This window comes from Phycodurus eques, chromosome 5 (assembly GCF_024500275.1).
Source record: "Phycodurus eques isolate BA_2022a chromosome 5, UOR_Pequ_1.1, whole genome shotgun sequence".
Classification (NCBI taxonomy): domain Eukaryota; kingdom Metazoa; phylum Chordata; class Actinopteri; order Syngnathiformes; family Syngnathidae; genus Phycodurus; species Phycodurus eques.
The window spans coordinates 17,447,780-17,518,612 of NC_084529.1; the positions used below are offsets into that span (position 1 = coordinate 17,447,780).

General features: G+C 40.7%; 5 protein-coding genes across 6 annotated transcripts in view; all 5 read left to right on the forward strand.

Moving 5' to 3' along the window:
• The first annotated feature begins 217 nt into the window (after nt 1-217).
• On the forward strand, nt 218-14,955 carry ticrr (TopBP1-interacting, checkpoint, and replication regulator). 2 transcript variants are annotated; one of them, XM_061677813.1, is made up of 21 exons: nt 218-1,262; nt 1,612-1,849; nt 2,103-2,335; nt 2,644-2,881; nt 3,033-3,174; nt 3,315-3,439; nt 3,537-3,740; nt 4,700-4,845; nt 4,951-5,045; nt 5,186-5,279; nt 5,482-5,564; nt 6,435-6,665; nt 8,225-8,312; nt 8,465-8,537; nt 8,639-8,770; nt 8,870-8,960; nt 9,071-9,129; nt 9,217-9,488; nt 10,715-12,743; nt 13,529-13,657; nt 14,570-14,955. In XM_061677813.1, the coding sequence occupies exons 1-21, from the start codon at nt 597-599 to the stop codon at nt 14,668-14,670; spliced, it is 5,469 nt and encodes a 1,822-aa protein (XP_061533797.1). In that variant the 5' UTR covers nt 218-596; the 3' UTR covers nt 14,671-14,955. The 2 variants fall into 2 exon arrangements, with proteins under 2 accessions (XP_061533797.1, XP_061533798.1); XM_061677814.1 differs by having other exon boundaries at nt 3,315-3,412.
• A 1,251-nt stretch (nt 14,956-16,206) lies between these two features.
• On the forward strand, nt 16,207-28,502 carry ckmt1 (creatine kinase, mitochondrial 1). The gene is made up of 10 exons (XM_061677815.1): nt 16,207-16,329; nt 16,439-16,681; nt 19,965-20,163; nt 21,431-21,526; nt 22,044-22,265; nt 22,648-22,733; nt 24,266-24,389; nt 25,547-25,681; nt 25,762-25,887; nt 26,676-28,502. Exons 1-10 carry the CDS (start codon nt 16,223-16,225, stop codon nt 26,787-26,789), a joined length of 1,452 nt encoding a protein of 483 aa, XP_061533799.1. The 5' UTR covers nt 16,207-16,222; the 3' UTR covers nt 26,790-28,502.
• Nucleotides 28,503-33,529: 5,027 nt separating this feature from the next.
• Nucleotides 33,530-40,475, forward strand: pdia3 (protein disulfide isomerase family A, member 3). The gene is made up of 13 exons (XM_061677816.1): nt 33,530-33,839; nt 35,153-35,231; nt 35,312-35,429; nt 36,350-36,457; nt 36,954-37,083; nt 37,146-37,262; nt 37,397-37,522; nt 37,797-37,979; nt 38,111-38,219; nt 38,625-38,753; nt 38,856-38,935; nt 39,530-39,587; nt 39,865-40,475. The coding sequence occupies exons 1-13, from the start codon at nt 33,703-33,705 to the stop codon at nt 39,991-39,993; spliced, it is 1,503 nt and encodes a 500-aa protein (XP_061533800.1). The 5' UTR covers nt 33,530-33,702; the 3' UTR covers nt 39,994-40,475.
• Nucleotides 40,476-41,207: 732 nt separating this feature from the next.
• On the forward strand, nt 41,208-45,960 carry ppib (peptidylprolyl isomerase B (cyclophilin B)). Its single transcript, XM_061677818.1, has 5 exons — nt 41,208-41,413; nt 43,300-43,413; nt 43,794-43,887; nt 43,977-44,161; nt 45,559-45,960. The coding sequence occupies exons 1-5, from the start codon at nt 41,279-41,281 to the stop codon at nt 45,679-45,681; spliced, it is 651 nt and encodes a 216-aa protein (XP_061533802.1). The 5' UTR covers nt 41,208-41,278; the 3' UTR covers nt 45,682-45,960.
• Nucleotides 45,961-61,402: 15,442 nt separating this feature from the next.
• Nucleotides 61,403-70,833, forward strand: part of oaz2a (ornithine decarboxylase antizyme 2a) — a 12,377-nt gene continuing 2,946 nt past the window's right edge. The window contains 4 exon segments of the mRNA XM_061677819.1: nt 61,403-61,613; nt 68,127-68,193; nt 68,195-68,275; nt 70,202-70,374. Coding sequence (XP_061533803.1) covers nt 61,594-61,613; nt 68,127-68,193; nt 68,195-68,275; nt 70,202-70,374 — 341 coding nt within the window. The 5' untranslated portion in view covers nt 61,403-61,593.

Below are 70,833 nucleotides of genomic sequence, written 5' to 3' on the forward strand. Positions count from 1 at the left end.
AAGTTAAAGACGGGGGGGCGCCTGTTGCCCCGCACAGTCATGGCAACGTTACAGATGGTAGATGCAACCAATTAGACTTTGGCAGCTGACATGTGGCGAATCGCTACATAGTCAGCTCCCAATTTTGGACCAATGAGGTTGTTGTTATTTTCAGATTTGCCCAACCACCGTGGAGGAGGCGGGCCCTCGTTTGAGGAGCGCGAACGGTTGAGAATTTACGAGGGCGAGAAAATGGCGAACACCGAGCAACTGCGATAGTGAATTTAACTTGAATAACGTTTTCGTGGCAGTAACGTAAATAAAGTGCAATTATTTCATACGGACTATGTTGAACGACAAACGTGGAACATGTGAACCTGTAATGGAAGAAAATGTACCGTTATGTCAAAGTGAGTCGTGGTAACGAAGACGCTAGCGGGCTAGAAGAAGCGTCAACATTCGTTTCTCGAAAATGTCATTTCCACTAAATGGCGGACATATTCGTACAAGGAATGGATTTACTTGAATAGTGACAGCTCGCTGGGTACAGTTTTATTGTGACTTGTTTTAATGGCGTGTCGTCGAAGATAATAGCCAGGCGCTGTTTGTTTGACGGAATGGCTGTACACAACCTCGTTTTTGTTGTCGACGTGGATTACGTAGATCAACAGTCAAGCGATCGTCTGGAAGTCAGGAATGATCTCTTGAAACGTGGGCTTCTGCACATTTTGCTGCACTTCGGCTACAAGTATGGCTTCGACAAAGTGCGCTGGGGTTACAAATTCTTCCAGTCTAAAACTGGCCGCGGTGCCAGCCTCATAACGAGGGGCTCGGACTTCAAGGAGCTTCGCCACAAAACATTCGAGGACTTCAAATTAGAATTCGATGCAAAGCTGGACGGCAAAGAGAAACTTTGCGCGTCCCAGCAGTGCAGCCAGTCTGCCTCCGTGCAAAACGCCGTCAAAGAAATCCTGCTCGACTTCCAATGGGACCGTCCAGACATCACCTCTCCCACCAAACTGTCCCTGAGGCCCAGGAAGACGAAGCAAGCTGGCAAGCCTACATTACCGGACGAGGACCACCTTGCAAGCCAGGGCAGAAATGTGGTGTTTATTGTGTCAGAATGTCCACGAAGCTGGACGCAACTGATGGACTACCTCTGCGTGGGGAACCTTGACGTCCATGCGGATGTGTCCGAACACATTCTATCCAAAAGTATCCAGGACATGCTGGTGCAGAGGCAGGTTCTGCTGCACTGGGTGGACAGCACGTTGCACGTTCATGTAGGTAACCAACCCACAGTGGATTTAGAAGAGGGGTGTCGTCATCATAATCTTCCGTTTGCAGTCTTTGATCAACCTGAAGTCAGTACGGTTGTGTGTTTACCTTCTATTTGCCCTGCGATTGGTTGGCGACCAGTCCAGGGTTTATCCGGCCTCTCACCCAAAGTCAGCTAAGATAGGTTCCAGTTCACCCATGACTCTAATAAGGACAAGCACAACAGAAACATGAATGGGTGGATGTTAACTTTATGCATCCTCTGTAATTTGTGATAGGGTGCTTGACATTTCAAGCATCTGAACCTGAGCTCCTCCTTGTGGTCTAGTGAACATTTTTATTGCTTTGTTACAGGACATGCAATGTGGGGATCACCTGGGCTTTGACAAGTTGACCCAGGTCCTGGCACAGGCGCGCGGCAAAGTGATCCCCACGGTGGCCCTGTTGAACCGCTGCTGCACTGGGAAAACGGAAAACAGCATCGGGAGAGAGAGTTTCCCATTCCGGTCCAGTCTTGGATATTTGCTGTCGTCTGAAAGGGAGTACCGCCTTGCTTTCCCTGTCTCAGAAGGCACTCTGCGGATGGACCAAGGTGAATAGGTTTTCCGACTCATCTACTTAAGAAATGGGGATGAGCTAGTGAAAAGTCCTGACATTTGTCTGAAATTTCTCATGTACTACGGTACTTTTGTGGAGCAAACCACAGTATGTAGTTTTCTCTACTTAGACAGAAAGTAGATTAATTATACTCGTGTCGTATAGATGTTAAACTTAATAAGACACTATGTAATATGACCAGTGTGAGTACTACAATCATACAAAGTGGTTCTGCTCCCCTTTCTCAGGTGATGTTGCCCAGAGCTGTGCTGTGACTTTAGAACCGGTGTCCCGCAGACAGGGGCCACTCGCCCAGGGCGTGGATGTGTATCTGAATGGTGTGCTGCAGGGTTGGGATTCCTCGTCACTGTCGCACACCTCCACAGAGTCATGGCTGCTTCAGTGCGCCGACACCAGCGAGCAAGCAGCTGATTCCTTCAAGCGCACCCTAACGGAGCTGTCTACGCATTCGCTGCAAATGGTGAGCAATGTAAATACTAAGCGCCTGGTTTACTAAAATCAAAAACTGGCACTGTGTTGATTGCTCAAGCAAACAGATGTGGCAGCTTAGCTGTTCCATGGTACCATAAGAGCTACCTTAAGCTCAAAACCCTCTTTTAAACACGGCGGTCTCGTCACTACTCTTTAACACCTGATGCCGGCGCAGTCTGTTAGTGAGTGAACAAGCAATTTTGCGCCCACCATTTGGGATCTTAGTAAATCAGGCTCTATGTGTCACTTTAACCCAGTTTTATAAGTAATTAACTGATCATTTCTGTTCCTCCCCAGTTTGGTGAGGTGTGCCATAGAGGCCAGTCGTCCTCGGCGGTCCTCTTCCCCTTGGCCAACTTTTCTGCTCTGCTCACCGTCCTCCAGCCTGCCATCACTCAGCACCCTCACCTTCACAACACCGAGATCATTTCCACTACCAGCACAGCTGAGATGTCAGCTGACGTACCCGAAATAGTCAGCAGTGTGCTGGGCATCGTATATGACATGATGGAGCAAGATAAAGACGGCACTGATGGTAAGGATAGGATATTTATTCTGTTGCTGGCTGATGTTTGAGCATCCTGTAGGATTACATCACACTGTATGCTGCATGGAGATCAAATGTATTGAAAACAACAATACAAGTGCGGCTCATTTTTGTGTTTCCTGTTTCTATTCTTTCTCAGAGCAGCCAAATGGTCCTTATGTGGTTCCCGAGTGGGCCCAGCAGGAACTTGGTCATTGCTCACCAAGAGTGGGATTGCTGGAGACTTGGTTCCCTCATTCGGATCACTCGGGAGTCACTTCCCATTTAATGGAGTCATTAAGGTAAGGAGAACAAAATATGTAGTTCAGTGCTTCTCAAAGTGTGGTACACGAAGAATCACTGCGTTGAATGTTCAAACTGTACCTAATGTTACAGTGGCTTAAACTTTTTGTATAACTGTATAACCTCCTCTCTTTGTCAGGTTGCTTCATGCGGCACCTGACCAACAAGAGGAGGAGGCGTTTCTCTCGCAGGCAAAACTGATCAGTGAGCTGGGAGATCTGTATCAGGCATCGAACGGTAACGATAACAAGAGGGACAAGAATCGTAAGAAAGCCAGTTCAACCAATTCGGCCGATTGATTCAGTTCACATGGAACTAAAGCAAAATGTTGAATGCTCTTATTCACCCCCCACCCCCACAGGAGGCACACAGCGTACTCCAGTGAAGCAGAAGATGAAGACCATGAGCCGCTCGTTGCAGATGCTGAACGTGGCGCGGCTCAACGTGAAGGCCCAGAAGAGCCAGGCTGACGCGGAGCCGGCGACGTCGGAGAGCAAAGGTGCAGAGAGACCAGTGAAGAGACGCTCGAGCGACAAGAACAAAGCCAGGCGAGCCGACGTCATCAGTCAGTATCCCTTTCAATACATAACACACATACGTACACACTTCCAAATCTCACATTCTCTGTGTGTCGTTTAGGATAAAAGCAGTGGTTCTCAAACTTTTTATGCCAACTACCACCAAAAAAAAAAAAAAAAAAAAAAAAAAAAAAAAACTTGGCTCACTACGTACCACCACCATGAAAGCACTATAGTTTAGTAGGCAGAAGCTTTATTTCTATAAAGTGTATTTCATTGTATTATATGCCACTGTAACATTATATACAGTTGGAACATTAACAACTGCTAAAATATACAGTATTAAAATAAAAACTGTCCTTAATGATTCAAGTCAAAATAATTTTCACATGGAATGGAATGTAATTAAAAATTGTACCTCAATAAAACTTTAAAAAGAGTTGTAGATGATGAAGTTGATGCAATTTCATGGTCAGAGAGAAGAACTACACCAAACACAGCGTACTGCCGCTATTTTCAGAGGATAGGGACCGAGCCCCATTACAAAAAGCGAAAAACCCGAGTAATTGCCTGTAAACACCATAAGATGGCGGCATAGCACTACATGTAGAAGCTCCTCGACTCACTTCAACATAGTTTCTTTGCACCAAGATGCCACAATATGGTGCCAAAGGAATACCTTTCTGTTAAAACTGTTGAGCACAAAAACAATAGGTGACTAGGTGAGTTTTTCAGCAAATAAATGAGGGTAGGATAGGTCAATCCACTCGTAGCGAATCGCAACTATACAGGGAATGCTAATTTACATAAAGCTAATGGCAGAGATCATTGTCTTTTACTTTTTAATAAGCCAAAGGGGAATTATCGTATAATATTGGAGATTTTATTTTAAGGCCACATTCCGCAGCCTTCGTTTAAGGTATTCAAGATAATTCAAGAGAAAGACAGGATATTTCTTCGTATTGTATCGTCGTAATTAATGTAATGTATTCAATTCCCTTTGCAGCCTTCACCAGTGAAGCTGAGCTGCTGTCTCACGTGGAGTCCACTTATGAGAAGAGCATAGCAGACAGAAACTCATCTCTTCCCAGTGGTTGTCAACAGCTTCTGACAGCTGTGCAAACCTTCCTTGTGGCAGAATCCGAGCTGCAGGTGAGACATACTTTTATTTCATTTACACCATTTTGATTTTGGATGTGAGGAACAACATTCTTTGGTTGCTCTTCCATAAAAATGTTTTGCATGGTTCCCTCCCAGGTCAAGACACTTGAGTTTTCCAAACAGCACCTACTCAAGAGTAGCAGATCCATCAGGCAGGGCTACGGCACCACTCTGGAGAGCAAAGTTAGAGAGTGAGTGTCTGTGAATTTGTCTGCTTCAACAATCACACAAGCTGCCATATAAAACATTGTGTCATTAATCCTTACACTGCCTTCTCAAGGAATAAAAATCCATAAAACGCATGCTTGTAATGCATGTTTGTCTCCACTAGGTGTCAGCTCCAGGCGCTGCTCAGGTTGGAGCTATGCAGACTTTTCTCCTCGGGGGAGGTTGATGCGCTGCATGCTGAGCAGATGGCAGAGGAGGTAGAGAGAGTGCTACTCTATTGAAAAGATTACATAAACATGAAGCTATGACATCAAAGCTTCAGAACAAGGACTTTTATTTCCTAAAAGAAAGTCATGTGTGTTATACTGACAGTAATCAAATATTCTTACAGACATGCCATTTCAATGTTAATCAATCCATTGATTCTAGTTACTTATACAAAACCTTTGTGTTCTTAAGGTGGCTGAAATGCTCAGAATTATATCCCTAACAAAAGACCCAGTGTGCCTCGCTAGGTTCCTTGAGGATGAAGTCCTGCCAGTGTAAGTGCTTCAAGAATCTTGATTATTTTCCCCCTCCCCACTTCTACAATTCGGGATTTAAAAAACACCACAAATATCTATTTCTGGAAAGGAGGCAGGTTATTTGCGACACAGTGGTGCCTTGACTGATGAGTTTGGTTTGTTCCTTGACCACCCTCGTAACTTAAAACACTCAACTCATCTTTCCCCACTGGAATTAATGGAAATGCCATTATCCGTTCTAGCCCCACAAAAACACCATCAAAAGTTTTCATAACATGTTTTCCAATAAGAAAAATGGCACTCTTCAGTATTGTGCTTTATTAAAACATGCAGTATATCATAATTAATAGAATGTAACGAATTAAACCATTTGCATCATGATTTTTATGCTTCAATGTCCATCGATATTGTGCTCCTTCTGGTGTGCGCACCTGGGCCACCAGCGAGCAGCATAATAGATGTACATTATACACAAAAAAGTTTCAAAACTCACTCCGTAAGCTGTAGTAAAATTAGTCGGGTTTTTGTTGCAAATGATAAAGAAAATATGCCTGTGCGCATGGTTGCATTGTCAGTCTATGTGTGTTGCTACACCGTTTGTGATCAAATATCCATTTCTTGTAGGCTTATAACATCACAACATTGATGCTAGTTTTGTTAGCCCATCTATGCGCTTTGCATTGTGTTAGCATTAAGCTAGTGTACCTTTTGTTATGTGGTTTGATTAAATACATAGTATAATTTTGTTCATGTTGAAACAACACAATGGCGATAAACAGCTTGAACCTAACACTGTGCCTCTTTGAAAGAATTGTTTACTATATCTGCTGCTCGTTGTGAACTTCGCTTCCACCATTTAGAGTTAGTAACTCAAATTCTCTTTTACAGGTTCTTGTCAGCAATCCCGAGAGTCCTCGCCGACATTTACCACAGCCTGGGTACGCAGCTCCCCGAGGCCTTGGTAGCCGTCCTTCCTACGGACTTCTTCAGTGACGAGTCGGTCACCAAGGACAGCGTTTCTCCTTCAGACTCCTCGCCCCGCCTCTCTGCACACGGCTCGCTTTCAAACTGCAGCGATCGCCTGCAGGACCTACGGAATCGCTCTGCTAACAAGAGGAGGTGAGAAGAGGGTGCCCATTTTTATTTATTTTTTCCTATTCCAATGTTAAAATGGCCATATTGTAAATACAACAAATATGGTGACCATTAATGGGTAGGCCTTTGACTCATTTAACACATTTTAGTAGACTTTACACCTATTTTATCGGCCTGATAGGTATCGGCCGATAATTAGCAGTTTATGCTGATTGGCTAATTCGCCAATCCGATCAATTACGTCATTGATCGGCTCCGCAAAAGACACGTCGCGTCGCCATCGTGCACAGTATATTCAAATCCAAAAGCTAGTTTATTTTAAGCCTTGTCGCGTCTCTTTTGACGTAGTAATGTAAATATCTGACGGCAATAAAGTTATTTAAAAAAAAAAAAAAAAAAAACATGTCGGCGGTGTGGGAAACACGTCTGAGACAAGCAACACGTAATGCCCGGTTCAGACTACAAGACAAATTTGCTCTTTTACGATTGCACTATGTCAGACTCCTGCAATAAAATATTGTATTCCGATACCACCGCATCACGTTTTTTTTTACGATCATTGGGCTTTATCTTGTGAAATGCGACCAGAAACACTCGTTACCGTGGCGACGACAACAAGAGTGGATCGCGCCAACTGTATTATACGGGCAAAATGTGGAAAAACGTGTGTTAGTGGTCACCGGTGCTCAGGACAGGTGAGGACGTTAGTTTAAGGCTTGCTTGAGGTATGTTCACGTGCGTTTAATACGATACGGCTCGCAAGCGGGCAACAAAACGTTATGTAGCCTAGCAATCTAGTCCTAGCACTAACGGTTGTATGTAAACATACCGCCGTTCTGTCGAATCATGCTCTAAAGTTTCAGTATGGGTGAAGTAATTTAATTACAATAAAGTAATTTAATTACAGTAAGTTCGCACCCATTATTTCTGTCATGTTGTAAGGTTGGGTTGACCTGACTGATTAGAATACACAATCTGACTAGAGCAGTGATTTCCAACCTTTATGGAGGCAAGGAACATATTTTACAATTTAAAAATCTCAGGGCACACCAACAAACAAAAATGTCACAAAAAGTGGATACATTAATTACTGTATGTACTTCGTACCATCTAATAGAAGACCATTCATTTGTTCTGTCTGTCACTATGCCTCACTGGCATAAATAGATAAACAAAGACACATTATTTATTGTAAATATAATTTTTTAGCAATTAAGTTCACAAGTATATACAGTAAATGAAGAGGTCATTTAAATAGGCACATTGCTCCATCTTGTGATCGGATCGGTGATTGGTTATCGGTTTTTAAACTCGCTGATTGGCCCCAAAAATCCTGATCGTGTAAAGCCTACATTTTGGTAATAATTTTGGAAGTACGACCACTTTTCTTCAAAGGTTAACCTTCCAACTTGAATTAGCGTCACTATCATTAAATGCATCAGAACAAATTTTCCATTGCACAGTAAAACTGTTAAGGCATAAAAGGGTTCCAGATTCTCCATTCTGCTTGACCTAACAGCTGAACAGCAGAAAAAAAAGATTGTTATACATTTTGTAAGATTTTCAGCACTATTTTTTTTTAGGGGCGGGATGCTGACTCGTCATCGCAGTATGACCGAATCCTCACAGAGTCTACGTCAGATAGAGATGCCTAAAAAGACAACACGAGCTGTAAGACCCATCAAGACAATTACACATCGGTCATGTCATTTGTGTTGTAATCAAACTTTCATGTTTAGAATCTGCTACGAGGTATTCAGCTTCTTTTTTTAATTTATTTATTTATTTTTAAACTTACTTCCATTTTATTCTGTTTCCATTAGTCCAAATCAAAAGTGTGTACAGCTCTGGAAAAAACAGTCGCTATACCACAACCTCAGAAGCAAGAAACACATGGTATGAGTTACTATGCTGAAATTTCAAGCTTTATAATACTTGCAAGAAAGGGAAATTTTCAGATTGCTCAAAGAACAGTCTGTTTATCTGATTTGGCTCAGAAGTTACCAAGGTGAGAAGAAACTTGTTCAACCAAGAGATTGTGTCTCCATCAAAGAAGGCCAAACTTCCACGGAGCCAGTCTGTGTCTGCGGTGGAGGAGCTGAAACGCAAGCGATCCCACGAGTCGGCTGGTAAAAGTCTTAACCAAAACCCAGTAGTCTCAGCAATTAACTTAGATTTTATTCACGTCTATAATAACAAGATAAATATTGTAATTCTTCCTTTTTCAGAGAGGCACAGACTCATAACAAAAAAAGTGTGTGAGACACCCCACCACAAGCAGGTGTCCAATCGGCTCCTTTTACGACAAAAAATGGGAAGGTATGTGTCGTTAAACAATGGACTTATTTGGTTAAAAGTTTTAGTTTTCCCGTGAACCGTCTGCCCAGTTAGACTGCTATATGTAATATATTTTTGTGTTGCGTTCATAGAAGCTCCCTCCCAAATGAGGATTGTATTGTGGAAGAGTCTCCAATAAAACCAGTAGAAGGTATGAAGTGAAACATTTGTATTCCATTGCTATTCCATTGGCGCTTATTAGACCAAATACACAATTTTAATGTTCTTGTTTTGGCAGAGGTCAGAAGGAGCCCGAGGATGAAGACGTTTGCCAGGAGACACTCGAACACCTTTTATCCAAGTTCCCAGCCGCGTTCTCGCAACCTGGAGAAGGCGCTCTCCTCCTCCCAGCTTACTCTTAGCGAAGGCAAGAGCAGTGACGTCAAAAAAGTTCGATCTCCCTTGAGGCTTCTTTTTGGGGCCGCTGAGTCTCCCAGTCGCCCTTCTACTTCTACAGGGTCGACCTGGACCAGCAGGACCCGGCTGTCGACTGACTCCAGTGTCTTTGAGGTCAATATTTTCATTTTACAGTGGTGCCTTGACTTAGGAGTTTAATTAGTTCCATGCCCATGCTCGTAACTCATAACACTTGTATCGCAAGTTATTTGGCATTAATGCTATTAATCCGTTCCAGCACCCCCCCCCCAAAAAAAAAAAACAACAACAACAAAGCATGTAACATTTGTAATAAGAAAATAGCACTTTAGCTTTACTGTGTTGTGATGTATGAAAATATACAGTAGTAAGATAATTTATTTGAATATAAATAATTTAACTGTTTGTGTGTCATGATAATTCAATGGACATAGTGCTGCTCCTTCTTGCTGCTCATTCTGGTGTGTGTGCTTTGGCCACTATGGGCAATATAATACATACAGACATGCAGTTTTACGTGTTACAGGCATACGTACAAGTAATTACAGCGACATCGCTTCTAGTTTTATTAGCTCCTCTGTGGCATTTTTCATTGAGTTGTAGCGTTAAGCTAGCTGACTTCAGGCAACGTTTGGTTAAATACACATGTAATTCTTTGTTTTATGTTTAATTTTACTGTGAACTTCAACTGGGAGTGGCAATAAACAGCTTCAGGAAGGGCTGCACGATATGGCCCAAAACCAATATCTCAATATTTTTAGGCTATATCGCGATACACGATATATATGTAGATATTCAGATTTCACCTGTAAATAATGATATCAATGTTAAAATCTACCCTTTGATCAATAAAATGACACCAATATAATGAGTCAAGCAGACAGTTCAGTTGGATTTTGGGCATGAAAATGAAAATTCGGTTTTAAGCTGCTACAAAAACAGCCATGCGCACATGAGTTTTCAGAATGGGCCGGGAGAGTGTGCTGCTTAATGTGAGAGGCGCACCAGCAGAGAGTGAAAGAAGAAAACATTACGTGAGGATTTGTACTCGATAGTCACAATATAGTCATTTTATACATCTCACGTGCAACAATGCGCGATATATCAAGTATAGTCTATATATCCCCCACTCCTAACTTGAGGCAAACACTTGTTGTGAAGTTCGCTGCCACCGTAGCTAGCACACGTGACTACAATTTTTTGCTTGCAGCTCAAGACAAAAAAATTAGCCGAGCGTCCACTCGGATTTCGGAAAATTGATAACTCAGGTCATCCGTAAGTCGAGGTACCGCTGTATAGAAAAAATGCTTCTTAAAGGCTAGAATTTCTAACATTGTACACCAATTTCTTACCCTCTGTAGAGTCCTAATAAGACACCGGAAAAGAGACCTGGAAGATGCGGAAGAGCCATTTTTGAGAGTCCCAGAACCCCTCGAACACCGGGAACCCCCAAAACTCCATCTTCTTCCAGGCTGCATGGTCACCCTTACGCAGAGAGTCCCACTGGACAATTTGGTATGGCCCTGAGGGGCATTCCTTTCAGATCGCCTGCCAGAAAGATCTTTGTGGTAGAGACACCCACTAAGCAAAGTCCTCTAAGGGGAATTCTCAGGACTCCTATCAAGACTTTGGAATCTGCCTCTACCTCCGGATTACATTCAGCTGCCAGGACTCCCAAAAAGGTGGTCACTTGGTCTCCATCCCCCCAAAAATTTATCGTGTCAGACAATGCCATAACTTTCAAGATGCCCGAATCGCCTCGCATTGCATCTCGTAATTCACCCAGATTGTTGAAAATGCCTAACAAGTTCAACAGCCCTGCAAAACGCGCCAGCAACAAAACTGAAACTTTGAAGACCTCTGAGAAGACCTGTCTATCACCATGTACTTCTTTTTGCCAGGTAAGTCTACAAAGGATTTCACCAACAAGTGTCATTTTGACACCGGAAAACAACAGACTAAAGATGGCGCCTTTCCAGTTTTCACCAACACGAGAATACAGTCCCTTGCCTAAAACCACCACTAGACCTCAGACAAAGTCGCCCAGCCCAGCTCCCCAAGTGGCTACTTGGTCTGGAGGGACACCTGGTAAAAGTCCAAAGACTCCTTCCCATTGTAAGCGAGCTTTGTCAGCTTCACTGACCCATACACTTGTGTCTCCAGAAAAGTCACTGATAAACACAAGGTCTGGTCAAGTTGCTAAAACCACTCGTAAAAACTCAAGATCCCAGATTGATGATGGTGTTACTGATATATCAAATACAGAATTTGCTTTGGTTCTGGAAAGCAACATGCAGTCAACGGAAGAGAAAAAGGCTGACAGTGTTCAAACATCTCAAAGTGAGACGAGTTCTCAATCGGGTACTCAGCTTTTGGACTCGTCACAGCTCAACTCCGCCACAGACGACAGTAATGACATTGTGGAGGCATCCGTGGTAAAGACGCAGTTTAGCGGAGCCCTCAAGATGAATATTAGCTATTCCCGCAAGCCTTCAAAATCTAGTGAAGACTTTTTGACAGAGGCCACGTCGTCCAAAGCACCAATGCAGGCACAAAGTACGCCCAGTCGCAGCTATGGCTTCCGGCAGACGCCCGACCGCCAGCAGCGTGAGGCGGCTGCACGTTTGGGCTACGCTAATGAATTCCCGAGGTTCTCAACCCCCAGAAGCGCACCCAGGCATCGGCAGCAAAAAAGCGCAGGTACGCCAAAATCCACTTCCTATCAGGTAGAAATGGAAATACAAACATCTGGACTTCCCAAACTCAGATTCAAACGCACGGACTCCATGAACGCAAGCGAATTTGTCACTGAGGACAGTCCTCAACTGGGAACTCAAAGCCCTTTAGTCGCTGTTAAACCTTCTCAGCTGGACAGCCCATTGGCGTTCTTCCCTAAGAACAGAGATCCAGGTTGTGTCTCCCCGTCGGTCTGTACCCACGCCACGCCCGGAAAAGGCGGCGTGGTTCAGACCCACATCTGCCAGTCCTACACCCCGACACGCCATCCCACTGCAACGTCACCCATGGCAATACCAGACATATTCCCCCTGTCCCCTTCCCCTCAGAGTGTCGGGAAAGTGACCCCGGACAACCTGAACAGCTGGCCCCGGAGGAAGAGAGCCTACATGGGTGCGGTTGGGGGTAAAGATCGCTGCCGGAAGGTCGATCCGATGGAGGAGGTGGAACTTGGAGTGAGCAGGTTGTCAGATGTGGACGACGCCGATGAGCCTGGCATCAAAGCCACGGGTGAAGTTTTGACTTTGAAACAAGCGCGTCCGCCTGGAGGAGACGCATCTCCTCGCTCTCCTGTGGACGACTGGATGGCACCTGATCCTCACCGAGAAGAAGAAGAAATGATGTGGACAGCTGCAGGTGGAGACATCCTGCCCAGTAAGCAATGATGATAATACAGTGAACCCCCGCGTATTCGCCGTTAAAATTTATTTTATTTTTTTTTTTTGTGTGGATGCTCCATTAGTCACTGAAATATTTGCCTGTTCACTGCTCGATTTGCGGCAATCTGTTGGCATCTTGGTGTCAAGGAAAAATGTTGAAGTGAGTTGTAGAGATGCAACGATTAATCGAATAACTCCAGTAATTTGATTACAAAAAGATGCAAAATCTCTGTCCCGCAGCTTTGCAGGGGTCATTTTTCCACTCTTTCCTCCTGGCTCGCAAGAGAGTCCTTCAAAGACAATGTTCAAAGTTTGGGATAATTTCATACTTGGCAAGATAAAGGTAGCTAATTTAATGTACGGTAGCACACCATCACTAGTTAGAACATATTGTAATGCCCCCGCAAGTGTTGAAGGGCATACACAGCTGCCGGTGTGCTTGAGATCGCTTATTTGAGCAAACGGTAAAAAAAATACAAAGGAAGCACATTCAAACATGAGCAGTCGATGGCCACAACTCACGCCAAGTCACTCAATCAATACACAGACTAGCTAGCCAACGCTACACACTCATTCATTCGCTGACGCCCACCTCACTCACCTGGCCAGGCCCCGCCTTTTAAACCCACACTACTCGCAGATTTTTGCTTTGCAGGGCTAGCAGGGGTTCACTGTATAGCAAAGATCTCACCTGTCTGTCAGCTCTAACAGTTAATTACAAAAATTAACATTTATTTAAGAGAAATATTGAGCTGCAGTTTTTTTTTTTTATTTCAAAAGCAATGACGCCTCCCGGCTCAGCGGTGAGGAAGCAGGTCACGGCCAGTGGGATTCTGGCCCTTACTCGGTCTCCGCTGCTCTTCAAGGGAAACCCTGGTTCCACAAGCAGGAGAACGCCTTGCTTTAAAGGTAACACGTATTACTTTGTATGCTAAACCGCTCTGAGAAGTGTTTCTGTGACAAGATTGAAGGCGTACAAAGGGTCCTCGGTTTACGGCAGAGTTTCTGTCTTAAGGCGGAAACGTAACCTAAATTTGTACATTGGAACGCGCCTTAGTCCAGTGCTTCCCAAACGCTACCTGATCCCAGCTGACTTTTGACGAGAGACAAGGTAGACCCCTGGACTAGTTGCGGGTCAATTGCAGGGCATATGCAGTGGATATTAAAAGTATACACACCCTTGTTCAAATGTCAGGTTTTTGTGATATTGAAAAATGAGACCAAGATATTTTTTTTTTTTTTAAATCCACCTTTAGTGTGACCTGTGAGACTCAGTTTAAATAGAAAAGAAAATAATTTACTAGAGGGCAAGTAATTTGTAAGTATTGTTGCAAAAGTACGCACACCATCATATAACCGATGTGGCTGCGTTCTGAATTAACTACAACAATCACATTCAAACTCATGTTAAATGCCACCGTTTAAAGGTCCTTTGCTTAACCCCAAATAAGGTTTTGATGTTCTTGATGGCTTTTCATGACATTTTTTTAGGTTTCCAGTAGAAGCCTGAAGGTTTTTGTGCTAAATCTGACTGCTATTTGGAACTGCTCATAATTCCCGCCAGTGACAGGAACTACTGTATTCCCCAATCACAAGCATACTCAATCAGTCATTAGTCCGCACGTGTGAAACATATGACGATACAGAAATCAATCCTTATATAAATTTTCCATTGAACCTACCTATTAACATGTGCCACTAAAAAGTCAAAGCTCACATTTCATCTAAAAGTGCGAAACAGAAATGTTGCAATTCTTGTGATTGCGCTTCTAACATCAACTTGACGACCGGACTTGAATCTTGCCGTGCCGATTCTTGTAGACGAAGTAGCAGCCGAGAGGAGGACGGAAGTGGACGGGGACGTCTCTCCCTTCAGCCAGCCCACCAGACGTTTGTACAGCAGGAAGAGGCTGCTTCACTGACGCGTCCAGAAGGGAAACTCTTAAAAGACTTCGTCCTTTGTCCGTTGTTGCTTTTGATGGCACTTGCAAAGGATTTTTGAAGCCAGCACTTCAAACATGTCGTGCGTGAATGTCCCTTCTGTTCACCGTTTCGTTTTAATCTGATCTAACATTTGCTGTTTTTTATGTATTTAAATTCAAACATATTTATGGACCAATTGATTTCATTTTCAGTGTCCTCTAAATGTTTATTTATTGATAGTTGTTTTTCAAATGCTATAACTGATTTTAAGTCAGATGGAACTATTGAAGCTTTTATTTGTAATGTAAATATTCTACAGTCTTGTAAATAAATGCTGGTTTTCACAATCAATTGAGTATATTTGTCCATTTGTTTGATGAGCATATATTATCTTATTCACTACTACCTGTAAGTGCCGCGAAATGTAGAGCAGTTTCAATGAAGTCGTTACACAACTGCGTTTTTAAATCCTACCACTAATAATGGACTTTGGTCCAGGTGTGCCTTGGGATAGTCAGTGTACATACGACATCGTCATTCATGTTGAAATCTAACTTTTACTATTGCTCTAATATTTAACCATCTCTTGTCAGTGGTTTAGTCTTCGTGCTTTCCACTAATCGCGCCCACGTAATCATGTCCACTTCCCTGCAGAAATACAATGTTGAACCTTGATCTCGGGTCCCGATGGCTTGATAAGGAGATCACGTCGCGAATGGGAAGGAGTGGCCTGGCATGATTCCCACTCTTGTGACTGCAGGGAGCACAAATCCACACATTTGATTTCTGTACTGACATGCTTGCGATTAACTACAAGTGGCTGGTTTGTTACTAATCATTAGCCTCATACCATAATTGCCCTAGTCATTTAAAACTTCAACTAAGCAATTTGATGAATAATGAGTAATTAACTACAAATGACTGGTTTGTTATAAATGAAAACAAATTGGAAATAGTTGTTGTTGTAGTTTATATAGCTAGCCTCCTCCCGTTGTAACAACAATTGAAATTGTGACATTGGACCCATTTGTCCATAAACCAAATGATCGTATAATGCATTGCGATAAGAATGTTGAAACAGTGCTTCTTTGCTAACCTTTTTTTTTTAAATACCATTACAGGACTGTAAATCGGCTGAATATTCAGTATATAATATTGAATTATTGAATTTGAAGCGTCAGTGCCTTTTCTGTAGCATTTGCAAATGATGCGCTTCACGATTCACACCACGTACTTCAGTTGTCAAGTTAGCCAGGATAAGAAAATAGCTTCCTGTGTTGAACCTTTCACAATAAAACATATTCAACATTTTAAAGCGTGAGTCTTCGTACAAGCAATACTAATCCAGTGACCTATTGCTGGTTGTTGACAGCAGAAAAACATTTTGTAACGGTATGTACCGCACCTACGGTGCGGTGGCCGACTGGTTAGAGCGTCTTTGACAACTCTAAATTGTCCATAGGTGTGAATGTGAGTGCGAATGGTTGTTTGTTTCTATGTGCCCTGCGATCGGCTGGCAACCAGTTCAGGGTGTACCCCGCCTCCTGCCCGATGATAGCTGGGATAGGCTCCAGGACGCCCGCGACCCAAGTGAGGAGAAGCGGCTCAGAAAATGGATGGATGGATGTAACGCACCTAGCAAAAGAAAAGGCGGTGTCGTGAGCAAATCTATTTTGAAAACACATATCCGATGTCACTCATGCTTCAACTGTTAACTTGACGTCATCACTCTGCTATCCCCTCTCCCCGTTTTTCGTTCCTTCACAGGCTCTCTCTCCATCAGCACCATCGCTCAAATCCACCTGCTTTCCTCTCCTTCCTCCTTCTCCCCGTTTACACCTCTTACAGAAAATCATTTCCAAAAATGGCCAGCAGTTTCTCCAGGATCCTGTCGTCCAAACGCAACATTGGGATCCTCTCGGTGATCGGCGGCTCCCTGACGGCCGGATTTCTGCTGCACCGGCAGCACGTCAGCGCCGGAGCGCCGGGGCGCAAGCTGTACCCCGCCAGGTGACGCCATTTACGGGCTCCCCCCCTCCGCGAAGAAAAACACGCAGAAATCATTCCTTTTGTAAACATTCTAGTAGGTTTTTTGTTGTTTTTTTGGCCCCCGCTATTGTTTATCTGCTAATTAGAAGTCTGTTCATGTATGCGTAACCGTGAAAAGGGTGCTAATTAGGCCAGGTGTGACCTAGGTTAACGGTACTTAGCGTTTCTATGTTTAAAAAGATACATTTAAATACTTAGAGACTAAATATAAAAAGAAAATGTATATTGTAATTTAAAAAAAATGTGTTTACATAATTTAAAATGACTCATTTTTCTAGGGAATGCTAATTCTACCAGTCATAATTAGCCACGGGCTAAGATTAGCATTCTGAGATTCAAGGGTACTGAGATTAGAAGACATTTATATTGAGTATTATGTGTAAAATTAATTTCTTGTTGCTTTATTTTCAATGTGAAAGAAATGAATCAGAAATTTTAACAAAAAATATTCACCACTTTTTATAATGGTGGCATTCTAGTTAATATTTTGCTTTTAACCTTCCTTAAAGCTGCTTATTTAATTAAATTTACAATTATAATTATATAATTTATATACACCATATATTTTTACTTTATTTGTTAAAATTATTAATAGGTGTATATTGCTGATGTGATAATTTAATTTGAATTTTTATCTACCTATCAATCAAACAGTTCTTAAACTTTTTACACCAACAATCACCTAAAAAAAATTACTTATCCTCCAAGTATGATCATACTGACCAACCTTATAATACAGTAGACAGTAATGTTAACACTAGGCTTAAATATTTTGTTTACTGAAAAACGACCTAAACAATGATTAAATTAAAATGTTTCACACATCAAAGTTAAATAAGAATTGTACCTAAAGAATTTTTTAAAAACAAACTGTTCTCAAAGATTAAATGCAAATGTTTTTTTACTTAGTTACTTAAAATTAAATAGCGTACAACTAAACTGTACTTAGTTCTTGACAAGTATCTATCTATCTATCTATCTATCTATCTATCTATCTATCTATCTATCTATCTATCTATCTATCTATCTATCTATCTATCTATCTATCTATCACTGGCAGTTTGTGTTCATACTATGTAGACAATGGCACAGGTCTCCCTACTTAGCTATAAATGAAATAAACAGTTGTTGTAGTTGTTCTTTTTCCCTTTTCACAGTTGTATGGCCTTCTGCTGACACTGTATTGACAAATGTGTGTGCGTACGTGTCCCGAGGCACATCTGCATGCATTACCAAGTGACACGTATGAAGAGATTAGGCAAACAATATCTCTCAGCCAGATATAAACCCTGCTCTAAAAGTAGCACACATAGTATGTGCTCATTTTGCACAAAGGTGAAGTTCCCTCTGCTTGCTGTGTGTTTTGGATCATTCATACGTCACAACGTGAGCAAAGGACGCCTGCTACCTGGAGACCAAACAGTTTAGAAAATCAATCCCCTTAGACAAATATTGGACACAATAGACCGGAACCTCAATAAGGGCATACAATCTACCTCAAATTAGCCTTTGAACAGATAGAGTTACCTTTCTGTGAGTGTAATCTTGCATAGATTAGACCTTTGCAAGGGTGACAGTGGGTGAACTCCATTAATCTTGAAATACAAGTTATAATTTTGCTGCACGTTTTTTGAGAAAATGAAAATAATGAATACATTAAGCAATAAACATGAACTAGACACACTTGATTTGCTTTAGTGGGCCACACGAAATTATGTAGTGGGCCGGATCTGGGCCCCGGGCCTTGAGTTTGACACGTGCTGTACAGGATAAGCGGGATATTAAATGAACGGCTGCGTCAGCTCTCAGTGGCAGAAAGCCATAAGCCGCTCGTTCAAAGCTGCTTTAATATTTACAGTATATACGTGCATCAAAGGAGTATTGTATTGTCTGATAACAGCAGTATCGCAAATTGTGTTCCTGCATCTATTTCCCAATGAATGAATCAACATTTAAAACACCACCACTCTATTAATAAAAATCACCTGTAAAAAAAAAGGAGGCATTAATTGATTCAAGTTGACGACACACCTGGTGATTGAGGCACGGAGGCCTCTATTTGAGGGAATCTAGTAATTTAATTGAAAATAGATGTTTGTGATCTATTTTTTTGTGAAGGAGCAAAAGGGGGCCGTTTCCTGGAGTGAGGTGTTTATTTTTTCAAGTGGATCTTATTAGTTGAGCCACAAAGGCCTCAATTTGCGGAAATGTGTATGAACTAATATGATTATACGTTTATTTGGGGTGAGGCATTTTTTTTTACATGGGTCTTGCCCAAGGTTATTAATTGAGACTTGAGGCCTCTCCTTGATGAAATACAGTAGTTGAAAGTACATGATAATGTCCTCAATTTCTTGAAGGGGAAAAAAGGTAAATGTTATTAATTGAGGCACAAAGGCTCCATTTGATGGATCCATATGGATAATAATATAGTAGGAGCTGTTTATTTGGGACGAGGCGTTTATTTGTTCTGGTAGATGTTGAATCCGGTGATTAATTGAGACCCAGAGACCTCTGTTTCAGGAAATACAAATTAATGTACATTATGTCCATTTTTCATGAAGGAAAAAAAATTACTGGAGGTGAGGCGTTTGGTAATGTGGAATTTACCCCGCTGTGATTGATTAAGGCAAAAGGCCTTTATTCTTGAAAATATGGTAATTGATAGTAGATGATAATGTCCTAAAAGAAACAAAGGAGCCATTTACTAGTGGTCAGGCATTTATTTGTTCAAGTGAATGTTGCACCTGGTGATTAATTGATGCCTCTATTTGAAGAAATATGAAAATGTAAAGTATCCTATTTTTATGAAGGGGAGGTGATGTGTTTATTTATTAATGTGGATCATGCACCAGTTAAGAAATGTGTATAAAATAAAATAGGACCCATTTATCTGGGGTGAGGCATTTGTTTGTTCAAGGGGATGTTGCAGTAAGTGATTAATTGAGGCATGGAAATACTGTCATTGAAAAGAAGATCTTGAAAGAAGATGGTCGTCCTATTTTTCCTGAAGCTGTTTATTTGAGGTAAGGCATTTATATATTCAACTGGATGTTAACACCAAGTGATTATTCTGGTGTTCAGAGGCCTCTATTTGAGTCATTTTAAAGTAGATGATAAAGTCCGATGAGTTTTTTTTACTGGAGGTGAGGTGTTTATAATTTCCAAGTGGAGGCTTTGAGGCAGGGAGGCTTCTATTTGAAGTCGCCCACTTTAGTGTGTCCGCTGTGTTTTGTTTGCGCAGTGCGGAGTACCCCGACCTGCGCAAACACAACAACTGCATGGCCAGCCACCTGACGCCCGCCATCTACGCCAAGCTGTGCGATAAGGCCACGCCCAGCGGCTACACGCTGGACCAGGCCATCCAGACAGGCGTGGACAACCCCGGGCACCCCTTCATCAAGACGGTCGGCATGGTGGCCGGAGACGAGGAGTCCTACGAGGTCTGCTCTTGTTACCGCTACCTATTTGTTGACAATGACATAAACCCTGGTGGAAAAGTAAACAAGTACAAATACTTTGTTACTGTACTTTAAGTAGATTTTTCAGGTAGATGCACTGAATCAACGTCGCAGTCCAAGTGGAGCATTGTGCTAATGCTTAAAAATAATAATAATAATAATAATAATAATAGTGGCAACGGTTTTTCCTGTGTGGAGTTTGTATGTTCTCCCCGCCGTGCCTGGGTGGATTTTCTCCGGGCACTCCGGTTTCCTCCCACATCCCAAAAACATGCGTGGTAGGTTGATTGAAGACTCTAAATTGCCCGTAGGTGTGAATATGAGTGTGAATGGTTGTTTGTTTCTATGTGCCTTGCGATTGGCTGGCGACCAGTTCAGGGTGTACCCCGCCTCTCGCCCGAAGATAGGCTGGGATAGGCTCCAGCACGCCTGCGACCCGCGTGAGGAGAAGCGGTGAAAGGAAATTGATGGATGGATGGACAATCAACACAGTCAATAATATGACTATCAACAAAGGAAGTGACGATTACCAAACGTCAAGCGTGTGTGATGTACAAAAATTAGACAAAGATAAATATGTTGTTTTTATTATTCCACTATTATTGAACCTATAATCTGTGTGACTCAGTTGACAAAAAAATTGAGAGGGGAGGTAAAAATAAGTGACCGAGATAATGTGGTCGCACAAGTGCATAAATATATAAATGGGGATGTGGATGTGTGCAGAATTAAGCAATCGCATTCAAACTCATGTTAAATGGGGGTCAGCACACACCTGACACGATTTAAAGTGCCTCTGATTAACCCCAAATAAACTAAGATGGGAGAAAAGTATTTTATGATTTTAAATGGTATTATTTAGATGATTTTAGCTTACAGCTAACGAAAACCCACATATTACCACCTCCCAAAAATTTGAATGTTACATAAGAAACAGTCAAAAACATTTTGATATGGAAATGAGGTTGCAATTGGCCTTGTGAAAAGGATTTTCTTCTGTTGAATTAATCTGAAGAATTTATGAGTTTCACTTTTGGAATTGCAGTGCTTAAATACAAGGAACTCTCCTACAGTATTCTAATTTATTGAGCTGCACCTGTAAAGTGGCTGTGAAAGAAGAGCCAGAGAAAAATTGTTGAAATTTGGACATTCCAATGTTAAGTTAGCAAAGGACACTGTATTGCTTGATGGAAAACAGGGATGAAATTCTGCCATTTTACCGATAATACTGATTGCGTGTTGTTTCCAGGTGTTTGCGGACCTGCTGGACCCCGTCATAAAAGAGAGGCACAACGGCTACGATCCCCAAACCATGAAGCACCCCACCGATCTGGACGCCAGCAAGGTGTGCCGCCCACCCTCAAAGATTATGTTACATGGCATTATTATTTGGATTTGATCCCTTCAAGGAGACAGGCGTCTCAATAACATGTCAGTGACAAGCTGTCATCAAAATACCCCAAGAATCAAGAATTATAGGACACTTTATACCCCATTTCATGTCATGCTGAAATTAAGCCATTTGGAAGGTGCTCAAATGAACGACTATATACTGAGCCCTGAGTCGACACATTTACAGAAACGGTGTCAAGGAAGTATGTTGAAGGGATACATCTCGACCTGAGGGACAAGCTTTGCAATTCGGGGAGAAGCTAAGATTAGCCTGGGTTGTTAGTGGAAGTTACAGGGACTCTTCGCCGCACGTACATTTTTTTTTTCAAAATGAAATCATCTATAAAATTCACTTGTTATTAACGGTAATGTTGGAAGATGAGTTTAAAATGATATTAAAGTGTTTTATATTTACGGTTTATTCAGTTTATCAGAAGATTTTCAACGTCATGTTCCCGCCCGGGTTTCAGCTCCAGTCGGGCCACTTCGACGAGCGCTACGTGCTGTCGTCCCGGGTGAGGACGGGCCGCAGCATCCGCGGGCTGAGCCTGCCCCCCGCCTGCACCCGGGCGGAGCGCAGGGAGGTGGAGCGCGTGGTGGTGGACGCCCTCGCCGGTCTCAAGGGCGATCTGGCCGGGAGGTACTACAGCCTGACCCAGATGACGGATCATGAGCAGCAGCAACTCATCGACGTGAGGAAGAACCAAAATCAGATAATGGCCTTCTTGGCAGTGTGGAAATCTTTGAAAGTGTGGAGGCTGCATGGAAATGAATCGATCGTATCACCTCTGCCAAGTGCTAATCACATGAGTGCAGCGTTTATGCGCGGCCTTCTGTGTGTTGCACAAAAACAAAATCCAAACCAATAACATTGTGGAGTCATGATATTCAAGAAGAATTAAATATTCTGTATATTTAGTCTTTTCCTTCTTATACATGTCAAGCCTGAATTAATGCATGGCACTGTCGCAACTCAATTTTTATATTCTTGTGGTTTTCACTGTCCTTTATGTAGTCAAAGTTTGGACATTTTGGGCATTGCCACATGTAACCCCTTGTGTTTATTTACGTCAGGACCACTTCCTGTTTGACAAGCCGGTGTCCCCCCTCCTGACGTGTGCGGGGATGGCCCGCGACTGGCCCGACGCCCGCGGAATTTGGTGAGCGCTCAGACTTTTTGGTCAGTCGGTATTCAGCAGCACAGATCTACGAAAACCAGTGGTTTTCACAAATTTCTTCCACTCGCAAGTACCACCTAAAATAATTCGTACCTCTCCAAGTGCCACTGTCATGACCAACAGTAGAATACAATAGCGTAGTAGGCCCGAGTGCTCATCAAAAATTAGGTTTTAATCCTAAAAAGTATATTTTACATTATTGTAGCCACTGTAACATTATGCACAGCTTCATCATTTACTTTGCACTTAAGAATAGTTTTTTTTACTAGAATGCTATTCAAATGTATTGCACATGACATTGAAATAAAAAAATGACCAAAATAAATTTTTGAAAACAAATGGCTCTAAAAGATGAAATGCTTATCCAGTATATTGTACTTCAAAGCTAAATACAACTGAAGTGTTTTTACAGTACATTTTGAACATTTACTTTTACAATCTACAAACTTGTAGAATCACTGTGATAAATTAAATACAGGAGGGATGAGACATTTCACAGGATCCTGACTTGAACGTGTATACTTTCAAAGGCCTAGAAGTAGAACTACTATGATGACTGCCCTTCATAAATGGTAAATGCCATATTCAGATTGTAGAGCCGCACTTTCATCACATCTTGATTGTTTTATTTCAGATCCACCTTTGTGCTTTAATGTACTTTCAAGATTCATAGTTTTTTTTGGGAGATTGAAAACAAATATTCTAATAATAATTGTTGTCTTTTTAATGGGGAATGGGGGTATATCTGTTTATGTAATGATCATTGATTAACTACAAATAGTGTATCTTTGTTCATCTATCTATGTCAGCAACATATAGTGACGATCATAACAATTAAATGTTCTTCCACCAGGGAGAAGGTACAGCATATAATTAACCTGTGTATCAACCTTTTTTGTTTGGTTCCGTGCCATGAGTGTTTTGTAATGTAAAATCTGTACCTTGGCTCCAAAAATGCGCCTTAGAATATGCATGATAGTCTTTGTAAGGGCAGAATTGTTAAGAAGTCACTGCATGAAATCTCCTTCGGTTGTGTACCAACTCTATGGTTACATCCAGGACATCTATTAGTGAGTTGATTTCAGGATTTTCTCTCCTGACAAAGTTACAGCAGCAGTTTCCTACTTCCTGAGCTGTGCTGTAAAAGTACAAAGCTGCTTTTCCAGTTGCGTTTCATCTCGTACCCACGAATAGCCCAATGCATCGCATCACCCGTCCAGAATCAATCGCCAACCTCCTTTCTTTCCCTTAATATTTCACCGTCAGTCCTTTCAGCTGCCGCCGACGCTTTCTCTTTCCGTTCCATTCTGTCACTATTAAACAACCAGCAGGTCACGTGAGGGCTTTGGGACCAGTGGGAAATGTCATGCGTATCGCTTATTGTTGACTCGCAAGATCCAAGCAGAAGGACAAAATAAACATACAAATTAGCACATTTAACGAACAAGTCATCATCACCTTTGGTGATGGGTGTGACAGTCAAGTCTCCGCTACATTTCATGTCTCCTGTGCAGGCACAACAATGACAAGACCTTCCTGATTTGGGTCAATGAGGAGGATCACACCAGGGTTATCTCCATGGAGAAGGGAGGCAACATGAAGCGAGTGTTTGAGAGGTTCTGCAGAGGCCTCAAGGAGGTCAGATGCAGTCTGTGTTTTCCTTCAGTGTGTGTGTGTGTGTGTGTGTGTGTGTGTGTGTGTGTGTGTGTGTGCGTGCGTGCGTGTGTGTGTGCGTGCGCGCGCGTGTGTGTGCGTGCCGGAGGACAGAAATAGAAGAGGAGGCGAGATTGAGCAGATGAGCAAATGGTTAGGGTTTCAAACCTGAGTTAGAATTTCAAACAGATCGATGGTTTCCAATTTGGGGTTAGGATTTCAAATGTGCTTTTCAAGCCAGTCTTAGGGTTTCAAATAAAGATTTAAAGTCTTTATTAGAGTTTTCAAACAAGGATTATAGTTTTCAATTACGATTTCAAGCCTGGGTTTGGGTTTCACACAAGAATTAGGGTTTCAAATTTGGCTTTCAAGTCAGATAAGGTTCCAAATTAGGGCTTCAAGACCGGTTTAGGGGTTCAAACAAGGGTTAGGGTTTCAAATTAGGGTTTAAAGCCTGGTCTGGGTTTCACACAAGGGTTAGCGTTTCAAATTCGGGGTTCAAGCTTGTGTTAATGTTTCGAATTAGGAATTTTCAACGAGGTTTAGGGTTTCGAATTAAGGTTTCAAGCTAGTGTTAGGGTTTCAAATTAGGTTTTAAAGCCTTGGTTTGGGTTTCAATCCTTTGTTAGGGTTTTAAATTAGCCTGTCAAGCCAGGGTAACATTTCAAACAAGGGTTGGGGTTTTAAAGTAGGGTTTTCAAATCAAGCTTTCAAGCCTGGATAACTGTTTCAAGCAAGGGGTATGGTTTGAAATTAGGTTTTAAAACAGTGTTAGGTTATCAAATCGGGATTTCAAAGCTTTGTTCGGGTTTCAAATCAGGGTTTCAAGCCTTGGTTTGGGTTTCAAACAAGGGTAAGGGTTTAGAAATGGTCTTTTAAGCCTGGGTTTGGGTGTTAGGATTTCAAATTTGGGATTCAAGTCAGTGTTAGGGTTTCAAGCCTTTGTTAGAGTTTCAAATTAAGCTTTCAAGCCCGACTTGGCGTTTAACACAAAGGTTAGGCTTTCAAAGTCGGGTTTCAAAACGGGGTTAGGTTTCAAATTAGGATTTCAAGTCTGGGTTAGGATTTCAAATTAATGGACTGTCTGTTGTACTTTCCCACAATTCCATGAGCTGCACTCACGCAAACGTTTCCGCCTACAGGTGGAGCATCTGATCCAGGAGCGAGGCTGGGAGTTCATGTGGAACGAGAGGCTGGGTTACATCCTTACCTGCCCGTCCAACCTGGGCACTGGCCTGCGGGCGGGGGTCCACGTCAAACTGCCCCTGCTGAGCAAGGTAACTCTGCTGTGGGACAGAACACCACCCGCAGGCCATTTTTCTCATTTTTTTGCTCGTTTGGTCCGTCACCCCTCCAGGACTCTCGCTTCAGTAAGATCCTGGACAATCTGCGTCTGCAAAAGAGAGGGACGGGCGGCGTGGACACCGCTGCCGTGGGCGGAACCTTTGACATCTCCAACCTGGACCGCCTGGGACAGTCCGAGGTAGAACCCTAAATAACTTTTGATATATGGTAACCATTCTGACAGTGGTGGACCCATCTTGTATTCAATCAAGTATTTGAAAGTAGAGAGTTAAATTTCAATCATGCTCTCTATTGCATACAAAATCCCAGAAACACAAATAGAGACAATAGGCTCCACAAAAATAATATGACAGTGGTGCCTTCAGATACATCGAAATCCTCTTTCCCCATTGAATTGAATGGAAATGTCATGAATTTGTTCCAACTGCACACCCAAAAAAAAACACAAACCAATGTAATGTGTGTTTTAATAAGAAAATAAAATCACTTTATAATATTGTACTTTATAAAAACAATCTCATGAAAAAATTTAATTGAATGTAAATGAATATAACAGTTTTGCCACATTTTGTGCTTCAATTCAATGGACATTGTGCTGCTCGTTCTGGTATGTGCGCCTAGGCCACCTGGGGGCAGTACAATATGGAGGCAGTCATAAGTTCTTCCTCTGTAAGTCGCCGTAATATGAGTTGTTCTTTGCAGAGGATATAGAATATATGCCTGTGAGTATTGTCATATTAGCGGTCCACGTGTTGCGCCAGCGTTTGTGTTAAAATTTCTGTTACTTCAAGGGTTATCACACCGCGACACCGATGCTATTCATATGCCCACTCACAAAAAACTCAAGAGCCCAAGCCTGAAATGACAGACCGTCTTTTCGGCTGAATTTGGCCAATTCCAGTGCTCCTCCATCAACACTTTTGACTGGTCCCGAGCCTCACAGATCCTCCATGTTCCCGCTCACAGGTCCAGCTGGTGCAGACGGTGGTGGACGGCGTCAACTACCTGGTGGAGTGCGAGAAGAGACTGGAGAAAGGCCAGGACATCAAGGTGCCCGCGCCCATCAAGCAGTCCAAGTAGACCACCTGACCCCCACCAATCACACTTGCGCCCCTCTCCATTCTCACCTCACCTCACCTCACCTCCTGGGCACACACATGCACAAACACCCCACCCAGTACCCATAGATATATCAGAAATATCTATGTCAGTGTTGCATTTAGTGCTCTTCAATAGCTAATATACCACCCACCTCTCTTATTATATAAGCAACATATTTAATACTCCTGACAAGGGTTGCAAAGGGGTGGACCTTTTCTGGAAAGCGTCTGCATAATTTCCATGGGAAGTTAAGATGGGGAATTTTGGGAATAGTAAGCAGTAATATTAACATTTGTTGTCAAAAGAAGACATCCATGAAAAATAATACATTAAAAAAGTGTAATAGTTCAACAATATACTTTATTGACCAATCAATAATTTCATTGGAGAACAAAAAGTCCCATTCCAAATGCAAATCAAGAAGCACCTTCCTTCAAGCCTCTTGAGCCTAGCCTCTGCGTTTTTGCGAAAATCTTTTCAGCAAATGGGCCTCTTCATATTCAACTCGTTTTAGTCAGGATTATGCTAAAATCTATATTTTCCCCAACTATATTTTAGTTCCCCATTAGCTCATTCACTGCCGGGCGTTTTCAAATAATATTGTGACAATATAAGCACAGACCCTACCAAAAGAAAGAGTCGGCTCTTCTTTCAAAATGTTTGTTGCCACCTGTTTCTGTTCTTTCGTAACCAGCAGGAGAACATTGATTAGTTTCACCCAAAACACCAGTTTCTGACCAAACAATGGAGAAAGCAAGTTTTTAGGGGGAAAAACACGTCAACCAGAACAGTAATTTTGATGCTGACTGACCGCATGGCACAAGTCCATCAGTAGCTTTTTTACATGGCGTTCGTCATTCACTCCATGAATAATGATCGCAACACACACGTTTTCCTACTTACCACGAGACATACTCTGTTTATAGCAAACATATACTTACACGAATGTGAGGTACCTAAACTTGTCCGACTTCCAACGTGGTGGCATTTCTCTACGTCCTGATCGGCGTGAAACACTGAGAAAAAGCCCCTATTCTTTGTGTTCTCCTCAAAAGCTGTGCTGATCTCAAATCCAAAGCGATGCCACGGCGCCATCTACAGGGATCTGTTAGTCATTACAGTGGTTTACAAACTTAAATTTCACAGACAAGCTGGCAAAGACGCTCTCCCACACCTGCCTATTGAAAAACGTACTTGACGAATATATACGTCGTCTGATTCCAGTTAATGTATGTAAATGTCCGCCGCAGTGAATGTCTGAAGAGCCAACCTTCAATTTTGTAAATTTCTATTTTATTCCCGTTAATTCCCATGGAAAGTTTCCAACTTTGAAAGTTCCCGTCATTTTGCAACCCTACTCCTGACACTCCAGAGCCACACAAAATCGGTGGTGGGCTTCGGTGGGATTCATTGAAATGTAATAATTGGAAATAAAAAAACCCACAAGCTTCTCCCGCTGAATCCAACCTGCTTTGCCTCTAAGCCCCCCCAAACCCGCAGCATGCCACCTCCTCCCCCATGTTAATTAAAAGTCATCACATGGTGCTCATGCTACTCATCACTTGGAGTGGATCTGAATGTGACTCTTACAAAATGCAAAGGCTGGTGTCTGTGCTGTAAGCCATTGAAGCAATATCATAGCAGCTCATCTCTGAATGTCACACGTGTGTCTTTTATTAAACAAATCATCTATTTAACAGAAATTATGTCTCCTACTTTTTGTCTCTTTGCTAAGGAAAGGATTGAAGTAACCTCTTGGAAAAGGTCAAATAAACTGCAATCAGTAGCCCCTTTTTCCATGTTTTGTAAAATCCAGGATTTTTTGTTGTTGTCATTTTTGTCAACAGCACCGACACAAAACGGGGGCGGGTCATGTTTTTATCACAGTTGGTTAGTTCGTTAATTTGCGGGATCACACAAAAGGTACCTGTGTCCCAAAACCTTGGGCCAAGCAAGAAGTTGTTAAATTTTGCTGCTCATCCTAGAATGTATTTGCATTTTTACTGTGCAGTAGCACAACTATAGTGTCTCAAATTAGGGTTTTAAACCAGAGTTAGAATTTCAAACACGGTTTAAGGTTTCATATTCTGATTTGAAACTAGGGTTAGGATTTCAGATTAAGGTTTCAAACCAGGGTTAAGGTTTCAGATTAGGGTTTCAAATCACGGTTGGGGCTTGAAATAAGCATTTCCAACCAGACTTGGAGGTTCCAATAAGGCCTAGGGTTTCACATCAGGTTTTAGGGTTTCAAATTTTAGTTTCAAACTAGACTTGGGGTTTCAAATGATGGCTATACTAGTATATAATTGTTTGTTGGTTAGGATAATTACGTAAGAAATACATCGCCAAAACTTTTGGATATTACAGTCTGCTTGCATCAGGGGCCATTTGGGGCAATGACCCACCAACAGGCCTCTCCAACAAGCTCTATAGCTTGTCACATCCTCTCATCCTGTCGACATGCAGTAGCCACTAAGCTCGTAGGAAAAATACTACATGTCTCTGGCGTTATTGTTGGGCCTTGGCGTAGGTCTGTTCTCCACCGAGTGCTCTTGTTTTCCCAATGAACTATTGTTTCCACGTAAGAGACGGACAACATGTTATTGTCTGGACGTGGACAACAAAGCGTGCAGTGTTTTTGTTTTTTGTTTTTTTCCCCCCCCCCCGAGGAGACGTGAAGCGTTGGAGCAGCTTAACAGTGAGCATGACAACAGCATCTTTCCCCTCCTCCTCGTTCTACATATGACAGAGGAGGGAAGTGCGGGTTGCCATGGCGACTACTTTTGTGGCGCTCCGATGGGGGCAGGACAGAAAGGAGAGACTGTATGGTGACAAAGAAGAAAATCATCTGTAACCAGGGAACATGCCCAAGGTCACAGTTTGTGGATTTAGATACTGTTGGGAGTCCAACTTGACGTGTTTTGAAATGCGACAGCAATAACAATATCCTAAAGGGCTTGTTTGAACCCTGAAATTCGAACACTATTTTCTAAAGTGACCCAAAATACATAAAGATTCTATTGTTTTAAAATGCACCGTACAGGTGCTACACATGAGGCCATTACGGCTCAAATTTGAGCCATGTCTACAAAAATCGATTTTAGATTTAACAGGGTGTGTTAAATCAAGGAAAATCAAGGAAAATGGTGGGGAATTTGGAAACTGTAAATGTCATGTCATGTCTCATAAATGTTGATATTTTTTATGGTACTTTTGTTAACTGAGTTGAAGAGGGTGCTTGAAACAGCACTGCCTGTGTTCCCACCACATTTGCGCGGTTTCATGCGGAAACATGCACTTGTTGGTCTATGAAGGCTCATGCAGAATCTCAAAAGTGAAAAGCGTAAAATGGGGAATTCATGATCATGCATGCTAAACATGAGGAAAAAAAGTCAAGTGATGAACCTACAATGCAGCAAATGAAAATGAAAACGAGTGAACTCGTTCCTTTTTCCCCGAAACATTGAATAATGTTTAGTCATCCATTTAATACATTTTGAAAAGCTCTGCAGTTCATTATTTGGTAAAGACAATTATTATGAGGATATTTTTAGCCTATATGATATGTGTGCATGGAAAATGAACCGTACTGGTACCAATACCTTAGGGTTACAAAAGAAAGAATTCACACTGCATATGTTTATTTTCCAGTCAGCAATAAAAATACTAGTAATTCAACAGGATGTATGAACCTCATTTGCTCTTTCTGCTGGACCAAAATGTTTACAATAAACTGAAGGAAGGGAGGACAGCTCTTCTGAAACTGGCCTGCAATTTTCCCCCCTCAAAAGGAAAAAAAATGGAAAAGAAGAAGCGTGCAGTGATCCTTGCAGCTCATTCGTAGAGCGCCCTCTGCTGGCTAGTTGGTGAATTTGCTGTTTGGTCACAACAGGAAATCCTCCACTTGCTTTTGTCATGGGTCACTGATGGTGTAGTGGCGCACTTGCCTGACTTTGGTGAAGGCAGCGTGGGTTCAGTTCCCACTCAGTGACAGTGCGAATGGTTCACCGTGTCTATATGTACCCTCTGACTGACTGGCGACCAGTTCAGGGTGTAGTCCGCCTTTTGCCCTAAGTCAGCTGGGATAGGCTCCAGCGTCCCGCGACCCTAACCAGGATAAGCGGTGTTGAAAATGAATGGATGGATGCTTTTGTCATGGAAACACAGCTTTATGATGAGAAAGAAAGTCGCATGAAGTGCGCAACAATATTACATTGAAAACAATATAAGACCTTTGGGTCAAAGTGGGTTTGGGTGTAGACACTAAATTATAGGAATGCGTAAATGCCAAACATCAGCAATTTGACTTGAGCACATTAGATTGTACCTAATGGTCATTTGTCCATTATTGTAATCGTGACTTAATAAAGCTATTGGGTTTTCCAGTGTAAAAACTGTATGATAAAGATCCTCAACTTTATTTATAGAGCACAACCTCCTCAATGGTTTTGCCATGTTTGTACTGTAAATTTAAGCTGAGAGCAATTTTGTTTTAATTCAAATCCATTGCGGTGGTGTATAAATATTCAATATTAAAATGAAAACTCTCCTTCTCCTTCTCCAAATATCTGTGGACCTTAACTGTTTCAGCGGGAAGGACAACAACAATAATAATAATAATAAGAAGAAGAAGAAGAATCACCTGTATTGTCATGAACATGCATGCATGCACACGAAATTTGTTTTCTGCATTTTACCCATCACAGTGAACACACACACGCGTGTTAGTGGAACACACTAGAGCAGGGGGCAGCTGAAGGTAAGATGAGATGGAAATCATTCTTATTATCCTCCACAAAAATGACTTTTTTTGTTTTGTTTTAACTAGAGGTGGCAAAAGTCCTTGCACTCGACACGTTCCACTTGTATAACTCCACTTCCTTTTCCTCACAACAGGCCAACATGTTTGTTTTCCTGCCCTCTTCCTGAATCCAAGTCTTCACATGCGCAGTACGAAGATAGAATAGTTCATTGTGAGACAAGGGAGGGGCAAGTGTTCGAAATTATCATGATGGGTTCAGCATTTTTAATGTGTTTTAAGTGCTTCAACTAACCATAACCCTACATTAAGGAAAACTATCAGGGCCCCCTGGGAATCTCAGCGTCTCAGGCAATAGCTTGTTTGCCGAATGGAAAGTCCGCTCTGATCATTTTACTTAAGTAAAAGTAAAAAAATACTGACTGACATGTAAAAAAATAAAAATGTTTTTTTTACGGTCAATTATTTACAATACCCATTTTGAGAACTTGAAACAATGCAAAAACACTTATCGGCACACCACCGAGGTCAGCACCACTGGGATTGTTACATGACACAATACGAGACATGATTCTCTAGTGTGTAATATGAGACAAGTCATGTGTTTGTGGTACGATTCTCCAGTGTAACACCAAAGTTTGCGTCTCTGCGGACCATGATTGTGCTCTCAGATATTACTGCAAAAATGTCAGAAAAAATCTACTAGGACAGTCTTAACTATATTTGGGGTTAATCATAGGCACCATGGTGCCAGGTGTGTGCTGATCACCATTAAACAGGAGTTTGAATGTGATTGGTTAATTCTGAACAGGCACATCCCAGTTATAAGAGGGTGTGCAAACTTGTGTAATGACATTATCTCAGTTGTTTATTTTTACTTCCCCTCTTGAAAATATATATTTTTTAAATCATGGAACAACTTGGAATTATTTATTTCAGTCTCATTTTCATATCACAAATACCTTTCATTTAAACAGAGGTGTGCAGACTTTTTATATCCAATGTATTTGCTTTTAGCTGCAACCGTGTTACAGATATACTTCGGCACCTGAAAAACATACATAAAAAATATTGCTGAATAAATACTTTACAATTAAAGTAAAATTTGATTTGAATACCAATTGTTAGTTTTACTCTAATTACAGTAACAGGGTTGCAAACCAATGCTAATGCTAATAAAATTAGCAACTAAGATGCATTAGTTTGAGTAACACACTTTATTATGGCTGAAAGCTTTTTTTTTCCCAATGGGAAAAATAGGCACCAAGACTTTGTCTACATATGTCAGAGCAATTAATAATAATGATTGTCATTTCTGCTGAGTCCTGTAGCTCACTTTGTTTTCTCTTCCTCTAGATGGCTAAAAAGGTTTTAGTAGCAGCATTGTGTGCAGGTTGACAGACAAAACTTCAGAAGATAATTACCACTGTTTAAAATAAAAACAAAATGTGTTAACAATTACAAAGATGTGAACAAAACCATACCGAAAAAAATAAATAAAAAGCTGATAAAACTTATTTAAGATTTTATATGAGCTACAGTTCTTTGTTGTCTCGGGACAACTATAATTGACACCACTAGAGCACATTTCTATCTTTTGTGCATGGATTATTTAACGTTTCATGGACGGGACAGAAATGTCCGCAAATTCCGGAATGGCCCTGGTTTAGAGTTCAAGTGGAGCAGTGAACTAATATAATCATAAAGCCACTTATTTATATGTCGAAAGGGTGAAAAGGTACAAACGTAGGTACAATAGACGACTGCTTTAGAGTGAGAGGATTTCAAAAGATGAGCAGTGAACCCGTGAACGCTCGTCACAAACGACTTCCGCATGCGAGTGAGGAGTTTTGATTTAGTCGTGCTCCGATTGGCCGCCTTTCGACAAAGCCACGGTGTGCTGCGCACCGATTGGCCGGGACCCGCTGAGCGACACGCCCGCTCGACCAATAGCGGGCTGCCACAGTGTGGTAAGGAGCGGTGCCGGGGCCTAGTCCAACATCCTTCCCCGCCTTCTCTCTCTTTTTCTTTCGATCCGCAGCCCGGAGCGAACCGTCACCGCCACCACCACTACTACAGAAAGCTAGACTTATTTCCCCTTTTCGCGGTGTTGTTTGCCTGGCACCGAGTGCGATGCTGAGGCTGATCTTCCTGGCCGCCGCGCTCGCCGGCCTCTCCCGAGCCAGCGACGTGCTCGAATACACCGACGACGACTTTGACAGCGGCATTCAGGACCAGGAGCTCGTCCTGGTGGAATTTTATGCGCCGTGGTGAGTCATTTGAATGTTTCAGTTTGATTGTTATCCCCGCGTGACCTCTTGAGCTACTCGTAAACCTAACGACGCCAGCTTGTTGTCCGTGTTAACAAGCTAACATCATATGGAGCGTCTCTGCGAGCTTCCTTACGTGTGTTTAAACGCATAAATTGAAATAATACCTTTTCTCATGATTATTTTATGTGGAAATGTGTGTGTTTATGTAAAACAAAACTGTAGCTCGTGATAAATGCAAGCTAGCTACTAGCTAGAGGCGAAAGTGTAACAGCAATGACACATTAACCCCCCCCCCCCTCCGCCCCGTCACCAGTCCTTTATTGCAGGATTATTCGTATACATAGAAAGATCAAATGAAAGCTTTTGCATTTTAACAATAAACCCGAAACGTCAAGTTAGGTTCGGCGCCGTTTTCGCACTTTAAAAACGCCGTTTAACCTGCACTAGGAAGTTAGGGGCGGGCCCACTCGCTGTTGTAACGCCCGGATTGGCCGACGAAGTTTGGGTGGCTGCCTTTGATTGGTTGAAGCTGGTTGTGACATATTATTCCGTATAACGAAACTTAAAACGTTTTTTGAAAGTGAAACAAACTGTTTTTTGTTTTCAGAAACGTCACACGACAGCAGAAATAACACTTTTAAATGATTCCTTTTGTATTTTAATTAATTTACAACAGTCTTTTAGTATTAAGAACAGCGCTAAGCAAATTTTATGACTGCGTGTCCTACCGTAACAGAAAAATATATTGTTCAATAATACATAAAGATAACTACTGATTGGTTCTCTTAATTCCAAGGTACATAATTTCAAGTTACAGAATGTGTTGACGGTATAAACTGTCACAAATTTGATGGTAAATGTGTTGTTTGATAGAAATTCAAATTCTTACTCGAATGACAGACATACTCCCATACAAGGTCAATTACACAAGTTTTATTGTAGAAGAGTATTCTAAAAATTTGATTTTAAAGGTTGGTATGTTAGAGGGAAAACAATGAAAAGGGGGCCTCATCTGTAAGGAATTAGACTTGGGAACTAGAGGTCCATGGTTTGAATTCGACAAATTGGTTTCATGGTTTGAATTTCACAAATTGCTCTTGAGGAAGGCATGACCCCACCTCACCCAGCACCTTAAAATCTCTCCTTGGATTCTTGCATGTGAGTTTAGGTCCGTAAAATGCATTGTAATGTCCTGTTAGAAATGTATAAACATTCCCAGCCGAGCAAACGCTCCCCTCAGTCTTATTTGCCAAGCGGAGAGCTGAACACACATTTTATTTGTCTCAAACATCTCTGCTGTCCTTTTTAAGGTGCGGTCACTGCAAACGCCTCGCTCCTGAGTACGAGGCGGCAGCCACGCGCCTGAAAGGGATCGTCCCCCTGGCTAAGGTGCTTAACAGGACAATTGTCTGTTTTTGATTGCACTCTTTTGCCACAGCCATTAAACACCCTTCACTTTTCTCCCCCAGGTTGACTGCACAGCACACAGCAAGACTTGCAGTAAATACGGAGTCAACGGCTACCCCACCCTGAAGATCTTCAGGGGCGGAGAAGTTTCTGGGCCCTACGATGGCCCCAGATCTGCAGGTAAAGTGGTACTTTGACCGAAGCATAGCAGTTTTGCAACTTCATATTTTTTTAAAATCAGCTGCACTGTGATGAAAGACTAGTCGAGGACGATTTATATTTTTCAGCACGGTACTGTAGCGTCTTCTCAGGCGTTGAAAGGACGGCGAGCTGTAGTCGATTACAAACCTCTTCAATGAGACAATAAACAGCCCAAAAATGTTTTGAAGTACGTCAACAACAACAGGTTGGGCATCACCGTGGCCCCTCGCAACTCTCTCTTCGACCCGCTGAGGAGGACCGAAGTGGGAGAAGCACATTAATGTGGCGCAAATGCACGTTCAGCATGTAAACATCATCGTAAAGCCCAATTCAGCAAACTTTGGGGTTGTTGGCCCATGAACTAAGAGGGGCTATGGGTGAAGAAAAAAGGGGCTGGGGGGTATTTTGAGCTTGTCTTCTGCTCCCATTCATGCGACTTGAATTAGCCGCGATGATCTTTGCTGGTGACAATGAATGCAAGCTTTTATTTCATCCACAGTTTCATTACAAAAATGGGAATATGTAAAACACAACATATGTATACTTGGCCTGTATTTGAATGGCTGAGACACTTAAAACCCGTAAACGTCGTGTTGCCGTTCAGCTTACTTGAGTGGATGGGTACCAACACGAAGTGGGCAAGTACTTCAATAATAATTGCCAAAACTACGTCACACAGTCGACAATTTGTGGTTTTGGTGTTAAAAGGATTATTGCATTTAATCGACAAATCGCACAGATGTCAACCTTAAACCACGTGGCACTCATTTTGACCCATGTTATACATAAAACGGGATAAAAAAAGATTCTGATCGAAGGGGACCTTTTAAAGGTGCATGCTATGAGGGTTAAGATGAAGTTTTTGCATTATAAAAACATGCTTTGTTTTGCTGTCTCAGACGGAATTGTGAGTTTCCTGAAGAAGCAGGCGGGCCCCGCCTCTGTAGCGATCACCACTGAGGCGGCGTTCGAGGAGTTCATCGCAGATAAAGACGGCAGTGTCGTCGGTGAGTCTACGCACTGCCCTTAAAACCTCATCGAACTGTTTGTTTGCACCGTGATGATGTCTACTGGACACTAGGGTCAAGTCATCGTTTTATACATATTCATACACTGCCAGTTCACAACAAACGTTATTTTATGTCACTTTACATGTTGAGCAGGTCAAAAACTAACTGAACCCCACATTAGAAGAATTCGGGTTTGTGGTATAACATTTAAAAAACAAACTGCTCTTAAAATTATTTATATGTTGAAAAAAAATATATATATTCTGAAGGATTAAATACAATATATACTACTAAAATGTTAAACAACTGAACTGTACTTAATAAATGTGCTTTAGTGGATTAAAAAAAAGTCACTAACTGCAACTATTGTAGTCAAATGTTGATCTTCTAACCACACTCAAGCTGTTCTCGTTTTTCCAACTCTAGCTGCCCTTAAAACTGAAAGTGAAAGCTATCTCAGTCTGGATTCCCCGTTCTTGTCTTTTCCTGCCAGGCTTCTTTGCCGACAACCAAAGCCCTGCGTACGGAGAATTCCAGAAGGCCGCTAGCGACCTGAGGGAAAACTACCGCTTCGCCCACACCAGCGTCGAGGCGCTCTTCCAGAGCCAAGGCTTGGACGCCGAGTGAGTGCGCCGCCTCCCTCAGTCCAAACAGCAGTGAACTTATTTTATTTTTTTACGTCCAGAGGCGTCATCCTCTTCCGCCCGCCCAGACTTGGCAACAAGTTTGAAGATGGGTCGGTCAAATTCGGCGAGGAGAAATTCACCAAAAACAAAATCAAGGCATTCATCAAGGACAACGTGTATGTTTTTGTCCTTTTGAACTCTGTCAGAAGTGACCACAGCACCTTTGCACTAAGCATAAATATTAACAACGCTTCCTAATGTTATCAATGACTGCAAACTGAAGAGCTCTCATCTCATTTCCCCAACTCAGCTTTGGAATCTGCCCCCACATGACGGACGACAACAAAGACCAGCTGAAGGGGAAAGACCTGCTGGTGGCCTACTATGATGTGGATTATGACAAAAATCCCAAAGGCTCCAACTACTGGAGGAATAGGTGTAGTAATTCTGTTTCTCCTGGTTTCCAAAAACTGCCAAGTATAAATGCATTTTTTTTCCTACAGTTGAATCCTGGAATTGGCATTCCACACTCTCCAAACACATACACATGAATAATTAATAGTGTAACTCATTTGTTTAATTTGTTCCCAACAAACATAGCCCGGTTTCCACTGTTATTTGTTCATCTCCACTCGAGCATCAGTTCCAAGATGGCTTTACAGAACCAGAAAATCATTTCAGATATAAACTTGCCTTGTGTGTGTCTACAGGGTGATGAAGGTGGCTAAGAGCTTCATTTCCCAGGGAAAGGAGCTCGGCTTCGCCGTTGCCAACAAGCTTTCGTTCAGCCACGACCTGTCAGAGTTCGGCCTGGACGGAGCCCATGGAGAGCTCCCGCTAGTGGCCTTGCGCACCGTCAAGGGAGACAAATACGTCATGACTGAGGAGTTTACGTAAGTTGGAGAGGAAAGGTGTTGTTTTTTTTTTTTCCTCTCAAAATTGTCTGCATAAAAATATTGGGGTCTCTGGGGTTTTATTTAGTTGTGCCTATTTCCTGCTTATGTCTTTTTGCTCTCCAAAACAGACGCGACGGAAAAGCCCTTGAGAGTTTCCTGCAGGACTACTTCGATGGTAAACTGAAGCGTTACCTCAAGTCCGAGCCCATCCCGGAGAACAACGACGGACCTGTCAAGGTGACCTTTTAAGAACATGCACTGTTATGAGATCCCCTCATGGCCCTTTTAACCATGACATCACGCTTGCCTCCGGGTGGCAGAAACTCCGATTGCACACTAGTAAACAAACGTATCCATGTCACCTGACCAAGAGTTTGAGAAAACTGCTAAATGGCTTGAGTGATGAGTCTAGCCTTCTTTTCTACCGTCATTTTGTTTTGAATGTGTGAAAAGATGTTACTTGAGGTAAATTCCTTCCAAGGGAGTTCAATTTCAGTTCAAGTCAGCTGTAGTCTCAACTTTTTGCCACCCCAAAGTACCTTTTAACGACCTATTTTCTACAAACAATATAAAAAGGGCTACAAAAGTGGTTTGTTTTGGCACTAGGTGCTCACAAGTTGCTACTCCTATGCATTTTTTTAGGTGTTGGTGGCTGAGAACTTTGACGCCATCGTCAATGACGACGGCAAAGACGTGCTTATCGAGTTCTACGCACCGTGGTGCGGCCACTGCAAGAGCCTGGAGCCCAAATACACGGAGCTCGGCGAGAAGGTGTGACACGCAGGAATGAGCCACATTGATAATAAACTCAAAATTGTTTCAATTAGATATCGCAAATGAGTCCAAATTTCCCTGCTGTGCTCTCCATGTTAGCTCGCCAACGATCCCAACGTGGTCATCGCCAAGATGGATGCCACGGCCAACGACGTGCCGTCGCCTTATGAAGTCAGCGGGTGAGTCAAGTGCAAAATTTCATGAGTACAAACGAAAGTGAGTCAAGGCGCCGTCTCCCGCCCGCTTCACAAGCTCAGTGGCTGGGTTTATAATTTACTATAATTGAGAACTCCATTGCAAAGAAACAAATCAATTAGTTGGAACTGGAACATTAACCTGAATGTTAGGGTCAAACACCCTAGTCCATTACTAACCTATGCCGATGCAGTAGTCATAATTACAGTAAATACTTCTTTAAAAACACTTGCCTGTGATTATTCTCATTCATCCAGGTCTCATTTCTTTACACTTTGTGGATTTTTAAGTGGGTAGCCTGCTTGGATAAGAGGCGAAATCAGAACATTCCAGTTGAAATCGATTCAATGCCCAGAGTATCAAAGTACATGTCTGCTACAAAAATAAAACAAATTCAAAACAGGAAGTCATGGCAGTAACTGAGCGTGCATTCTTATTGGTAGACTGACGCACGCTTAAGAGTTAATTGCGCGCCATTCATCACCTCGAAACGTGTGTCGGGACAGTCAAACCAAAGGATCCCCTTATTGTAATCTTAATAATGATAATGTTGATAAATGAAACCTTTCTTCCCTCAGGTTCCCAACAATCTACTTTTCACCAGCCGGCAGTAAGATGAAGCCAAAGAAGTACGAGGTAAGTACTGCCGACCACACCGAAGCTCCGCATGTCACCTTAGTATGAACTTCGTCCCCCTGGGTAAATTTGTCTTCTGCCGCAAACACTATACACTACTATTCCAAGCACAAGCATTACATACACATTCAGATGGTCATTTCTCACATTTCCATAGTTCAGAGTCACACCAAAATTAACCATTAATAAATAAGGAATTTCACATAATTTTTGATGGAGCGATTCACTGAAAATAGGGTGACGCGTGGTGCTAATCTTGTCATCTTGTGGCGCTCAGGGAGGCCGTGAGGTGAGCGACTTAGTTTCGTACCTGAAGAGGGAGGCGTCCAACCCCTTGGTGATTGACGAGGAGCCCAAGAAGAAGAAGAAGAAGAAGAGCAGCGACGACGACAAGATTGAGCTATAAAAAGAAAAGTGAGAACGTGACATCCTCGCTGCGACTTGGGATTTTTTGTTGTTGTTGTTGTTGTTAGGGGAATCAACAGGAGAGAAGTACATTATATTCCACTGTCTTAGTGAACTATAACAATGCGCTGAAGCCAAGTTGATTGGGTCCTCTGGCAATACTGTGGAAGGAAGAGAGTGGTTTCTCTTTAGTGAAGAGGGGAACCTTTTTCCGAAATTTTTTTTTTTTTTAAAGGAAAAAAAAAAAAGCATCTAGTCTACTCCACATCTCTCTCCGGCTCGTGATGCACTTGGGCCGCACAGCATTCGGCATCAACTGTCACTCAATTTCTGCTTTACTTGTCACTTGAGGGGGAGGGGGGGGGGGGGGGGGGGGTAATGTTAATGGTGAATTCCTTCTTTTTTGTTGTCTGTTTTTGTACATTTGGAAGGATTGTGAAATAAAATGGACGATAAAACAAACTGTTTTGTTTAAAGCACCAACTGTCATAATGTACTGTTATTTGTCATTTGCTGCACACAGGTCAGTCTTGTAAGCGGTACCTAATATTTTAAATAATGTTAACCTGGTTAATTTTAACCAAATTATTTATTCAAGTGCATATTTTGTTTACTTAGTGAAACAATCATTCTCAGGTGTACAACAGGCAAAGCTATCTAAAAGGCTAATGAGTTAAACAAGGAAAAAAACTTTTTATCAGCATCTTCAATGTGATTTACAGTAAATTCTGCCATTTCATTTTAATTGCATATGCCCGAAGATAGCTGGGATGGGCTCCAGCAGCCCGCGAAATGGATGGATACTTTCATAATTTCTCGTAAAGATGTTATTTGTACACTAGTATTTCATCAAATATTTACCTCTACAGTGTGTCCCACTACGACAATGTCCTTTTACATAACGTGAGACGGCATTTTAAGCACTGTCAGTAAAATACCTGAAATAGTTTATCTGTCGATTTTTTAAAAAAAAGTGAAGATTACGAAGAGTGGATTTTTTTAAAGTAGGAATAAAACGAGTTAAACCCCAGTTAAAACGTAGTTTACGCGTCTCCATCTAATTGGCTGTAAAATCAGCCAATCAGAAAAACGTGCGTCGTTACGTCATGGCGTCACGCGTACGTGGCCATCGCCACTCACACGACGTGGAAGTCACTGGCAGGTCCGCCGCCACAATCCCTCCCCCGAATATCGCACGCCTTCCCCTTTCCGGTCTGCCCACCCCAGTATAAAGCTACCGAGGCTGTGTGGGTCGCTTCCTTGGCCGCTTTGTCTTTTTTTTGTTGATGGTTAGACTCTGCGAGAGAAGGATGAAGTTCATCTTGGCTGCCACGGTCATCGTGGGCTCCGTGTTTTTTCTCGCCTTCCCCAGCGGCTCGTCGGCCGACGAGAGGAAGAAGGGACCCAAAGTAACCGCCAAGGTGAGTTGATTCGCTTGCCTAAAGACAAAGATCAGAATGCTACCGCGGAGCTAATGCTAACTGAGCTAATGCTAAGCGCTCGCTAGGCCACGTCATGCCCGAGCTCGCTGGTTAGCCTCCGGCGCTCCAATCTGATGTGTGCCATGCTAGGAGTGATAAAATCTAAATAATAAAATACAAACCCGCTGGCTAAACTTTTTGTTTGTTTTATTAGTGTTTGACACACAATTTCACCATGTTTGAGACATGGTTTTGTCATTAAAGGTTAGGGTTTTTGTTTTTCATAGTCTCATTTAAAAATGTTTTATTTATTTTTTGCTAATAGGTTAGCCAATGCTAGCAGTCACACACCACGAAGCTAAAAAAAAAGTATAAAACGTATCCCCTCCGAACCTACAGTCAGAAGGACCAATTTGGGGGATGTTTTGAGGTGACGCTCGGCCTGAGGTGATTGTTGTGCTGCTACGGGCTCACTTGCCTTCGTTGATGAAGTGTCAGACTAGCTGGAATTTAAAATGACAGTTGAACTTGGAATGTTCCGCGAATCGACAAAAAGGGAATTTATGTTGTTTAAAAAAAAAAAAAAAAAAGACCATAAAAATTTGCCCTTTTCCTTTCAATTTGTTTGCTGCCGGACCCACAGAATATTGTATTCTGTGACAATGTAAGCACCAAAAAAAAGATTGGATGCTCTTCTTACACCAGGAAAAAAAAAGACGGAAACATTTTTCCATCTGTATTAATCAGCAGTAGAACATAGGCTAGTTTCACCACAAACAATGGTTTTGCACCAAAAAGCAGACAAAACGACCCCAAAACAACTCAAGCAGAACAGTGACTTGGATGATTTATGAATTTTAAAAAAACGTTGTGTGTGTATGTGTGTGTGTGTGTGTGTGTATATATATATATATATATATATATAAATAAAACACTGTGAGCGACATTGGCTCGAGTTGAACATCAGTGGCTTGTTTACATGGTGTTCGTTATTCACTCCATGGCCTCCCTCATCTTTTCTCATGATCCGGGCACACACTTTCTACTACACGCTGAGAGACATTCTGTTTATACCCTACATATCCATATTAGTGGTTCTACAGTTAAATCTCCAACTGTGGGCAGTGCAAAGGGTAACAGAATGCCCTGCAACCGAAAAGGTCGCCAGTTCGTAGCCTTGCCTGAGCGCATGTAGTCGTCGTCGTCGTGTCTCTGGGCAAGATGTTTAACCCTATTAGCCTATGAATGAATGTGGTTTTAACAAAAGAGAATTAAGCATTGCATATTTAAACACCAACCGAACCATATTAATTTTGTCCCTTCTAGACAGAGCAGACGGTATCATTGACAGGCATGTATTCTTACTGCGCTAAAGACTAGCTAGAGGTTAATTAGTGACCTTCTCTGCCTCTTTATTGCTCTTAATTATGCTGAATGTCTTGCAGTAGACTTCAGTGCTTCCCGGTATCTTGTGGCACAACGTGGTACTACACTGAAGGCGGTGCACCTCGAAATTAGCCATTAGAATTTAGTTTTAAGTACCACTTTCACCTGACATAAATCGTAATAAGCCCTTAATGTACCTTCGTATAACAACTAATTGACGCCTCTACCCATCTGCAGTTGAGTCAAAATATCACCATGCCAAGGATTATGGGCCACCTGGAAAAAAATAAAAATAAATCACTTTAGACCCCGCCACTTGATTGCGGCAAATGGGGGTCCTGTCAGTTTTGAACCCTTAAAATTGTCTTCACTTTTCTGCCATCAGTAAATGTAACATGGTTCGTTTTTTTGTTTTGTTTTTTAACTTATCCTTGTGTGAATGCTAAGTAATTATACTAGTAATTAATTATAAGTTAATTATAACTTCTTCCTGACTACAGGTGTACTTTGATATGAAAATCGGAGACGATGAAGTGGGCCGGATCGTCATCGGGGTGTTCGGGAAGACCGTCCCCAAGACTGTTGAGAACTTTGTGGCCTTGGCAACAGGAGAGGTAATAAGGACTACTCAAAGTACTATGTGGGTTCAAATAGACCAGGGCGTCAACAACCTTTCTGAAAATAAGAGCTACTTCTCAGATACACATTAATGCGAAAGGCTACCGGTTTGAAACACACGGCCGGTTTTGTGTGTATTCTGTGGAAGCAGTAGAAATCTGTAGGCTTGTTGGTGCTTGCAGTCGGTAAGCCCAACGAATTTTCCCCTTGTCAAAAAGGTGGGCTATTTTGGGACGTTTTCGGGTGCTGCCAAATGACACAAAAAGATTTGTTTACTATGAGAATGTTTCATCCGGAAGTATGCGTTGAAACGTTCTATACAACGTGAATGTTTTATTATTATGTTTGGTCACCGGCGTTCTGTTGACGCTTGCAGAAAGGCTTTGGCTACAAGGGCAGCAAGTTCCATCGTGTCATCAAACAGTTCATGATCCAGGGAGGAGACTTCACCAAGGGAGATGGAACCGGAGGTACCGGGAGCAGCCTCCATATTAGAACTAATAACTGTAATAATAATAACTGTGCGTGCTAGTGATGCCGTGCGTTTTATTCTGTGAAGGAAAGAGTATTTACGGCGACCGCTTCCCCGACGAGAACTTCAAGCTGAAGCACTACACCCCTGGCTGGCTCAGCATGGCCAACGCCGGCAAAGACACCAACGGCTCACAGTTCTTCATCACCACTGTCACGACCACCTGGCTGGATGGCAAACACGTGGTCTTCGGGAAAGTCCTGGAGGGAATGGTGAGCTTTTCCCTCTGAAAAATATGTTTGCGTACGTTTTCTTGTCATCCGGGTCATGGTAATCGTTGTATATTGAAGACATTTCCCCTTTGATGCAAAAGGCTTCTTCAGTTGTCAATTTCCGTTGTGGAGTCCTTCTATTTATAAGTTTACCCACCGACGCTGCTGCGGGTCAAACTGGACCCGAGTCTACTAAAATGGATTTTAGATTTGCCAGGGTTAAATCAAGAGGAATGGTGGGAATCTTGAAACTGCACATGCCATATATATGTGTGGGACAGTGGTTGCAGTGTTTAAGAGGGCGCTTGAAACAGTCGGGAGAACTTTCTGTGTTCCCACCACATTTGGTACCGGTTCCCACAGAAACATCCAGCTGTTGGTCTTCAAAGGGTCGTACGCCAAAATTATCATGGCTGTTATTTTATTCAGGCCTTGGGTCTCAATAGTGTGTAGTTAGCCACAACATCACGAGTGTTTATGTGGCTAAAGGTGCAGACAGGTATTTTTTTCCATTCAGTTTTCATTGAAATCATTTTGATTGAACACTTCTGGCAAACTATTTACATGTGATGTGATCTATTCCGATCCAGTTTATACATGTGCACTACATTTCATTGGAACAGCCGTTTTACAGACATGATATGCGTCAGTCAATGTAAACATCACGTGACGAATTAAGATGGTCAGTTGTCTATTTAGCACAGTAGTCGTGATTGTTTTTACACTTTTATGAAAAATACTCTGTCACAGACCAGCTGTTTGGAAGCCGCCATATTTTCAAGTGAATAAGCCAATACGTCACTACGCGTTTACATCAAGACGTAGCATACACGGGCAGAACGCAGGCCGACTATTCAGACTGAACCGTTAATGTGACTTTTGATCGGTTTTGGGACAAGGAATATTCTACCCCCTGTGAAACCAAATGCAATTCCATTCGGTTTCAGCCTGTTTATTCCGATTACAGTTGTTTTATATGGTTTATTCGGTTTGAGCTTCGTACCCGATACTAATCGTAAAACAAGGGTCGATGTAAACTCGGCTATTTGATTATAGATGTTTTAATCCAAAAACGATTGTTGAAATCACAAAAATTTACTTGCCCTTTTCTGTAAGGCATTGGTACTGGATTAATAAACAATTTGTTAATGTCAGACAGGCTATTAATACATTTTGAAAAGATCTGCAGTTCATAATTTGATATAGCAATTATTTTGAGATGGAATACAATGTGCCCGTGACCCTTGTTAGGATAAGCGGTACAGAAAATTGATGGATGGATATAATGTTTGTAAAGTAAATGGAACTTTGTTTGTTTGTTGTTTTTTTAGAACGTCCTAATTTTTGCTTTTACATGTAAATGTGTTACATACAACACTGTTGTTGTTGTCGTTTAGGAAGTGGTGCATAAGATCGAGAACACAAAGACGGACAGTCGCGATAAGCCCCTCCAAGACGTGGTCATCTACGACTGCGGCATGATCAAAGTAGACGAGCCGTTCGCCGTAGCCAGGGAATGAGCAGAACTGTGTGTGTGTGTGGGGGTGGGGGTCGGAATGTTCATCGTGCAGGCCACTGCATGTCCAGTCTGGAAGGAGAAGCTTGAAAAGAGTGGCGCCCGGCGGTGGTCAGAAAGCAACAAAGGCGTGTCGATATCTATGACGACACTCTGGCTCCATCAAGCATTCCAAGGTGCTTCAATGGTCTTTTTCTTCTTCTTCTTTTTTTTTTTTTTTTTTTTTTATAATTATTAAAAAAAAAAAAGGTTCCTTGAAATAAAGCTTCCAGGTTTTGTTAAATTCTTTTTGGGGGACATTTTTACTTATTGTACATTTCACTTTATAATACGAATCCTTTAGTCATCCGCAGATGGTAAGTGAAACGTGCAGAAATTTAAGTGTAATTCTCCCTTTGAGGTACAAGGGGGCAGCATTGTGCTGTGAATGGTTTTCTTTTGACCGCCAGCTAATGGAGCCATCCACGTTCCAATGTCCTGTATCTATTTAACCAACATCAGTCTTTGGTCTCGCTACAATTCTGCCCAGCAACAACATTTCTCAGCACGCACACACCACATTTGCACTAGGAATTGTAATTTGTCGTTCTCATTTTACATAAGCATGTTTGTGATGCTTTTCCATGACAGCTTAGGCCACTAAAGTACTTCAGTGTGCTTGTTTGGCCCTCTCAAAGCACCCACTAGGGGGCGGAGAGCTAGCGTACAACTCGAATTCCAATTAAGTTGGGACGTTGTGTTAAACAAAAACGGAATGCAATGATTTGCAAATCATGTTCAACCTCTATTTAATTGAATACACTACACAGACAAGACATGTAATTTTTAAACTGTTAAACTTTGTTTTTTAGCAAATAATCATTAACTTAGAATTTTATGGCTGCAACATGTTCCAAAAAAGCTGGGACAGGGTCATGTTTACCACTTACATCACATTTTCTTTTAACAACATTTAATAAATGTTTGGGAACTGAGGACACTAATTGTTGAAGCTTTGTAGGTGGAATTATTTCCCATTCTTGCTTGATGTACAGCTTCACAGTCCGGTGTCTCTGTTGTCGTATTTTATGCTTCATAATGCGCCACACATTTTCAATGGGAGACAGGTCTGGACTGCAGGCAGGCCAGTCTAGTACCCGCACTCTCTTACTATGCTGAAATAAGCAGGGGCGTCCACGAAAAAGACGTTGCTTGGATGGCAGCATATGTTTCTCCAAAACCTGTATGTACCTTTCAGCATTAATGGTGCCTTCACAGATGTGTAAGTTACCCATGCCATTGGCACTAACACAGCCCCATACCATCACTGATGCTGGCTTCTGAACTTTGTGTCCATAACAGTCCAGATGGTTCTTTTCCTCTTTGGCCCGGAGGACACGACGTCCACCATTTCCAAAAACAATTTGAAATGTGGACTCGTCGGATCACAGAACACTTTTCCACTTTGCATCAGTCTATCTTAGATGAGCTCGGGCCCAGACAAGCCGGCGGCGTTTCTGGGTGTTGTTGATAAATGACTTTTGCTTTGCATAGTAGAGTTTCAAGTTGCACTTACGGATGTAGCCCCAAACTGTATTTACTGACATTGGTTTTCTGAAGTGTTCCTAAGCCCATGTGGTGATATCATTTACTCATCGATGTTGGTTTTTGATGCAGTGCCGCCTGAGGGATCGAAGGTCACGGGCATTAAATGTTGGTTTTCGGCCTTGCCGCTTAAATGCAGTGATTTCTCCAGATTCTCTGAACCTTTTGATGATGATATGGACCGTATATGATGAAATCCCTAAATTCCTTGCAATTGTACGTTGAGGAACATTGTCCTTAAACTTTTCGAGTATTTTCTCACGCACTTGTTCACAAAGAGGTGAACCTCGCCCCATCTTTGCTTGTGAATGGCTGAGCAATTCAGGGAAGCTCCTTTTCTACCCAATCATGGCACACACTTGTTCCCAATTAGCCTGTTCACCTGTGGGATGTTCCAAACAGGTGTTTGATGAGAGTTCCTCAACTTTCTCAGTCTTTTTTGCCACCTGTCCCAGATTTTTTGGAATGTGTTCCAGCCTTCAAATACTAAGTTAATGATTATTTGCTATAAACAATAAACTTTGTCAGTTTGAACATTAAATATATTGTCTTTGTAGTGTATTCAATTAAAAATAGGTTGAACATGATTCGCCAATCATTGTATTCTGTTTTTTTATTTTTGTTTAACACAATGTCCCAATTTCATTGGAATTGGGGTTGTACTTATATTTCATCTTTCAAGTGTTTGCCACACCTTCCTGTCTTTGTCACATCTTCCTGACGCTCCCAATGCAGTGTGTTGGAACAAACTCTTTGGAGACAAGTCCCAGCCTGGCCCTTGCATGCTGCTTTTGGTAGATTGGTGCGTAATATCGTTATTAATATTGAGGTCCACGTGATAAGGAGGGGAAGAAAGCGGCGTTGCATGTGCCTTCATGTAAGCAAGCAAAAGAGGCTCAAGCAGTGTGGACAGCTGCATTGTAGTAGTAATATTGACAGTTTCAAATATTTTGACTGGCTCTTGTAGTTGAAATCTACTTTGAATATCAATTAAAGTGTTTATATAATTGGACAATTTTCATTTTTTCAAATCATTTTAAAAAATGTGTATATCTAGCGCACGTGTCAAACTAGGCTCAAAGGACCAAATCAGGTCTGCCACATAATTTTATATATCCCACGAAAGCAAATAGTGTTATCCTCATGATTTTGCGAAGAGGATTTATTCATTTTTTGGCAGACGATTTGTACTTAAATCAAAATTTTTATTAACTTTTCAAAAATTATTACAGGATATAGATTTTTTTTACCACCCAATCATTTCATAACAACTGAGCAGTAGTAAATATTAAAGTAATACTCCTATTTATAAATTCAATATCTGCTTGCTGCTATTTTCTGACTTCTGATGACAAATGTGTTCGAAACAATTAGATGCACCGATACTGATACAAGTATCAGTGCCAATACTGTTAAAATGTACACCAAAAAAATGCTCCGCTACTGACACGCTGATACCACTTCACCAGCCTGGGAGGTGGAGTAGGAACCACGGCGACCATGTGGAGACACTTTAAGATAAACATGGATGATAACTCTTTGTTAGCCGACTCCACAAACTGTGCTCTACAAAATGGATGATGAATTCCACGTAGGCAGCGATTGAGGGCAATCACCACGGTTCTCGATCCCCGTCATGCTTCTTCGCTCTGCTAGCCGCGGGCCTGTCACAAAGCCTCTACAACGCATCGCGTCGAGTAAAGAGGTAAGCAATGGTGTGATAACATCACTTCAGTTGTCCTGTCACAGTTTTATTTTAGAACATGTCATATTGGGAAGAATTAGTGGATTTTTTTTCGCACAGTTGATGTGTGAAAATTTCCCGTCATGCCACTCCCACTTGAAGATTGGTGTCAAACTCAACATAAGACATTTCCATCTGTGTCTAACCTAAACGTCTGCTAGCATAATGCTTACATACAATGGGACATGCCATAGAGGGGCTAACGAATAGCATCGGTGTTGCAATGTTATAACTCCAAGCAATGGCTATTTGAACACAGATGGTGCAACAACACATTCAAACAGATATAACAATATCCACGTGCATATATTTAACCCTGGCAACAAATGAGTCATATTATTGCAGCTTACTGAGCGGTTGTGACCGTTGCCTTCGTCTCCATCTACATAAGACATGAGATCAGCTTCCACAACTGTTTGGGCCTGTTTCAAATCATGCCCTTTAGTGTACAAATTGCTGCCATCAATAATGCAATTGGCCTGAATTATTATGATGGCTTTCCAGTTTCAGAGCAAACCCATTCTATCGTGTCAGGAAGTGTGCAGCTGTGTTTTGCCCAGATCCAGTCAGGCATCCAGTGACTCACCAGGACGGGCAAAAAATATGGAAAGAATTTCCTGGAATCTTTAAAGCCTCTCTTGTTTGGACTGTGGCGATTGGGGGGATTGTGTGCTGAAACAGTGTTGTTGTTCACCTAGTGGCCTGCGCCGCACAGGCCGGACATATCTGACATAGCTGTGCACGCGAGGCTTTGTCACGTAGATTAAACGAGCATTGCAGAGAATCACCGCAAACAAAGAATGCCAACGCATCCTGGCACGCTAACCCCCTCGCCGAATCAAACTGTCGTTTACACTGAGTGACACAACCTGTTTTTTGTTTGTTTGTTTGTTTGTTTGTTTTCTTTATGCACCACAACAATGTACAAAGGGATATTAGGCCACTGAAATAATGAAAAAAATTAAAAAATAAAACATGGAATTACACGAGTAAAGTCTGGTATATTTTTCAAATAGTCATATTTTGTTAGGAAAAAAATGATATGAGAATAAAGAGAAAATATATCATTTTTGGGTGAAAAACTATTATTTTAATAATTAGTTTTATTATTTTATATACTTTTCCTCAAAAATACACTTTTTCTCTGAAATACAGAATATAATTTTTAAATGGATAATAACCATTTTTGTTCTTGAAAATAAACTTTTTCTGGAAAGTATAAACAGTTTGTTGAAAATATACACCTTTCTCTTTTCCACTTGCTTTGTCAAATGATTATTTTTTTCTTAGACATGCCTTTTTTTCCAGAAATATCCATCTTTTTTCTCAAAAACATACTTTTTCCTCATTGTTTATATTTTTTCTTTAATATCAGACTTTCTTGAAAATGACCTTTTTCTCCCTTAAAAGGTAGAAACTTATTCCTGAAAACAATATCTAACTTTTTTTAAAATAAAATGCTTCTTTTTTCCAGAAATATATTTCTGGAAATGTAATTTTTTTTCCTAACAGATATGCTTTTTTCCTCCTAGATTATTTTTTTTTAATATAAAATGCATACCTTTTTTTCCCAGGAACTATACAGACTGTTTTCTAGAAATGTACAAGTTTTTCTAGAAATTTTTATTTGTGTTGAAAAATCTAATTTTCAAAATATTATTTTAGATCGTGTTCTATCAGAAAATATACATATTTTTCCCCCTAGGAAATATACAACTTGATTCTAGAAAATACCATTTTTAAACGTACAATTTTTTTTCTAGAAAATACAAGGCTTTCGTGTAAAGGTTTTTTTCTTAGAAGTTTTAATTCATTTTACATGATTACATCTTTATCTCACAATGTAATTATTTTAATTTCTTGTTGGTGTGTGGTATGTAACAATCAAGATGTGATTAGAGTAGACGTTACGCTTTAATTCAAGAACTTTGACCATAATATGTTGTTTCCTATTTTGTGTAGAGTACCTCAATTTGCAGGGGCTCTAAAGGACAAGCTCAAGATCCAAAGCATACCACATCACGTGACAAACGTACAAGTATGCAAGATTGCAGTGGACCTGCTGCTTATTGTGTGAATAAAAATAGTGAAAAAAGAAGAAGCAGAAATCCATACAAAAAGCAAACAAGAAAGTGAAGTTGAGATAACGGAACAAGACACAAATGCTGACTGCGTCGTCACAAAAGCGAAAATAATCCCCCCAAATTGTAATAAATATCAATACAATTGATCGTTTTTAAAGAATAAACATCTATTGAGAAACTTCAACTGGAAAGGCCAATTAACAGCTTACAGAAAGCAATTGGCCTCTTTTTTTGTTCACTATCCACCAAACTGCACTCGTCGTGCACTTCACTGCCAACATGAAGCGCTTGTTCGTGACTCAAATCTTTGCTCGCAAGTCAAGACACACACGCACACAAAAAAATCGTCTGAATGGCTCATATCTCCAAAAAATGTTAAAGAATGCTAAAATCATCATTGCGGAAATGTACCGTTTCCGCAGTCGTTCTATTTTGGTCAAATGACATGAAAAGTTTTGTTTACCAAGACAATGGTTGAGCTTTTGCCACACGGAAGTAGATGTGAGCTCTATATTATGAAGTGTCTTATCTAGAAGTATGATAACACATCGTGCAGATTTGATGTGTTGTATTAGCGTTAAGTAGCATCGCAAAGTTGTTAAAAGTCACGTCTGGAGTTCCAAGAAAGCGTTTGGTCACGTCCACAAAGATAAGCAAAGACAAACAGTCGAAGGGGAAACGGCCTGACAAGAGAATATAAATATACAATACTCGGGGCGTAGCGGCGTGGGAAAGGTCAGCGTGGGAACTGGGCCTTGTTGTTTTGTCAATGACTTTGGACAAGAGCGTCCTACTCCAAAGACTACCACGACGGCCGCGCCGCTTCGTCATTGTTCTCCCGTTTCCTCCCGCCTGGCTTCGCGGACTCCTTCGCCGGGCACTCGGTTGGACGTTTCCCACGATCTCCGGGCCTTCCTGCGCGCCGCTTAGCGTTAGCGGCGGCTAATTTAGGTTCGCTCCTGCTGGGCTCGGCCATTGTCTCGCGTGGGAACCGGGGAGTCTTTTCTCACACGCTCGCGTGGAGGTCGAGGTTAGGAGTTTCCATGGAAAGGCTGGAAAGTCAGACCACTTCCGCTGTGAAACGCGTTTTACACCAGTTTTTTTCGACTTGGAAGGCTAAATCCTAAATCCCTGTGTGATGTGTGTGGTAACGTTGATGTAAAAAGTCTACACACCCCTGTTCAAATGCCAGGTTTTTTTTTTTGTCATATGAGAAAAAACTGAGGAACTTGAAACTGTTCCTACCATTGATAAAAATAAAATAGGGGGAGTAAAAATAAACTACTGAGAGGGCTCGGGTTTGTAACGTGGATGTGCTAACCACAAGTATACTATGCCGCGAACCTTTAGAAACATTCACGGTGTGCAATTCGGTGCACTCACAGGCCAGCAGCAGTAATGGCTTGGACTTGAATAATTAAATAACATGACTTCACTTTTTCATTTTTTTTCCCTTGTGTAATCTAATGTCTAAATCATCCACTGTATCTCAATAGATTGCTTTGAAGCACACGATCAGACATGGATAACGCTGCAATCGGTCTCGCTGTTTGGCAAGCTTACATCACCCCCTCCCCTCTTGTCCTTCAGGTGTACCTTAATAAATCGAATCCCACGAGGACAACGCTTGTCGGCTTTATCAAAGCGGCCCGCCTGATCTGCTAATTGGTGTAGTTTCCTGCATTTTTTTAAATCTCCGTAACTTTTTTTTTTTTTAAATAATAAAAGCTGTGCTGCATTTGTGTGTGCGTGTCATTGTGAAACACAACTGCACTCAAGTATGCTGACGAGGGGGTTGTGCAAGTGTATGTATTTTTGTTGTCGCCCCCAAACATGAAGCGATCGTGTAAGACACGTCCACAAACACCAAATACCTGTCAGTGCCTTTAATAATAATGTTTAAGATGTTGCATAGGGAAGTACACCTATATTTATTTCTGCAGTGGTGGGAAGTAACCAAGTACAAATACTTCGTTACCGTACCTCTGGAAAAAAAAAAAAATCCAGTGGTGTCTTGATATTCCAGTTGAATTTGTTCTGTGACCACACTTGTATCTCAAAACAGTCATATCTGAAAATCATCTTTCCCCTTTGAAATGAATGCAAGTGCCATTAATCCGTTCCAGGCTTCCCCCCAAAAAATCCAACAAAATGTGTTATGGTATTTATTTCAACGTGGAAAAATATCATTCCATAATATTGTAGTTCATGAAAACATAGTAATGACATACGGTCATTAAAAAAAGAATTCAATAGGTTTGTCAAGCTGCATCAATTAAATGGCCATTGTGGTGCGCTTTCTCTCCAACAGCAGACAGATATACTGTTCATCCGCACGGCACTAATATTAGTCGTCCTCCACAGAGGATAAAGAATATATGACTGTGAGTACTGTTGTACTGATATTGTCCTTCAACTGGAAGGAAACCAATGTCAAGTGATGGTGGCCGGATGTTGTTGAAGTTTGCAATCGCCATCTAGTGGCGGGGCTCTGAAGTGCAGTCGTATCTCAAATTTGACTCGTATCTCAAGGCAAAAACATCGCTCAAGCGACGGATCGAATGTCAAGGCACTCGAATCGTGTATCTCAAGGCGCTACTGGTGGACATTAGTGATATCGTTAGCCAAGAAGCCAAATCCTTGCCCTAAGTGGATTTTTAAGGTTTTCAGAAAACAAGGAAAAACACAACAAATTCAACAAACAAGAAAGGTCCAGTTGCCTCAATTCAAACTTTGTTTGTGGATTAGCATGGCCTAAATGATTACTTTGTCAAAACAGGCTTGTTAATTCTTTTATCTGTTCCTCGGGTAAGCTTTGCTGCCCCTGCAGCATGGAATACCCCGCTGACTAAACTAAAATTCTCTGAAGTTATTCCAATTGGAGTTTTCCATTGTGTCCTGGGGGACTGTGAGACCACTGAACAGTGCTTGTGTTCTAAATTTTAAGTTGTTGTTCGCTTAAGCGCTTCTCATTGAAAAACACAATTGCACGGCAATCATGGTACATTGTTACTGTTCTTATTGACGTGCTGCTGACCTCTTGGCCATGTCGCCCCATGAACGAGATCCTGATCTCAACGGGTTTTTATCTGGTTAAATAAAGGCTAAAAAGAAAATTCATCCAGAAAAAGTAATACAATACAATACATAAACGTTCCAATTTTATATTTCCTTTGGGCACTTATAGCAAATAGAGAATATAGCAAAGTTTTTTAATATGAACCTTTACCAAACGTTTTAGATGTCACTTGGCGGTAAATAAAGAGCTTAATAATGGCATTTCTTTCCAAAAAAATAATACACACCCCAACGGTTGGAGGACAAGGAAATATTGCAGGAAATCGAAACTATTGTCACAGTGACAATTTCTAACTTTAACTCAACTGCGACGGGTGCTGCAGCACACCTTTCAGTTCCATATTGACAAGAAGTTTTATAAATGTTAAATTGTTCTACCAAACAGTTGAGCTGGCATCAATGGTCCCTAAAACTGATCACAGTGGTGCCTTGAGATACGATTTTAATACATTCTGTGACCATGCTCGTAACTCAAATCGCACACATGTCAAATCATCTTTCCCCATTGTTATGAATGAAAATGCTGTTAATCCATTTCAGCCTCCCCCAAAAAATAAATAATTTGTAATGTGTTTTTTTTTTTGTTTTTTTTTAATCAGTTTATTTGAAAGGGGACAATGCAATTTCATAAAACACATGAAATACACATGGTTAAAAAAGCCAGAATTAGCCAGAAGGCTAGTTTTCATCTGTAGTCCCCTGGCCATGATGTAAAAAAGCAGTAAAATACATCTACAAGACAATATAAAACAGGATACATAAAGACTTACTATACTATTAAGAGAGAATAAAACCACAAATCATTTGATCATAACAAAAAAAAAAAAAAAAAAAAACATAACATACTTGTCTTCATAACATACTTTCAATAAGAAAACTAGCACTGTGTCATATTGTACTTTATAAAAACATTCAGTAATAAGATAATTAAATAGAATGTAAAGAATTAAAGTTTGTGCATTGTCTGCCTACGTTTTGATGAATTGTTTGTGTTGAAATATCCGTTGCTTAAAGGATTATAACATTGCTACTATCGATGCTATTTGTTAGCCCATCAATGGCATTTTGTATGCAAATTGTGTGGTTGTTATAATATACATGTAATTCTCTTTGTTTTATGTTTAATTTGACAGTAAACTTCAACTGAAAGTTGCAATAAAAACTGAAGCCTTGTTTTGAAGAATTTTTCACTTTGTGCCAAACTGCTGCTTGTTGTGAAGTGAATTGACTGCCATTATACAGCACTCGTATCTCGAATTTTTGTTCATAAGTCAAAGGAAAAACTCATCCGAACGGCGACTCGTATCACGCAAAAACTCGTTAAGTTGGGTCACTCATATTAAGGGACCACTGTATTTGCTTTCATAATGTAGTCTACTGATGGCCGAGCAGGTAGTTAAAGGGTTAAGTACAGCGTGTGAGTACTTTTGCCACCTGGGACCTTTCTGGAAGGTTCAGCGTGTCCCTGCTAGGAATGGGACTCATATAAGACAACAGAAAAAGTGCTGAAGGGCGACACGATTTGGGAAAGAGCAAGTCTGTTGCCCCTCCTGCTTATTAAATAGAATAGACAGGACGCTAACAAATTAGCCGCCCATATTTCCCCTCCCATGTGACCTTGGATAATCTCGTATTCGCACATGAGCCGAGCGCTAACAATGGTTTTGCAGCCCCTAAAGCTGATCCACCACTATCTGGCAGGCTCAACATGTTGGCCTCAATATCACAGAAACTCCAAATTGATTGTTAACAGTTTCCAGAGTGCCTCACCGTTTATTTTGTTCCCTCGTGCTTTGAGCTTGTCACGAGAAAACACCAATCCAGTGTCATGTTAATGACCAAAATCCAGCACAAATTAGAGCACTGGAGCAACCTTTTCTACAAATAGTGATTCGGGCCTCTGTGTTGTTTACAGGCAATCTTTGTGTAACTGGATTGGGGGAGGGGTGTGTGTGTGGGAGGGGGGCGGGGGGGGGGGCAATATAAACTAGGTCTGTTTTTACACCACTCGCCAGCATTCATGTGGAAATTCAACAGTGAGATGAAGCGTGTCACAGGCCACAACATTAAGAGCACCTGTGCCATCTAACGACATTTAATAAAGCGGGACCTCATCAAACCATTTTCACTCTAATCTTGTAAACACTCCTATTTGTTCGCCACTATGTGACTGGTTCTTCGAGTAGTTTTACAGTATGTTATTCATTATTTGCCTAAGGGGATAGAGACCAACAGTTTTGGTTAAGGGTTAGGTCCATAACGGGGGATAGGTTCCCTAAAAAAAATACTCTGTGAATACACAAATGTGGAACCGCGACTATTGGGGGGTTCACTGTAGTTTTGCGACACATGAGCTGTCACTCGTCCGATTTATTTATTTATTTATTTTTGGTCTTGAGTGGCGAGCAAAAATTTGAGTTACAAGCGCTAGCTGTGGTGAACTTCACAACAAGCTGCTGATTGTATACAATCTTCAAAAAAGTCCAAGTGCTTGTTACAAGCTGTTTATTGCCATTCTCAGTTGAAGTAAAATTAAACATAAAATACAGTGGGTACGGAAAGTATTCAGACCTCCTTAAAATTTGTACTCTTTGTAAAGCCAGCCATTTGCTAAAATCATTTAAGTTAATTGTTATTCCTCAATGTACACTCTGCCATTCGTCCTTGCATAGCCTTTCCAGTTTTGTCAAGTTGGATGGTGTATGATGGTGGACAGCCATTTTCAGGTCTCCCCAGAGATGCTCAATTGGGTTTAAGTCAGGGCTGTGGCTGGGCCATTCAAAAACAGTCACGGAGTTGTTCTGAAGCCACTCCTTCGTTATTTTAGCTTTGTGTTTAGGGTCATTATCTTTTGTGAAGGTGAATCTTCGGCCCAGTCTGAAGTTCTGAGCACTGTGGAGAAGATTTTCGTCCAGGATATCCCTGTACTTGGCTGCATTCACCTTTTCTTCGATTGCAACCAGTCATCCTGTCCCTGCAGCTGGAAAACACCCCCACAGCATGATGCTGCCACCACCATGCTTTATATAATATATACTGTAGTTGTAAATCTTTAAACAACTGATATTTGAACACAAATGGTAGCGACACATGCAGACAGAGCATACGACAATACTCACAGGTATATACTCTTTATCCGCTGCGAAAAAAAGACTAATATTACTGCAGCTTATTTGCAACGGACTTTTTCTGTTTCATCATCAAATCTACGTGTAGTACTGTAATTTCTCATGTATAATGCGCATCCCCCCCCCTCCCCCAAATTGTCAAAAGTCAATAGTGCGCATTATAGATAGGTATAGGGGTAAATGGGGGGGGGGGGGGGGAATCACATTTTATAAATGTATGCCGCCATCTAGTGGTTATGAAAAAGCTGTACACATTCATTCCAAAATGCCACCGCCACCTAGTGGTTATAAAAAAGTGTAGCCTACACTTTCATTCCAATATGACAGGGTACGTATGACTGCATATACGTACAGTTGTGCTCATAGGTTTACATAAACTGGCAGAATTTGTGAAATATTTTTTTTAACTATGACTGACGACTGAACAACAACCATCATTAATTGATTTTGTGTTATGTTTTGTTTAATGATAATGCTTTTCTGAAATGCTTGACCGTTTAATTTGAAACCCATCTTACAAATTCTGCCTGGGTAATCAAACATGACCACAACTGTGTGTTTTCTAATTTACTAAATAAAAGTAGGGCTGTGAATTTCAAAATAAGAGCTAGTAAATTAAAAAAAGGATTTCGTGTTCAAATAAAGTGCTTAACTTCAGAATAATTCTTTGAAAAAAAAAAGCTAACAAAATACAGATAACGCTACATGTTTTGATCATATTGGTAGATGCAAAATCATACATTGTAAAAATGCATTATACATAGGTAGAAGGGTTTTCCAAAATTTTGAGGTCAACTTTGGGGGTGCGTATTATACACGTGTGCGCATTATACACAAGAAATTGCGGTTAATTATGTTTTGTACTTCCTCCTGGTGGCCAAGGAGTGCACATCAAAAAGCGGCCCAGTGATTGAAAGCATGAAATCATGATGCACAAACTGTTCTATTCTTTGCATTCTATTTTGTTATGTTACTACTGAGTGCTTTTTATAAAATACTGTACAGTGCTATATTTCTTATTAAAAACACTTTTTTTAAAATGTTGGGATTTGGGGGGGACTGGAAGAGATTAATGGAATTTGATTTGCCTTGATTTCAATAGGGAAAGATGATTTGAGACACGAGTGTTTTGGGTGAAAAGCATGGTCTCGTAACAGATTAATCTGAAACGTCATTGCAAGACTGTAGTTTTAAAATTAAAACAAAACAAAATGTAGCATCCGGGAACACATCCATCAGCTGATCAGTGGATATCTTTTCTTATCTTCTCTTTCTTTATCTAAGCCACGGGAGGTTTCCTAGCTCTTCCGTCACGATCTCATTGATATTCCTCAGTGACCTTCAACCCCCGCCCGCCATGATTGCCATCACCAGCCAGCTAAGTCAGGCAAGAAGCACTGGCATAACTACTGTGCCAGGATCAAGTAGCTGGGGCTGTTATCTTGTTACCGATCGGATAAACTGTTTGGCATGGGGACTCTTTTGCCATTCCACCTTACATAACGTTCGGTTGTTTGGGCCTGTTGGACAATTTTTGAAGGGATCTCTCGACTCTTGAGCTAAAAACAGATGATGTTCTCTCTTTCGGGAAGTTTAACGGTCCCATGATATAAAATTTCTGATGGAAACAATATGATGGCCAAACTCTGTTCAACGCCTGTTGCCCTAAAAGTGTAAGTTGCTAAACAAAAATAGTCGAGGGTCTCGAGGTGCGCCACCTTATTAGCCGGTAAACTAATCCTGGCACACAAAGATTTAGGGCGTAAAAAAGCTGTAGAAATGTAGGCCAAGCCCTCGGGGCAAGGCAAACTCACAGTACTGGTACTCACTGTATAGCATGCTATGTATGCACACACACACAAACGCACACACACACGCACAAAATGTTAAAAGCAATTTAACAGTTCTTTGCACTGCGAGAAGTTGAATCTAAAAATTAAAGCAGAGGCTTCATCTTAATTTCCCTCATGGCATTACCGCACAATATTTAGAGTTCTAAAATTCTCATCTGATGGCTTAAAAAAAAGAAAGATGTTTGGGAGCTTTATCGGGGAAGGGACCATTTGTACAAAATAGAATTAATACAGATCCGTATTCAGAGGTGATTTTTTTTTTAAAGTGTGTTTTTAAAAAAAAACATTCAAAAATATTGAAATTCAAACATAAAATTAAAAATGTCCAAAGAAATTCAAAATTATATCCAGCCAGTGATTTATGATTTGCAAAGTTCTGTAAATGTAAAAAAAGCAAATGAATTAAAACAAAACTCACACTGAAATAATGAATACAAATCAATAAAATTTTTGAAAACCAAATATGATCAAAATATATTAAGAAATATTTTAACAATGATTTTAAAAAATTACATGAAAACATTTAACAAATAATTTTAAGAATATTTAAATTTAAACAGTGCAATTAAAAACACAAACAACATTAAACAATACAACAATTTTACATTATATATACAGTGTATATATATATTTGAAATGTCTTTAAATTATTAATTAATTTCTTTAAATTATTAATTTTTTTTAAATAATACAAAATTCAGTCGTGTGGTCTAACGGAATAGAATTATATGATTAACGTGGTTAGCCCATTTGCCTCACAGTACTGAATTTGAGGATACGAATCCGGGCTGTGGCATTCCTTTGTGGAGTTTGCGTGTTCTCTCCATGCTTGTGTGGGTTTTCTCTGGGTACTCTGGCTTCCTGCCACATTCCAAAAAATAAAATAAAAACCCCACGGCCCAAATCAGGATAAGCGCGATAGAAAATGGGTAGATGGATAATAAATTAAATACAATAGTGCAATTCTTTCCAAAAACACATGCACAATTCTTTGTTATGTCTGAAATAAGGTAAAATTTCCTCGTGTTCCAATAAGCCACATAATGGAATAATATCAGACTGTCAATGCTGATACATAGAACTATAAGCCTGGCAAAATCATCTTCATGCGTCGTATATCCTGGATGACGCTGGTGATGAAGTGCCTTTTGCTACACTGCATGTTGGCTCGCTATGATGCCAAAGGCTGCATTGAGCCTACTGTATACATGAGATGGTGTCAGTGCCATCTGACCTTGTCTGCATGTCGCCTGTGTACTTGGCAGCATGTGGGCCGCTGACCCGAGTGGCAAAGTGTGGCCACTTGTTGCTGAAATACTCTCACCTTATCCAATGACAACAACAACTGTGGCGCAGTCTCAAGGCAGACATTTTATAATGCACACACTTAAATAATAACGTGTATATGTATTATTATATATATATTTTTTTACAATATATTACAAGTCACTGATGGTGTAGTGGTGCACTTACCTGACTTTGGTGCGGGCAGAGTGGGATCAGTTCCCACTCAGTGACGGTTTGAATGTGCTGTGCGACTGACTGGCGACTAGTTCAGGGTGTAGTCCGCCTTTTGCCCGAAGTCAGCTGGGACCCTAACCAGGATAAGCGGTGTTGACAATGACAATATATTACATACATGTTTGAGGTTTTATTTTTATGTTTTTATTGTATTAAATATAGTAATTGGTTTATTGATATGAATCGTAAATTATATAATAAAAATAAAAATGAGAAAGATTTTTTATTGTATTACTGTAATATAAAAAATTGAATTAATTATTAATACAATAAAAAATGGGAATGCTTTTTATGTTTTGTTAAAATACTTATATATACATATTTTACACACATTCGTTTCACCATTTTTATTAAAAAATAAATAATTAGTAAATTGTAATTAGTACGTTCTAATTACATTCAATATTAATAGAATAAAAATGCGAATAGTTGTTATTGAAATAAACGATTTTACATAAAAAAACTTTTAGCTCCTCTAATGACTTGCTGCAGTATATACATTTTTAAGAATCACACGAACCCTTTTAATTTACAAAAATGTATTTTTAAAAAAGCAATAATATTTAATTATTAAAACGTAAAAACATACTTTTTATTTTCTTGTTTACAGTTTCGAGCCTTTTGTTTCCACAGCATGAAGGGGTCAGGAGAGGCGGGGTCGCCCACAATGCACCGCGGCGGTTGCTCCTTATAAATACCGCGACTTGCTAGTTGTGGCTAGCAGTTTGCTGTTTGCTGTCTGAAGGTGATAACTTCACTTCTGCTTTGAGCAACGTAAACTCAAAACAGCACGCCAAAACTCTTTGGAGCTCCGCTCTCGACTCGCCGGACGCTGAGCTTTTATGCATAACTTTTTAGTTCCACATAAAAGATTTTTTTTTTTTAAAACAAGGACCGTAAAAAAAAGCTGTCGTCGAGGCTGTCATGTTGAACACCGACGAAAGGTAGGAAATGACTCGTGCTCATAATGCTACGAAGAAGGTGTTTCAAGTTCACTATTTTTTTCCCCACTTTTTGTCACTTGGGAGGCTTTTTCTTACCTATTGCCCAACTCAACTTTATGACAAGTCCACTCTTATAATACAAACATGTAATGCTAAGAAAAAAAAACACAACTGACGACAAAGGTGCCGTGTAATGTTTGACGACATGTCGCTACTTCCTGGAATGTTCCATCATGTCCACGCAAAGACGCTTTTCCCTTCACAGAAACACTTTCTGCTTCATGCACAACACTTTGACGGCAAGATATTTTACAGTGATGACATTTTGTATTGTAAGGCGTACGTACATGTAGAATTAGGGCTATAACTATCAAATAATTTTAGAATTGAATATTCTAGCGATTATTTCAATAATTAATCGAATAATCGGAGATAATTTTTTTGCATTAAAGTTTACTGCAAAATCCTTTATTTCTGATTACTGTTTAATAACTGATTATTGTTGTTTATTTTGTGTTATTAATCGAAACCAAATAAACAACAATTGATATCACACGAGAAGTAGTGATGTTGTATTAACCAACCTTTTTGAAATTGAGAGCTACTTTTTTGGTATTGATTATGATATAAACTTGTGAGGCTGCTTCAGGTTCCGCAACATGTCAATCACAGGTTAGTCATTCTACGGGTGCAAATAATTATTATTCTCCAAAGAGAGTGCAACTGATTTTTTTCTCTCTCTCTCTTTCCATAAATTGGTTATAACTCGTTGTTGCATTGTTACACTTAACATTGGTTGACCAACATGGGGACTGACCCAAGAGTATTGAGTTGTGAAAAAATAGAAAGTTGACCAAATTTGGATGTGGGCTTCCACCCGACAGCGATGTAATGCTTGAGGTTACGAAGACTGCGGGGAACTAGTTTGCGCAGAGGCGTAAGAACATGTTACACAAGAAGGCACGCTCCGTTATGGGTAATCCTATACAGTACTTAATATTTTTCGTTTGATTGTTTCATATATAAACTGCCAGAAAGTTTTTTTCTTAGAAATATTTACTGTAATTATGACTCGCCCAAAGATAGCTGGGATAGGCTCCAGCACGCCCGCGACCGTACAGAGGATAAGCTGAACGGAAGACGAATGAATGACTTTCCTATTGTGTTGTATAATAATTTTAGTGATATATATATATATATATATATAATCTATATCTATATATATATAGATATATATCTAGATATATATCGATATATAGATATATCTATATCTATCGATAGATATCTATATCTATCGATAGATATAGATATCTATCTCTATCTCTATCTATAGATATATATATCTATATCTATCGATAGAGATAGATATCTATATCTATCTATAGATATCTATATCTATATCTATCTATAGATATCTATATCTATCTATAGATATCTATATCTATCTATAGATATCTATAGATATCTATATCTATATATAGATATCTATATCTATAGATATCTATATCTATATATAGATATCTATATCTATAGATATCTATATATAGATATAGATATCTATATCTATATATCTATAGATATAGATATCTATATCTATCTATAGATATCTATATCTATATATAGATATCTATAGATATATCTATCTATAGATATATCTATATATCTATCTATCTATAGATATAGATTATCTATCTATCTATCTATAGATATCTATCTATAGATATAGATATATCTATAGATATCTATCTATAGATATATCTATAGATATCTATAGATATATCTATAGATATATACATCTATAGATATCTATAGATGTATATATCTATCTATAGATATATATATCTATCTATCTATATCTATAGCTATAGATATCTATATATATCTATAGCTATAGATATCTATAGATATATAGATATATCTATAGATATATATATATATATATATAGATATATATATATATATATATATATATAGATATATATATATATATATATATATATATATATAGATCTATATATATATATATATATATATCTCGATATACATCAACAACAAACATACATCATGTGTAATTCTTTTTTATTTTTTTTTATTTTATATTTATCTTGACCGTAAACCTCAAGAGGTAGCAAGTTAGTAGATTGTATTTTTAGTCTTGGTGATGATGGCATACCCTTAGGGTTTAAAAGCACGTGTTGAGTGCCAGTGTAACTAGACGGTTTAATTAGTGTACTTATTAATGAGCACAGCGCTTTCATTGTGTTTGCATCATGCCACTCTGCATACGGTAGTTGATCTCAAGGTAAATATCGTTTGAAGTGCGCGCCGGGCAGGCCTCGTTTTAGCCGCTATTTGTTTAGCTGTGTGACACGTTTGTGGTAATCGCTTTTATGACACTTGTGCTCTTGTCGGCAAAAAGGCAAATCAAGTGGCCTCCATCTGGCCTGGTTACATGATCAACTCCCTCTCGGTTTTTCTCTTGACCATTAATGAACAAGCCGTATGTGAGCTCATTTTCCCCTCAAACGCGCACTCCTTGACTGTGACTCCGCGCCGTTGTTTTATGGAAGCTTCTGGATTTAAGCGGCGGCGGTCAGATTTTCCGTCACACAAGCCAAACCATATCCAGCTGCGTGCCAGCTTTCATGCGAGGTGAACGTACTCGTGAGGCCTCGGGGCGAGCCGGCAAACAAGCCTGAATGCATCGCACTGCATGTGTCTGCTTGAGGGTGCATTCATGGTAAGTACTTTTTTAGCTTGGTGCCAATGTGCTAACTCACTCTGCTCAATGGGCTGATCAGTGTGGACGTGACAGTTCTCGCTATGCAGCAACTTGAATTATCACCATCTACAGATGTAAGTAATGGGAACTTTTGAGTTGTCTAGCAAAACAAAAGAGCTGCTAATGTGGAATTACATTAAGTTCCTGAATGCTTTTGTCGTAACATTGCAAAACGAAAAGTGGTCTAAAAATGCAATTGGACCAGAATCCCTGAAAAACATCACATTTTGACAGTTATTTATTGTTGTAATCGAATTGTTCGACTTAAGCGTCGCAGCCCTACGGATCGTTTCATGAACAGAACACAAAGTGGAAACCACTTTTGATATTATGTGCTGCACAATAATAAGCATCTTAAATTTGCCACTCAGTGATGCTTGTGTTCTTTCTGTATGTGTTTTCAGCTTTGTTTCCAATGTGGTTGCTGCATACCAATTTAATACTTGAGCGTCAAGCTATCCACACAGTTTTTCGACACACCCTGTGCGTTACGCACACTTTCTGTTTACGGTCTTGATCTGGTGAGTCTGCCTTCAGACTAGACTGAAACCAATAACAAAGTCAACTCAGCACAAGAACCCGCACTTTGGGGCTGGGCCAGCCATGTGCGTCTTCTACTTTTAGCCTCGCTTTTTCAAAGTCTGGCATATTTGCACTGCCTGCTCGTGAAGCTCCAGTTTGTGTTATCTGCAAAGTCTCTGCTTATCGAAGAAAGATGACTGCAATAGAAGATGTGGGTCAGTTGAGCACAATACAGTAGTGGCTGGCATAGGCAGCTGGTACAAAGTCAATGTTTGGGTTACTGTGGGTGTTTGATTTGAGTTCAGGGTTCAGGATGGATTGGTCTCTCGGGTTTCAGATCAGGTGACGTGATCCTGTTCCTGGGATCGACTTTAACATGCAGCAGCCCTGCCAAACTTGTTGGAGTCAACGCGCCGCTCTGGTAAAACATGCCAGCTGATTTTTTTTTTTTCTCATTTTTGAGGAACCGCCCTTGAAATTGCTTCACTTCTTTCTTGTTTTTAGGCCAAACAACTCACCCATATTCAGAACGAGGCAGGCCTATTTATTATGGTGAAAATGTCAGCCATGGAAGCCAGTTTTCACTATCGTGATATATTAAGACTACCATTTTTTTTTTTTTTTAAGGATCATTTTGACCTTTTCCATGCGTCCTTGAAAACAAACTCCTCCGAGAGATTTTATTTGATTGCTACCAAAAGTATGCTACACAGACACTAAACTACAAAAATTCTAGACTGGAAAAAAAAAAAAAAAAAAAAAAAAACACTTTCGCTCCCATTTTTCATGAGCTAAACTTTTTTTTTTTTTTTTTTTTTTCTTCTTCCCCTCTTTTCTCTACCTACACACAAGGCTGTTTTCTCCCAAATTTTGTTCACAAATCTGTCGAAATCTGTATTAGTGAGCACTTCTGCTTTGCCTTGACAAGCCATCCACCTCACAGTTGTGGCATATCAAGATGCTAATTAGACAGCATGGTTATTGCATAGCTGTGCCGTAGGCTGCCCACAATAGAAGGCCACTCTCAAATGTGTACTGTTACTGGAGTATTATTTTTATTGTACTGTATATTCAAATTCAGCCCCTCAAAGTTAGAACAAATTTCCTGCTGTCCTGAATAACTACTATAACTAAGCTCCTGAATTCCAAACGACTTCAAACGTTGCATCCTCGCAATGTAGCCTTAATCCGCCCAACCTCCTGCTCTGTTTTAATTTGCCTCATTGGTTGTTCCGAAGCACGCTATTGTGCTGTTAGGTTTTCCGGTCTTCTCTGGGGATGTTTTGTTCCCCGTGTGTCTCTTGGCTGTCCTCCAAATTGTCGACTGTTCATCCCTTTTTATTTATTTATTTTAAACTCATCTGATTCTTGTCCAAGCGAGGCCAGGAAGGGCAGCATTCCACCATCACGTTCGCCCGCCTGTCGCACTTCCCATAATCTTGAAATGTCTTTTCGCTAAAGTACACCTCGCGTGTGTCGTTTGACCTTCTTAAAAACAAAAGCTACATTCTGTTTTTAGGATGACCTCGTCACCACCTCGGTTCAGGGTGGCTGTCGCAGTATGGCGAAGCCGCGTTAAATATCAGTGTTACCTTTCACAAATAGCTGGCACGTCCATCAGGTTCAGGCAGACGGGGGGGGGAAGACAAGCAGCTCTTGTTGGCAAGCGTCATCTTTATCACTTCCTCCATCTGTGTCCTGCCAGTCTCTCCTCCCCGCTGTTCTTATCTGATTAGTTTCTTGATAGTGCTTCCACGTAAATATTCATCAAAAGAAACGCAGGTATAGTTGTACATTAGTGGTTCTCAAATTTTTTTACATCAATTATCCCCCTAAAAAAAATACTTGGCTCTCTTAAGTACCACCGTCATGACCAAGTTTAAAATACAGTAGGCCCAAGTCTTCATCAATAATGAGGCAGATGGGCTTTCTACCTAGAAAGTATATTTCATATTATTGTAGTTTGTTTTTCACACTTTAGAAAAAAGATGAAGTACAACGGTGTTCCGTAACAGCATGTCTGCAATCACCAACACAAGAGGTAACGTAACGATGTAAGTTAATTTAATATAGCCTACCAAATGTACTGCCGTGACAAGTGGTCAAGGGCAGACGCAGCTGCTGGTGAACTTTAAATTGCTTTATTCAACAAACGACAAGAAAATAAACACGTAAAAAGCACATTAATTTATGAGCTGTCGATGGCCCACCACACTCAAAAAATACACCCTGTATAGTAATTGTTTGCTCTTTGCATCACATTTTCTTATAGTATGGACCTCAGAGGATGTTTACAGCCTGGTCTTGCGCATGACATAGAAAAGGTTTCCAAGTGAGCACTCGTGTGTTTTCCGTAGCTGGCAATCTGGGCCTGATCGACTCATCTCAGGTCGTCATGGGTGACCTGTCGGGTCACCAGGAAACGACGCGGCTCACAGAATAACAAATGTTCTGCGGCGGGCGCACATGATGCCGATATGTCAACATTCTCCAGCAAACTAGCCTGTCAGGCAGCTGTTGGATGGCCTCACATTTCAGTAGTTTGCTCACATGCCAGACAAAGTTGGCCTGAACACGTCGCTCTCATGTCTGTTATCGCGGCTGCAACTCAAGAGCTGTGTTACCAAAAAGCCCGGCGGGCTATTTGCAGAGGTGTCTGCCCGTCATGTGCTTGCTCGGGATGCTTCGCCTCACTGAAGACAGCCGCCAGTCACTGATGTGATCTGTCAGAAAGAAAGAACAAAAGCCTACATAATAACATAGTTTGTGCAGTAGTGATCTGAACTGTGCTCTTCTGAAATGTAATTTAACAAAAAAAACTCTTGAGACGGAATCAGCTGACTAGACCTGAATTAATGTTCAGCCCAAAGTTTGGATTGTTTATTTTCTGGCTTTGTGTTGCCAACAAAACGGGGATTTATTTTAAATGATCTTTTTGGCCCTTTCACACTTCACTTAGCACAGTTGAGTGCACCATCGAGAAGCCTATTCATCGCGTATACTGCTGAGCTCGACCGACCAATCGCGCTAACGCTTGTTGATGAAAATTGCTTCAAGTATGTCTGAACACGGCGCTTTAGGCCAGCTGCATCTTTTATAAGGAAAACCTCCACCTATCCACACTTAATAGAAAAGGAACACAAATGTTGGTCTTCCCTTGAAATTGACTCACATTAGGGTCTCCTGCTGGTCTCTCTGTGTCTGTGCAGTTCCTGGTTAGCGGGCTCGCAGCTGACCAGCTCCATTCCGCAGCCACCGGGGCCTCAGTGGTGCTCCTGATGCCCCTCACCCACAGCTGAAGATCCCGGGTGGGCGAGGGACAGTCAGGGATCACTCTCTCGGCATACTACTACACAAGGTGAGCACTCTCATACAGTGCGCAAGTCAAGATTTTTCTGAGCACTTAACTCAAATTAGTTCCATGTTCATAATTCAAAACACTCATCTCAAATCACCATTCCCCATTGAAATGAATGGAAATGCCATATTAGAAATGTTTTTAATTACAAAAAAGCACTCTATAGTATATTGTGTGCATGTATTAAAAACAGTTATAATTTGGTTGAATAGAATTTTTTATTTTTTTTTAAACAAAGTTTTTGCATCATGATAATTCAAAGGGCATTGTGCTGCTCATTCTGGTGTGCCCACCTTGGTATAAATACACAGATATACTTCACGTGAATTTAATTATGAAACACTGTCACTACGCTGCAGTAATATTGAAATTTTTTTTGCAGAGCATAAAGTATATGTGTGTGTATGTCTATATGTGTGAATGTGTGTATATATATATATATATATATATATATATTATATGCTCTGTCGGCATATGCTCTGTCGGTCAACATATAAGTTGGTTTATAATTACTGCAACATCGATGCTAGTTTTGTTAGCCCTTCTATGGAGATTTGCATTGTGCGATAGCAATATGCTAGTGGACTTTCTCTGGAGTCTGGAGTTCGCTTTTAAAGTTCCCATGCCAACAAAATCTTTTTTTTTTTTTTCCCAGACCGTTTTATGCATAGCATATAGGTTAAAATTAGTCTACAACATCGTTAAAGTTACACGGTTTGTCGATTGAATGCAAAAGACAACTAGCATAAGGCTTGCAAAACGGGTCAATTTGAAATCGCCATTGTTGTTATGTAGCTAGTTCCCCTTTCAGCTCATGTTTGCTTGGTGAACTGTGTTTCACAATGATAGTAAGACATCGAAGGATCCAAACACGATGTCCCTATGATCGCTTGGCCGTCACAAGATGCCATGATATCGCCAAGGAACAATCAGAGCAAAGCTGTTTTCCATATTTAATTGAATAAATTTAAGAATAAGAGTGATCCAATCAGAGCAAAGCTTATTTACAGTTCAAATATTAATGAAAAATCCATCTTGATTGCCAGGCGTAAAAAAAAAAAGACAAACTTAGAATAGCTTGAAAAAGGGCGTTTCCAACCCAAATTATCTTGCAAACCCAATAAAAGGACATCAAAGATCAAAAATTCTAATTTAATGGCAGAGGACCTCAAAAAGAGTCTGCTTACTTGATGGTATCTTTCGGTGCATATTCTTCCACTCTGTTACTTTTTCTCTTACCACTGAAAACGTGTTGCAAAAAGCCACACATGCCGAGGTAAACCTTTGATGTTGGCTGAAACGAGGTCGAGTGAGGTGCGCTGACATTGACGGTTTAATGTCCAAAATTCTTACAATATTTAAGGCATATTTTCGTGGTAATTAAGGTAAAACTAAAAAATTTACACTCTTCAAAGCATTTGACTTCCCAGTTTCCACTACTCAAATTAAAATTTGATCTTATCTTTATCTGCACCCAACTTTAGTGCCTGAAGTACATTTTAGTTCATTAATTTTAATTCAAGCTACGTTAAAGTACTTCTGGACGCAACCGAACACAAGCCGCTGTGTGTTAACACACATCTCGTCGTACCCCGGACATGTGATGATGCCCGGGGATTAGAGATATTGGGATCATACATATAACTGACTCATTGTACTCCCCGTTGAGCTCACTGGCTTCATCAGATATAAAATATTAAAGGGAGCCATGGATTTGAAAGAAGAAAAAAAAACACTATTATATGGCCAGAGAACGATGAACCCTTAAGGGAAGATTCAATTTTCACTCTGCTGTGTAAAGTTTTTCAATAACTCAGACACGCAGTGACTGTCATTACAGCTGCAGCCATTTGAACTCTGTTGCTAGCTAAAACAACAGCACTGATGCACATATCAATTGACTAAATCTAACGGTTGTGTCTCCAGGATGAGAGGTTGACTGTGACACAAGCCACGGAGGTGAACAGGAACCCTTCACTGCTGCGCTTCCACTTCCAGCTGAGTGAGCGCCGCTCGGCCTTCTGGGATACGGGTCTGTCGGAAGATAACCTCTTCCTGGAGATTCCTCCGGGCCCGCTGGTCGAGGGCAGCAAAGAGGGGTGAGGGTCACTCGGACACTCGCAGTTTCAACATTTATTTAGGTGTAATCTTCAAATAGAGCCTTTTAGAGTGGAAACACATCTCTGAATGATGTCTTGCAGTGATTTTTCGAGTGGTACACAGGGTCCCTCTAGTGGTGTGCAAGAAATCAGCGAATTAAATGGTGAAACTGCACCCAATGTTAGCGTTTTTAAGTACAGTTCAGTTGTATTTAACTTGTAAGTACAATACTTGAGCATTTAATCTTTTGGGAGCGTATGTTTTCAAACGTTTTTTTTTTTTCTGTATTACTGAACTGATGTGCAATAGATTTAAATTGAATCCCTCAGTCCAGTTTTTGATATCCCTATGTTAAAGCACAGTGTCAGTGTTCAAACTGTGCAATTACAGTGGCTTACAATAATATTAAATCCACTTTTTAGAAATAAAGATTCTGCCTTCTTTTTGATGAACACTTA

Coding starts and splice junctions, on each gene's coding strand:
- ticrr (XM_061677813.1), top strand. CDS start 597: ATGGCTGTACACAACCTCGTTTTTGTTGTCGACGTGGATTACGTAGAT. Junction 2,336..2,643: donor CTACGCATTCGCTGCAAATG/GTGAGCAATGTA, acceptor GTTCCTCCCCAG/TTTGGTGAGGTGTGCCATAG. Junction 3,741..4,699: donor CAGGCGAGCCGACGTCATCA/GTCAGTATCCCT, acceptor TTCCCTTTGCAG/CCTTCACCAGTGAAGCTGAG.
- ckmt1 (XM_061677815.1), top strand. CDS start 16,223: ATGATAGCTGGGATAGGCTCCAGGACGCCCGCGACCCAAGTGAGGAGA. Junction 20,164..21,430: donor GAGACGAGGAGTCCTACGAG/GTCTGCTCTTGT, acceptor TGTTGTTTCCAG/GTGTTTGCGGACCTGCTGGA. Junction 21,527..22,043: donor CCGATCTGGACGCCAGCAAG/GTGTGCCGCCCA, acceptor CCCGGGTTTCAG/CTCCAGTCGGGCCACTTCGA.
- pdia3 (XM_061677816.1), top strand. CDS start 33,703: ATGCTGAGGCTGATCTTCCTGGCCGCCGCGCTCGCCGGCCTCTCCCGA. Junction 38,220..38,624: donor ACAACGACGGACCTGTCAAG/GTGACCTTTTAA, acceptor GCATTTTTTTAG/GTGTTGGTGGCTGAGAACTT. Junction 38,936..39,529: donor TCGCCTTATGAAGTCAGCGG/GTGAGTCAAGTG, acceptor TTCTTCCCTCAG/GTTCCCAACAATCTACTTTT.
- ppib (XM_061677818.1), top strand. CDS start 41,279: ATGGTTAGACTCTGCGAGAGAAGGATGAAGTTCATCTTGGCTGCCACG. Junction 41,414..43,299: donor GACCCAAAGTAACCGCCAAG/GTGAGTTGATTC, acceptor TCCTGACTACAG/GTGTACTTTGATATGAAAAT. Junction 43,888..43,976: donor CAAGGGAGATGGAACCGGAG/GTACCGGGAGCA, acceptor TATTCTGTGAAG/GAAAGAGTATTTACGGCGAC.